At 41.8% G+C, this 72,089-nt stretch overlaps 1 long non-coding RNA gene across 1 annotated transcript; it reads left to right on the plus strand.

The window, feature by feature from the left end:
* The first annotated feature begins 473 nt into the window (after nucleotides 1-473).
* On the plus strand, nucleotides 474-59,398 carry LOC122235103. Its single transcript, XR_006213228.1, has 4 exons — nucleotides 474-583; nucleotides 5,840-5,901; nucleotides 55,792-55,977; nucleotides 57,325-59,398. It is a non-coding gene; the product is annotated as an uncharacterized LOC122235103 (long non-coding RNA).
* The last annotated feature ends 12,691 nt before the right edge of the window (nucleotides 59,399-72,089 follow it).

Here is a 72,089-nt window from a genome sequence, read left to right on the forward strand (position 1 = left end):
CAGAATCACAAAGATGGAAAGTGTAATGGTGGTGGCCAGAGGCTGAGGGGAGGGTAGAAATGGACAGTTGTCATTTAATGGGTACAGAGTTTCGGTTTTATAAGGTGAAAAGAGTCCTGGAAATGGATGGTGATGATGGTAGCACATTATGAGTATATTTAAAACCACTTAATGGTACACTTAAAATGGTTAAAATGGCAAGTTTTTATGTGTATTTTACAATTACAAAAAAATTGGAAGAAAAAAAAGACACAAAGGCCCAGAGTAGTCAAGTAACTTGGCCCAGAGTCACACAGCTGGCTACCCCGGGGCTAGGCTTTTGGTTGCCCCCGGATCTATGCACCAGCGTTCCCGCCCTCGCCCGCCCTGTCCTCCCGCCCACGTCCGCCACGTCCTCCCGCGCACGCCCGCCCGCCAGGACCTCCCACCCACACCCACCACGTCCTCCCGCCCACGTCCGCCACGTCGTCCCGCCCTCGCCCACCACGACCTCCCGCGCACGCCTGCCGCAACCTCCTGCAAGTTACGGACGCCAATGAGCTGTGTGTTGGTTAAGCAGCCACGGAGGGTGCATGTGTTTAAGGTATTTGTCCTTTCAACCAAATTTCTTTTTTCCTTCCCTATAACCGTGTATTTGTCATATCCAGAGCCTGCTCCAGCCTCAGAAGCTTTCTATCACTAACAAGTTCAGAATTTTAAAAGGCATATATAAAACCAGAGTGCTCATAGCCCAACTTGCTTATAAAAGGACAAACCTGTGTAAAAGAGTAACATAAGTGGCCAAAGCCTGGGTTGATCTGAGCTATTTGGAAAGTGCTAAGGATAATTTTTTAAAAGGAGGTAGGGAGAGATTTTGAAAGTCACCTATAGGACAAGAAAGCAAAACAAAAGATTGGTGTCCCCTATTTGAAAAAAACAATAAACAGTTCAATCTTATTATGTTTTATTATTTGTTATTTCCATGCTGCAGATCTTCTGTGATTTCTCTTTGCTCCTTACTATGGCTTGTTAAGTCAAGTTCTGGCCCCTCTGTGTTCCATCTCCCACTCTTCTCTGTGCTCCAGCCATTCTGGCCTGTTTTTATTGAATACTGACTAGCGTCTTTCCCATCACATCCTGCCCCCCATCCACCATCTCCCTAGTTAACTCATCCATATCCTTTCATTCTCAGTCAGAACATTGCTTTTGTAGGAAGACCCTCCTCGAGGCCCATACTAGCTTACCACCCCCAGAGTACCATCCTTCTCCTCTTGTAACTCTTAGTTCCTGTACAACACCTGTCTTTCCTGCCAGATTATTAACTCTAAGACTGTTTTTGGCTTGTGGGCTCTCAGATACCCAACACCCAACACGGTAAGTACTTAGTAAACATTTGTTGGGTGAATGAATTCTTGAATGAATAGTTGATAGAGCAAAGGAAACAATACATACATGACAAAGGAATATAGGAAGGGAGAGATGTGATTAGTCAGGAAAGACTTAAATGAAGTGAGAGATCATCCAGCTGGTTCTAGAAGGAGATGAATATGAATTAGCAAAGAGGAGGCAGGAAGTCCATGGGGAGCAGTGGGAGAAGCAAGGAAGTCTGAGGCAGAGTCCAGTCCTCATGGACTCTGCCTTGACCATGAATGAGTTATTTTGATTTCCTTTATGTGTTCCCCATCAACAGTATGAGTAAAGTATGATGTAACAGTATGATACAACGCAGAAAAAGGCAGAACATGCATTTCGTAGAAGAGAATTGGAATCCAAGATAGTACCTGTGTTAAAAATGTCAGCTCCAGGTAAATATTACATAAACATAGTGCTGAATTTTAGAGCTGTTGTTGGTTAAACCCTGAGACACAAGAAAGTGTCATTAGAACAGAGGAGGAAGGAGGTAGATTTTGAAAACTACAGATCAACAAGCTTGATATTAATTCACAGTAAAATTCTAGAACCAGTTACAAAAAGTGGTCTGTGACCATCCTTACAGAAGAAAGCATTAATCACTGAGCATTAGCAGAGGTTCACTAAGAACAAACCATGCAAAGCTAATGTGTCCTTTTTTCACAGGATTACCAGACTGGGAGATCAAATCTCAAATCTCAGAGTACAAATCCCATCTAAGCTAAAAAATAATTTTAAAATATTAAAAAAAAACCCCATCTCAACTTTGAGAAATCCAGTATGCTATTATACCTCCTCCTAGAGAGTCACAGTGCATATAGCACATTAAAGGTTCTGAGAAGTCCAGCATCAAAGAAACCTGTTTAATATTATTCAGCTGAGCAAATGTTCCACAGAACACCCTTGGAGAAAGGATGGATTGGGAAAATTTCAGCGAGGAGTTTTTCAGTCTTTTATTGTATAAACTGTGAAGGAAATGAAAAAATATGGGCTTAAAATAGCCCATTGGAATCACAACTGGTTAGACAACTGTACTAAAAACATTGATTAGTCATTAGTAGCCACTCTGTGGGAGGTCTTTAATAGTATGTCTTGAGGCTTTGCCCTTGGTCCTGGCATGTTCAGCATTCTTACAGTGACTTGTCTCACAACATTGAAAACCAAACCTAATTTTAAAATTTTCAGGTGTCCTAAAGTGTGAGAAGCTAATATGCTATATAACACATTGAAATACTGTCTCAAACCAAGAGAGGAATCCAACAGAGTTCCATTAAAAATTTGTTCGAATCAATAGTGAAAGTAAAGGATAGATTACCTCTGACTTTGAACTAGCTCATATGAAAAAGACATGGGGTTGTAGCTGTATCAGGCCAATGTGTGATAGGGCTACCATGCTTCTGACATCAGTGAAGCCATCCTGGCAGGTAAAATGGCTTGCAAGGCAAGCACGGGAGGCAAGATGGTCTGGCCACTCTAGGAATGGTATTCCAGTCTTATGTTGCATTTTGAGAGTGACATTGACAAATTGGAACATGTCTAAAGAATGGCCACCATCAGGAAAGTTCTGGAGAACATGTGCTGTAAGGAGGAAAGTGAAGAAACCAGGGACATTTAGGTGGTCTGTAGAAGAGAGATTAAGGAACATGTTGATAATTGACTTTGGGGGGCAGTGTAGTCGAGTAGAAATGAAGGGAGTTTGTGCTCCAATCTCTGCTCTAGTACTTCTAGGCTGTGTGTTCTTGGACAGGTTTCTTAACATCTCTTATCTTCTAAGCCCTTAGATAAGAAGTCATCATCCCTATTTAGTGGGGTTATTGCGATGTCCTGAAGCAGAATAGGTGGTCAAAATGAGCTTCTCTTTCCTTTGTCCATACAAAGGGCAGTCATAGCAATCAGAAAGGTGATTCATTTGATGTAGATCCAGGGGGGAAACTGGGACCAGTAGGAGAATTCCTCTAAGGGAGGTACATTTGGCTGATGAAAAATAGGAACTTTGTAGTAACTAAAACCTGGAAAACAAAGGAACTGACTTAGTTGCCTTTAAGTTGACAGTGGAACTTCCGCAGATTGTTAGAAGAGATCCCTGCTTTAGTAAGAGGTGCGATTAGATGACTCCCAGATCTCTTCCAATTCTGAGATTCCATGATTCATAGATAAAGCTAGACTGTATCGTTCTCTTCCATATGTGGTCAACTCATATATATTCAACCTCCACATTCATATATATTGAAGAGATACTTAGGCATACTTCAAATTGTTCTTGGGCCATTTCCTATGTAAATGGGGGCTTTCTCTCCTATTTCGGCACTCCATTACAGCCTAGTTCAGGGATTTGTTCTCAATGGGCACTTAATAAATGTTCATGTGTTCAAATCTTGACTCTACATCTTGGCCATGTGACCTTTGGCAAATTGCTCTCTGGGCTTCCATTTCCCCATCTGTAAGATAGAGATAGCAATAACAGCTTTATGAGATAAAATGAATAGAATATTTTAAGTCCTTAGAAAAATAGTAAGTTTACAATCAATGTTAGATATTATTATCTTTGTAGTTGTTGTCAGTGAACTTAAATCTGTTTACTACTTATGTATAAGTTTTCTGACTGCACAGTAAGAGTCTTAGGGATGAATTGGTTCTTCCTGTACCATCTCCCCAGTACCTAATATTTTGTCCTAAAGAGTGTTCTCGGTTATCATGCCCCAAAGCCTACTTAAGTCTATTACCCTGGTTCCCATAGCATTAACAATGGGGACAAAGACGTATCAACTGGAAAAAAAGCAAAAGTGGAAACACTGAAGTGGGGACAATTTAGCCTTGGCCAGAAAATCGATGACAAGGCCAGAGCTGGTCTGAAACATCGTCTTGGGGGAACGCCCGGCATGCAGTCAGTCCATGCTGGAGACTAAGCTAGCCTTAGCTGTGGCCCTGCCTTTTGTTGTTGTCCTCTGCAGAAGGGGGATTGTTTGTGGGCATGTGCTGGGGGGGCCTGTGAGCATCTGCTGACAGAGTCTGTACCTTGGTTAGTGCCTAGTCCAGCGTGGGCCATGGCCTAGACCTAGAGATATTTGACCAGGAAGGGAGACAGGGAGGAAGGAGGAAGGAAGGGAAGGAGAATGAAGGAGAGATCCTTTTTAAAAAAGGATTGCAATTAAAAAAACATATAAAATTTACCATCCTGACCATTTTTAAATGTATAATTTTGTAATGTTAAGTATATTCACATTGCTGTGCAACAGGTCTCTAAAACTTTTTCATCTTGTAAAACTAAAACGTTCATTAAACAATTCTCCATTTACCCCTCCCTCCACCTCCTGGCAACCACCACTCTACTTTCTGTTTCTGTTAATTTAACTACTTTAGATACCTTGTGTAAATGGACCTATTATTTGTCTTTTTGTGACTGGCTTGTTTCAATTAGCATAATGTCCTCAAAGTTCATCCATGGAAGTCCATGTGACAGGACTTCCTTCCTTTTTAAGGGTGAATAATACTCCATTGAAGATATAGAGATAGATAGATGATAGATAGATAGATAGACAGATCACATTTCATCTATCCATTCACCCATTGATCACTTGGGTGGCTTCCACCTCTTGGCTATTGTGAATAATGCCATGAGCATAGCTGTGCAAATACAGAAGTGCTTTTGGGGGGGGGCACATAGGTGGCTCAGTCGGTTAAGCATCCGACTTAGGTTCAGGTCATGATCTTGTAGCTCCTGAGTTTGAGCCCTGCATTGGGCTCTGTGCTGACAGCTCAGAGCCTGGAGCCTTCTTCCAATTCTGTATCTCCCTCTCTCTGCCCCTCCCCTGCTTGCTTTTTGTGTGTGTGTGTCTCTCTCCCGAAAATAAACAAACATTAAAAAAAATATACATTAAAAAAAGAAATGCTTTTTAAAAAATGTTTATTTATTTTTGAGAGAGAGAGAGAGCACAAGTGAGGAGGGGCAGAGAGAGAGCTGGACAGAGGATCTGAAGTGGGCTCTGCACTGAAAGCAGCAGCAAACCCGATGCAGGGCTTGAACTCACAAACTGTGAGATCACGACCTGAGCTAAAGTCAGATGCCCAACCGACTGAGCCCTCCAGGTGTCCCTAGAAATGCTTTTAAAGATACAGAGAAGTTAAGATTTTGGAAAAGTGGGAGGGGAGATTTAGGGAAACAAATTTGTAGAGACAAAGAAAAAACTCAGAAAAGCAATCCATGCCCAAAATGGCAATTTTGAAAGAATACCAGTGAACAGTTGGCCAAAAAAAGTCATTAGTCATGGATTATTGAGTTGTAAGGAACAGAACCCGCTCATACTAGCTCAAGAGAAGTGCTTATCAGAACACAGGGGTGTCTCACGGCACCCAGAGTGGGGCGAGGGAAGGACTGGATCCAGAAACTTGAGTTTAAAACCAAGTTCCTCTCTTCATCTTATAGAACCTACATTTGTTCTTTCAATTGCAGACATTGCTGTTCTAGGCTTTGAGGATGCAACTGTAAATAAAACCGACTTTACCCTGGGGAAGGTGAGTAATAAGCAACTAAATAAACAAGAAATTCCAAATTCTGTAAATTGAACGAAGAGAAAAGCTGTGAGAAAGAATATCAGGGAGGTGAAGGTGGCAGAGGGACCTAGCGGATCATTGATTGCTGCTCTGAGGAGATACACTGAGGCTTCAAGCGCAAGGATGAGGAGGTGAAAGCCATATGCCAGGCAGAGGAGATGTTACATTAAGGAAGTGAGAGAAAGCCATGAGCCTGGAGCAAGGTGGGCGAGGCATGGTATAGCAGATGGAAAGGAAAGGAGTGTAATGGCAGACACCAGATCATTCAGAGCCTTGTTGACTATGGAATGAATTTCTTTTCTAGTGCAATGGAAATCCATTGACAAGTTATAACCTGAGGAGTAACAATATCTGATTTCTGTCTCTAGAAGATCCTTTTGGAAGTCAGGTGGAGAGTGGATTGAGAAGGGGAAAGGGCGAGAGAGGGAGCAGGAGTGGGAATGTCATAGACAGTGGCTTAGGCCTCCACCAGGGAGGTGGAGAGAAGGGGGAATAGTCAGAACATACTTGGGGGTACCTCAGTGTTCCTAGCAGCTTTATTCATGATAGGCAAAAAGTGAAAACCGCACATGCTTATCAACAGATGAGTGGATAAACAAATTGTGGTATATCCATACAGTAGAATAGTATTCACCCATAAAAAGGAATGAAGGACTGATACATGGTCCATTGTGGATAAGCCTTTAAAAATTGTGCTAATCGAAACAAGCCAGTCAGTCAAGCCTCATATTTTTTTTTTTTAATCTCATTCTTCTGGAAGTCCAGAAGAGAGAAATCGTAAGAGACAGAAGGTAGATTAGTGGTTGCCTAGGACAAAGGGGTGGGACTGGTGGGAGGGAAGATGACAGCTAAAGGGTAGGGGGATTTATTTTTGAGGTGATGAAAATCAAAATTGGCTGGGATGATGGTTGCCCATACTGGTGAATATACTGAAACCATTGGATGGTATACTTCAAATGGGTGAATTGTATGGTATGTGAATTATTTCTCAGTAACACTGTTGAAAAAAAGAGAGACCACACCTGGAGCAGGACTGACAGGACAAGCTGTTGGTTTGGAGGAGGAGTGTGTACCTGTCGTCTCTTCCCTCTCTGTGCTTCCGTTTCATTCCCCTTCTGCTCTGTGGCTGGGCTTTCTCTGTGCACAGGAGAAAAGAGGCTGTCCTAGGATCTACTCTACACTGCATCCAGCCCCCGTGCTCCTGCTCGTACGATAGAAATCTCTGTAGCGGTACCTGGGTGGCTCAGTCTGTTAAGCATCTGACTCTTGATTTCAGCTCAGATCACGATCTCACTGTTCATGAGTTCAAGCCCCACATTGGGCTCTGCGCTGACAGCACAGAGCCTGCTGAGGATTCTCTCTCCCTCTTTTTCTCAACCCCCTCCCCACTTACAATCTCACATGTGCTTTCTCTCTCTCAAAATAAATAAATAAACTTAAAAAAAAAAAAAGAGAAGAAAAGAAAAGAAATCTCTGTAGACCAGTTTCAAGCCCCCTGGATGGAGACATGTTTGCCTAACCAGGCCGCCCCTTAGTAGGTCTGTGTGGGATGAGCAGTCCCCATCCTCAGAAGTAATAGCAGTCTATTTTCAGAGTTTTCTAACAGAACCAACATATAATGAGCACCTTTCATGTGCCACATACAGTGTCAACTGCTCTCACATCCCTAATCCCGTATAATCCTTTATCGACACTGTATGAAAGCATGTGCTGACTCAAAGAAACTGTCTCAGTTGGGTTCAACTTGTGGTGTATGCATAATGTCACGTCAAGGCCACAACTGGTAAACTCTTCTACCCCAGGGTAGGAGGAGGCCTCCTTGAAATGGGATTACCAGCCACAGAGTGTGCTTTCCAGAGAATAGTGTTTTCAGTTCACCAAAACACAGGGCTCAGCGTTCCTTCTGGTTAGTCGCATTGGCCAACAGAGAGATGTTTCTAAAAAATGCTTTAAAACCAGTCTGATGGGGAGAGAAATCTGTTACAAAAACTATTTGGATCTTGAACATTAGCAATCTGTAAATTCTCTGTTTAAAAATCCTCCCTGGCCTTCCTGATCTGACATTGCTCTTTGGAAAGAATGATGGCAAATGCCCGAGGCTGAAGGTGCAGAGCGAGCCACGAGGAAAATCCATATTCTTTAACTTAATCAGTGTTTGTGGAGTAGGCAGAACCCAAATCCAAACCATATTTTCCAAAAAGATTTTCCCTGTTAATTCTTAAATCCATGTGTATTATATGAGAAATCTAATCCATATGTTTCTTACTCATTTACACTTAACTCATCAAAGCACTTCCTCTGAAGAGCTATTTGATGTCCAAGGAGACTTTAGAGACTTTTTTTTTTCTTTTTAACAAGCCTTTGTTCTTGGAAATAAAGAAGCTGCTGAAATTGTTATATGGAAAGAGTAAATGAACTTGAACCCCAGAAAGGTTAAACTTTGTTTCAAGGAGGTTCTATATTCAGAAGAAACCACTTTAGGAATGAGCTCTTTTCCTTTTAAATTCTTTTTAGGATGGGCCTCCAGATGGGTGCTTGGATTTTCATGCCAAAACAATTTGCTCTTCAGCTGTTGTTGGTAGGCACCATTAGATAGATAAAGTCCATCTCATTAAGGCAATCCTAGGTGGTCTTCAACTTTTTAGTTAGAAGAAACCACACCTAATTTTGATCTCTATCTGATAATTTGTGGCAAAATCTGCCCAATGCAAGATGCATCCTTCGAGATTCCCAAGATGTGTGTTAGAAAGAACAAAGCTCTGGGATAAAAGAGGCGCCATGAAACCATAGGGCAGGACCACCTCCCTTCCCCTTCGATCGGGATCATGCCCAAGCCATCTCAGAGAGTATGAACTCATAACCTCTCTCTTCTCCCACTCTGACATTTTTTCTTACTTTGCTAACACTTATCTTTATGCTTCATTCATGTCAAATTTTATTGTGCATCTCTTAGCATAGCTGTCCTGGGGCTGTGAGGGGAGGAAAGAAGTAGAAGGCACTATCCCTACCCCTGAGAGGCTCATCATTTCACTAGGACACAAAGTAATCCAAGTGAGTTTATCAGGCGTGTGCTTGGTGGATATTCCAGGACTTCCAAGAAGGGAAGGACGGTCAAGGACAGACAGAGCATAAAAAGCTTCCCAGGGCACATGGACCCTGGGGTCTGGGAATAACAGCCTGAGTATTGATCTGACTGTATCCAGATGAAGATGAAAGCACCCTGGGCTGGCATCATTTGGACACTCCTTCAAATTGATGTGCTAAAAATATTTGCTTGATATTTGCCAGAAGAGAAACTGAGGACTGAATGTGTAAGGCACGCAGGACTGAAGGTGGCAGGACTCACGGTCTCTATCACCTCTACAATTCCACTCTACCCAAACCCGTCCACCCTACCCAGCAAACCCAAGCCAGGAAGTCAGCAACTGGCCTATTCGGTGACCATCAGTTGTGACTTTTCATGCCCGTAAGGAATCTTAGAGCCCATTGAAAGTGCTCTCCCTTTGTTCTAGTAAATACAGATTTCTTCACCTTGTACCATTTCTAATGATGCTTTAGCACCCTTATGGTCTAAACCCTTATGGACTATTCTTGGACAACTGCCTACTTGGGATGATGTGAAAAATGGGCAAATATTTGGCTCAGTGCATAGAGACAAGGAATAAAAATGAATAAGAGAAAATAAGGTCTAAGGAACCAGCATTGTTTATTTTCTCCTATGTTCCAGCCTAGTGCTTGATGTCATACAAGCATGTTATTGTTCGTTCTCTATAACAGCACTACAAGGCAGGCGTTGTGATCCCATTTGACAGATGAAGAAGGAGACACGTAGAGGCTAACACACTTGCCCATGGGCAGCTAATAAGTGAAGGTTGGATACAAACCCAGTGTAGGGTTAGGATAGATTCGCCACAGGGGAGAGGGGCGGTTGGGTGAAGATCAAAGTTAGGAAGCGCAATGAGGAGCCATTGAGAAACCCAGGGATAAAAGGAAGTAGCAGTGAGCTAGAAACAGGGCATATTAGTGAATGCCACATTTGAGGGTCGGGAGTGGGTTTGGAGGGAGAGGAAAAGAAGTTTCTGGTCATGAGAAAACATTGGTAACATTGGTGACTGAGAAAACATTGGAACCTGGGTGTCAAGGGAGGGCATGGGTTTGAAGAGAAAGATGCTGAATCTGTTGTATTTGAGGTTCTGGAAGAACTTCAGTGTAGGTTTCTGGTCTGTGCTGGAGAGCGGTCAGTGCTGGACCAGAGGACACTAATGGGACACCAGACAAGGAAACAGAGCAGCTCACTGAACACTGAACCTTTGGGACCACCATACTGTGATTCTCATGATACAGTATCTCTGCTTCTCAGAGGAGACTCTGCTGCCTCTGGTGTGGAACCCTGGGAAATGGAGGGCTTGCTTTTGGTTGTCCCAGTGATTGGATGCCCTTGGTCTTCAACAGACCTACAGGGTATACAGGGATACAAGATGTCCCATGATGCACGGGACAGCTCTGCCCAACGCAGAATCACTCTGGGATCCTCTTGATTTCTAAATATCCCATTGGACATTCACTTAGGTGAAAGCTCTATTTATAAGTCTCTGGGCCTAAAATCGAAATTTCCATATATACATATATATCTTGCTCCACTTAAATTTATACTCTGTTTTGTAAGGATGCAATCATAAAAATAAAAAATTGTACTTCGATTTGTTGGAATTTGACTGAGCTGTTACATTTCAGAAAATCATGTCTCTGATGGCAATGTCATTCCTAGAATTTGAATTATTACTCTTCATAAATAGCTCTCCCACTAATGATGATTCTGCGTATGTGCGCAACTGTGATTATTTTGTCTTCAAGTACTCATGCCTAACCATCAGCTGAAATACATTTTCTCCTATGGATTCCTTTTCTTTCATTTATCCTTCATATTATAGTTAGGCCATTATATCGATTTTTTTAATTATGCATGTAGGTGAATTATATGTAACTTTCATTTCAGGAGAGTGAAGGAGGTGTTACAAGTTGATTGTTATAAGGGAGGGTTGAGACTAATGGAGTTGAGAACCACTGATTCTAGACTAGCACCATCCTATAGAAATATAATGCAAGCTACAAATAAAACTTCCAGGCTTCTAATAGCCACCTTAGAAAAATTAAAAGGATAGAGTATTATCATGCAGTCTTAAAAAGGAAAAGAATCCTGTCACATGCTTCAGCATGGATGAACCTTGAGGACATTATGCTAAGTAAAATAAGCCAGACACAAAAAGACTAATACTGCATGATTCCAATTATATGAAATAGCTAAAGTAGTCAAATTCTTAAAAACAGAAAATAGAATGGTCATTGCCCAGCATTTGGGGGGAGGAGGAGAACGGGAGTTGTTATTTAATGGGTCCAAAGTTGCAGATTTGTAAGATGGAAAGTTCTTGAGATCTGTATCACACAAATTGAATATACTTAACAGTACTGAACCATACACTTAAACATGGTTAAAGTGAGAAATTTGTGTTATGTGTTTTTTAGAAATTTAAAAAAAAAAAAAGGGACAGGTGAAATGAGTTTTAATACTACATATTTATTTAACCTAACATATCTAAAATGCTATCACTGCAACATATAATCAACGTAACAACTATCAATGAGATATTGTATATTCTTTTTCTTGCACAAAGTCCTTGAAATCTATGTATTTAATACCTATAGCACCTATTAACCCAGACTGGACACATTTCTAGTTCTCCATAGCCACATGTGCTTGGTGGTTACTGTACTGGACAGCCAAGTTCTAGATAATAGAATAATAATAATGGAATACTGGTTGAGCTGACTTTAAGTGCCTATCGCTACTGTGAATCCTTCACATAGAATGACTCATTTAATCCTCCTAATGGCCCAGTGAGATTGGCACAACTATTGTCCCTGTTACACAGGAGACAACTGAAGCTCAGAAAGCTTGAGTAGCTTGCCTGAGGTCACACACCAGTGGGTCTCCAAGTGGAAAGCTGAACCCGGGTGTTCTGGCTCCAGAGCCCTGCCTTAACCACTGTGCTATGGGTGCCTTTGTAGGATTTTTCCCAAGGATTCCTTTTCTGGCCCACTGGGAGTCTGCACAGCCCTGGCGGGTCTTAGGGCAGCAGAGACATGAGTGAGCCATCAGGGAGCCAGTTAGGCTTGTCTTTCCCTGCTGTTCCTGAGGAGCCTGGCAGAGGCACTGGCCAGCCCTTCTGAGAAGCAGAAAGAAAACCCCTGCTCGATTCACAACCCCCTGCAATGTCCTCTGTTCTCTGTATTTCCATTCAAAGAGGTAGTGGGTCTGGGCAAATCAAGATGAAACACAGACAGGACAGAAAGACTGTCTCAATTCATGCATCTAACAAGGACTTGCTACTAGGACCTTGCTCGTTAGTCATCTGCATTCCAATAACATTCTCCTGAGTTCTCCTTAATAAAGACAGATTTCTTCATTTCCTGGGACTCCCGTCAGGATTATGCCGACAACTTCCCCATTAATTATTAAATTATGTACCATCAAAAAATGATTGCATTTGCTTCCTATCTAAACACCACCCCTCACTGATGAAAAATCTCATTTAAACTAATATGCTTTTAACTTGCTTCATTTCAATACCTCCGTGGAGGCTACTAACGAGCTGACTCCTTGCCCAGCTGGTCCCTCAGCCCTTCCTTGGAACAGTCCAAGCCCAATCTTGCTGGGCAGGAAAGGGGAGGACTCACCATTTGAATCAGAGTCTTGGCTAGAGGCTTCCTGAGGAGTGTGTATACTTAAACACACGACTTTGAGTCTGAGCTCCCCACAAAAGTGAGACCCCACTTGCTGCTTTCAGAACCATGAAAACTGCTTAAGAGTGTGGACACAGGAGTAAAACATCCTCCCAGTTTTACCTGGGCAGCTTCATGAGTCAGGTAATTATACCCAGATTCCCTTTACAGGGGCTTCTTAATTATTATTTAATAGAGAGATGATTCCAGGTTGTGACCCACAAGGCTGGCAGCATTATAACCTTAGAGCTGGAGAAGCACCTTCTCCCAGATGCTGTCCTCCTCCAGCAGGGAGACAAAGTGCTTTGAAAGGACCCCTCATCATTGCTTTTGGAGAATATCATTTGCCAAGCAACTCATCTTCCTGGCACGGTCTTCTCTGGGGTGTCAGATGGGTCACTTCACTGGAGTGCTGTGAATCAGGTCATTCTGTTCCTCTGATTAACCCTGATCTCATTCTGTTGGCAGCAGGCAGTGTGGCCTGAGGCCCTGCTGCCTTCCAAAGGCTGTCTACTTATGCCAGGGGTACTGGGAACAGGAAGAGCTGACTGAGCTCACACCATGGGCCAGGCTTGGTTCTAAGTACTCTTGAAGCCTGTCTCCTTAAATTTTCACATCGGTATTATTTAACTTCCCTCCCTGTTTTACAGATGTGGAAACTGAGGCTCACTGTGTTATGCCCATTGCCCAAGGCTACATAGCTAATGTAATCGGGAGAGCCAGGATTTGAACCTACATCTCTCTGGCTCCAAAGCCCAAGGGCTTAACTCCTGTGTCATGTTGCTAGGGGTTAGCTGGCTAGAGAGGGAATTATCTGGGCCATGTTCTCATGGCCAGAACTTGGCTAGATTGGAGCACCTGCATGGTTCAGTCAGTTAAGCATCCAGCTTCAGCTCAGGTCATGATCTCATGGTTCATGAATTCGAGCTCCACTTTGGGCTCTCTGCCTTCAGCACAGAGCCCACTTCAGATCTTCTATCTCCCTCTCTCTCTGCCCTTCCCCCGCTTGTGTGCACACACACACTCTCAAAAATAAATAAGCATTAAAAAAAAAAAACTTGGCTAGATTACCAAAGGACAGCCATTTTTGTCCATATGGATGGTGCATCATGCTCTTGGCCTCTGATCAGGGACATATACAGTAATCATATTTTCCCTTCTCTATCCCAGCCATATTCATTAGACCAGGGATGGGCTCATTATTCCAGCCAGGCCAATAGGAGGTCTTCCCAAGGAATTTTAACTGGAATTGAAAAAAAAAAGGAGGCTGTCCTACTCCAGTGGTGCAACTAAGTAGATAAGAGCTCCAAGTGACCATGGGTCATGGTCCAGACTTGTGGAGAAGGGCAAAAAGATAGTTTTTGACTATACACAGAAAAAGAGAAAAAATCCCAAATGGCATTTGAGCCCTTGATTCGAATTTCTGGGGCACAACCCTTGTATTTCCTATAATTCAGCAATGTAAGCAAATAAATTTCCCCTTTTCACCCAATATAGTCCTACTTAAGTTCCTGTCACTTGTGACAAAACCACGCTAATACACCATGCACTGGAATTTGGTCTAGTAAGGTCAATGCGGAGCCTCTAAAGGGCTTTAATGTGCACTGGAGAGAGGCAGGAGTGGAGAGGGGGATACTATGAGCAGGAAAACCAGCAAGGAGCCTCTTGCTGTGTGGGCTGCATCAGTGGTCCCACAGAGAGATGATGAGGGCTGGAACCAAGGCAGTTGGGGATGGAGTCAAGTTGGGAGAAGTTTTCTGATTTGGTGATTGATTAAAATTCGGGAGATGATATTGGAGGTGCCCAGGATGATTCTTAAGTAGATGGTGATGCCATTAGCTGAACAGAAAACACAAGGAGGCAGAACAGACTCAGGGGAAGTGAGTGGAGAAGCAATAGGTAAGAAGCTTGGCCATGGGTGGCTGACTGGTGTTTAGCTGTGTGTGGCTCCTTTAAGCGGACACGATATGTTTTGGCACTACGACAAAGGTGTGTTCTGGCAGTCACCTGCTGGCCACAGCCTCGGTCCTGAGTCATTCACCCTAACCTGTGCCTCACACTTCTTTCCATCCTGCTTTCAGCTCTCCCAGTCGCCAAATGGCCTTCTTATTTTGTCCTTGCATCACCCTGCAGATTTGTCAGAACTGGTATTGTCTTCCTGGCAGAACTTAGGCTCCTTTCCATGGAATTCTGTCCTTCCTGCTGCTCAGCTGAATTGAGCCACCTTGGATAACTCCCACCCTGGAGTGGTGTGGATAGATGGCTAGCACTGTTAAAAACAAACAAAGGAATCATGCTGTGGAAATCTGACTCCAGCCAATTTGGCTGCTTATAATTATAAGCGTCCTTTGTGCTGGGTATCTGTAGCCTACCATAGTTAAAAGATGATGAGAACTGTAGACCTCCTCTACTATGACTGCTCGACCAGGGGGTGTGGGTAGGTTGCAATGAAATCAAGACCCAGACCAAATTCTGGTATACATACAAACGTTTGTTAATAAGCAGGCATTATAATAATGCCAACCTTTTTTTCTGAGTTTGATGAAATCTCTGCTCTCTGACATACACTTTGCATGATGAGACAATATTCTAGTGGAATAATTCTAGTCAAAATCAGGCAGTAGCCTCATCTGTTAGGTGTAGCGCACAGATAAGGTGGAGTCTGGGGCCTGGCAGGACATTATGATGTAGCTGGAAGCTGTTGAGCTGGAAAAACTCTTGCACTCTACTCAGGTAGGCATGGAGGACATGTATTGTATTGTTGGCTATCCCTATATCTTTTGCACTGTTTATTTTACCAATGAAAAATAATTTCTAAACCCATTTCACAATGAGCAGACCCTCTAGTGCTGATGGAAGATAAAGATTGCTGAAGCTCTACCCAGCAATAAACCCATGCATATACACTCAGCTAATATTTGACAAGAAGGCCTAGAAGACTCAACGGGGAAAGGATAGTCTCTTCAATAAATGGTTTTGGGAAAACTGGATAACTATATGCAGAAGAATAAAATTGGACCCCCTATCATATACCACTCACAAAAATGGACTCAGAATGGATTAAAGACTTAAATGTAAGACCCAAAATTGCAAAACTACCAGAGGAAAACATAGGGGAAAGCTCCTTGACATTGGTCTTGGAAAAGATTTTTTTTTTTTTTTGGATATGACACCAAAAGGACAAGCAACAAAAACAAACATAAACATGTGAGACTATATCAAACTAGAAAACTTTTGGGGGTGCCTGAGTGGCTTGGTTGCTTAGGTGTCCGACCCTTGATTTCGGCTCAGGTCATGATCTCATGGTTCATGAGTTCAGGTCCTATGTCAGGCTCGGCACTGACAGTGTGGAGCCTGCTTGGGATTCTGTCTCTCTCTCACCCTCTCTCTCTCTCAAAATAAATAAATAAACTAAAAAAAAATAGAAAGCTTTTGCGCAGCAAAAGAAACAGTCAGCAAAATAGAAAGGCAACCTACCAAGTGGGAGAAAATATTTGCAAAGCATCTATCTGATAAGGTGTTAGTATCCAAATATATAAGGAACTCATACGATTCAGTTGCAAGAAAATCCAAACAATTTAATTAAAAATGGCCAAAGGACTAAAATAAGCATTTTGCCAAAGAAGACACACAAATGGCCAACAGACACACAAAAAGATGCTCAACGTCACTAATCATGAGAGAAACGCTAATCAAATCACACTGAGATACCACCTCACACCTGTTAGAATGGCTTTTATCAAAAACACAAAAGGTAACAAGGGTTGGTGAAGAAGTAGAAGAAATGAAATCCATATATGCTCTTGGTGGGAATGCAAATTTGTACAGCCACTATGGAAAACAGTATAGAGTTTCCTCAAAAATATAAAAATAGAATTATGATATGATCCAGCAATCTCCCTTCTGGGTACATATCTGAAGGAAATGAAATCACTATCTGGAAGAGATATTTGTATACCCATGTTCACTGCAGCATTATTCACAGTAGTCAAGACGTGGAAATAACCTAAGTTGAATAGATAAAGAAAATTAATATTTATGAATAGACAAAGAAAATGTGGCATACATGTACAATGGAATATTGTTCAGCCATAAAAAAGAAGGCAATCCTGCCTTTGCAACAAATGGATAGACCATGAAGGCATTATACTAAGTAAAATAAGTCATTCATAGAATGCATAGCAATAGAGTAGAATTGTGGTTGCCAGAGGCTGTGGGGTGGGGAAATGGAAGACGTTGGTCAAAGGGTACAAACTCCCAGCTATAAGATGAATAAATTCCGGGGATCTAATTTACAGCATGGTGACTATAGTTAACAATACTGTATTACATACTTGAAAGTTCTTGATAGAGTAGATTTTAAATTTTAACATCACAAAAAGTAGTAATTATGTGAGGGATGAGGTGTTAGCTAACTTTATTGTGGTAATCATTTTGCAATATATGTGTCTATCAAATCATCATATTGTACATCTTAAACTTACATATAAGTCAGTAATATCTCAATAAAGCTGGGGGTGGAGGGAAAATTGCTGAAGCTCTTATAGAAGCTACCCTGGAATGTAGATTTCTACTTAGAATCTATCAAAGCTTACAAAACATTCTGGAATGTGTATTGCTGATTAGGGTACTTCAGACATAACAAAATGCTCCTAGGATGTAGGTTAAAACTAACACATACATCTGTCAGTCTAAGCTTAAGTATTTAAAAATAAATTACATGTAAAATGCATATATACATATATATGTGTGCATATGTATATATATAAAATTCATAGCATGTACTTGCCTCAGGACCTTTGCATAAGCTGTTTCCTGCATGCATTGTCTTCATCTCTTTCTCACCCATCTGCCTGAGTAGCTCCTGTGCAATCTTCAGGATTTGGAATAGCTGTCACTTCCTTCAGGAAGCCTTCCCTGATCCGCCACCATCCTCACCAAGGCTGAGTTGAGTGACTATCCCATGTCTTATTTATTTTTGTAGCGTCTTGTGCTAACTTGTCGTCATTGAAAGAAAGTCAATTGGTCTGTCCCCTCCACTTGACTATAATTCCTAGTCTCTTTCTCTGTAGTATCAGCAGAATACCTGGCCATTAGTAGATGCTCAGTTTGTTTATAGCATTGAGTTTAACTCAAAGGAGAGGCCAATTTTGCTTTCCTTCCTCCCTGCTTTCCATCCATGTATTGGAAAAGGAATCATCGATGATTATTTGCTGACCAATGGTAGATAACCAGTAAGAAAAGGCTGAAGGGGACACTGCCCTAGATAGCTCATAAGTCTGGGGATAATTTGGAAGCAACCAAACACAGAAACATTTTTAATTTGTTTTCACTTTAAATGCTCCAAGTGTTCAGTGATTTGCTCTCAGGGTGAGCTCTGGAGCTGGAGTAGTGATGAGTATCTTCTGTGTTGGCTGTTCATTGATATTTATCCTGAGGAGAAGAAAGCCACCAGAGGCCTTATTCATTCAGTGCTTCCCTTTGGGTTGTGCAATTCCTCATGGAGTCAAGGTCAGTGAGGGGCTGTCAGCCAGCCAGACAGCACATCAGGGGGCTGCTGACCTCATTTTTGTCCACCACAGTCCAAATATACAGACTTGGACTTGACATTTGCCAAAGTACAGCTAAACTAATGGCGGTCAAATGATGCTCCACATATTCAACCCCACATCAAAGTGGCTAAATAGGGTTTTAATGTTAGAAAATAGACTCAGCAGAAATATCGACACATGGGTCATTTATTTGGAGGTACTCTTCCTTTTGCAGCTCTGAATCTGTAATTTTATTTCATTTTTTTAAGTTGAATTTTCTTCTAAAGATTTTATGAAAGTTTATTTTGAGAGAGAGAGAGAGAGAGAGAGAGCACGTATAGGAGGGGCAGAAAGAGAGAGGGGGGAGAGAGAATCTTAAGGAGGCTCCACACTGTCAGCACAGAGCCCAGTGTGGGGCTCGAACTCATGAACTGGGAGATCATGACCTGAGCCAAAAACCAAGAGTCGATGCTTAGCCAACTGAGCCACCCAGGTGCCCCTGAATCTATAATTTTAAATAAGACCAGGCCTATAGCTCGATGGGCATTTTGTCCCATTTGAATAAATATTGAAGAAGGAGAGAGGATGACGTGGAATTTATGCATTCAAAATATGTAAAGTTTATGCTCTCGGATTATGTGGAAAATACTGTGAGCGAATGATTGCTGTCCCCAGAGGTTCCAGGAAAGGAACGGAGGCCAAGGAGGGGCATAACACCTGTGTCTCTTCTGTACCTTTGTCCACAGCCCCAACATTCCCCCCTACCCTCAACCCCCTTGCCCTATAAAATACCACAACACCATAAAATCATGCCAGGATCAGCATTCTGGGCATGGAAAACAATGCAGGAAAATTCTACGACGCAGAGTTGAAAGCCATAGTTCTAGGAAAAAGACTGGGCAGCAGCTAAGAATCCCTGAGCCTGCCTGGACAGGTGTGTACGGCCTCCACATTGCAGGAGGCAAGGATTCTTGGAAGAGCTCTTGGATAAAGGCTCTTTCAGTGAAGGTCATTCTGTGAATGAAATCTGGTGTGTTTGTAATTCTTTGCTCTGGTGAGCAGCAAAAATGGTCAGGGATAATCTTAAAAGGCCCCAAAGCCCTCATCCAAAATTGAGAATATTTCAGATTTTAGAAAGGGAACCCAGTAGCTGATCACAGACCTGCAGTAACATTTTCCTGAGGGGCTAGTGCATATCTTGAGAAGAGAAACTCTGATTTCCCCTCCCCCACATAGGAAACCACAAACCAGCACAGAGATTCAGGCTCAAAACCCTGATGCTCTTCAGGCGAACCTGTGGCAACCTGCTCTCACCTGCAGTTTTCTTCCCAGAGATTTTAAGACTCTGTGTGTGTGTTTTCATTTCTTCTTTCTTTCTGCCTTGTGCTTAAGGCAGCGTTGGCTTCATGGCTCCTGTTGATACCCACCGTGGCGAAATAAGACAGAAACATGGTTAAGGGCTAAGACCTGTGGTCAGAAGGAACTTGGTTAACATCCTCCCTCTGGCACTCTTTAGCTGTTTGTTGGAAACTAGGAAGCTGCTTAACCTCTCTGAACCTCAGCTTATTCAGCTATAAACCCTCTTGCAGGGTTGTCATAAGAATTAAAGGAGGTTATGAAGTCACTGAAACTTACAGAATGCTTGCTCTGTACCAAGAACATGCTAAGAGTTCTACATGAAGGGTTATTCTATCAAACAGAGGAAACCAAGGCTTATTTTATGAGAAAACAGGCTCTGGAAGGCTAAGTCACTGGAGCCATGTTGCAATCAAACGGAGAAGCTGGCATTCAACACAAAACAGTCTAACCCCTGGTACTCTTACCTCCTCTGCTATGATGGCTCAGTAGATGGGTCAGCGAAATGTCTGCATGGTTTCTGAAACAGAGGGAGTTCTCAGTGTGTGTAACTATGATGTTAAAGTGATGACAATGATAAAGGAGGACCAAACTTTAAAACAGATAGAAACTGGAGGAAGATCATTGAGTGATGTGGTTGTCGGTGATATTGTGCTCCTGACTCATATTGTGCTCCTGACTTGGGACCCCAGGGAGAAGCCCCACAAGCTCTGTCAACATCCTTTTAAGCAGAGTCTCAAGAATAACTGGCTCAGAGATTTTCTAAATGTTACCAGTCCATTCTCTGCACACTCTAGCCCACTCATGCTTTAGGTCAGGTTGCTTGCAAAACAGGCTCACAGATGGAGATCCTTGTACAGAAAATTTATTGGTAATCTAGAGATTACCATCTCTGGGGAATAAAGGAAGTAGGAGTGGTGGAGGGAAGAATTGCAATGCTATGCAGTTCCAACAAAACCCTCAGTCTAGAGGTGCCTGGGTGGCTCAGTAGGTTGAGCGTCCCACTTCCGCTCAGGCCATGATCTCAGTTTGTGGGTTCAAGCCCCGCAATTCGGCTCTGTGCTGATAGCTCAGAGCCTGGAGCCTGCTTCAGATTCTGTGTCTCCCTCTGTCTCTGCCCTTCCCCCACTTGCATGCTGTCTCTCAAAAATAAATAAACATACAATAAAACAAAAACAAAACTCAGTCTATCCCATAAGGAATGCTGAGGCTGACAGACTGTGGCAGGCAGAATTCTATGATAGCCATAAGATTCCTGCCCTCTGGTATACACGCCCTGTATAATTCCTTTTACATTCAGTGCAGGCAGAACCTGTAGATATGATGGGATATCCCACCCATAGTTAGGTTACTAATAGGTTGACTTGGAGTTCATCAAAAGGGAGAGTATCTGGGTGGGCCTGACCTAATCAGATGAGCCCCTAAATGAGCTTGTGCTCTTCCAGAAAGTGAGATTCAAAGCATGAGAGGGAATATGGCAAGGACTACATGGCAGGAAGCAGCAGGAAGTCTCTAGAAAGCTGAGCATGGTCCCTGGTGGACACCCAGCCAGGAAATGGGAGCTTAGTCCTTTGGCCAAAAGGAACTGAATTCTGCCAACACCTAATTGAACTAGAAGGAAGACCCCAAGCTTCATATGAGACCACAGCTCTGGCTGGCATGTTAGTTTCAGCCTGGTCAGCCCTAAGCAGAAGATCCAGTTGTGCTGTGCCTGGACTTCTGACCTTCAGAACTGTGAGACAATAAGAGATGTAGCTTTTGCTTTATTTTTTTTTTTGATTAAACTTTTTATTTTCAGATAACTGTAGATACACATGTAATTGTAAGAAACAATACAGAGAGGCCCTGTGAACCCTTTACCGCATCTCCCTCAAAGGTAACGTCTTAACAAACTATACTACAAGATCACAACTAAGATATTAGCATTGAGATAGTCAAGATACAGAGCATTTCCATCACCACACATATCTCTTCCTTTTGTCCTTTTATAGCCACGCCCCCTTGCCTTCTGCGTCTCCCCACTGTGAATTATCAGGGAGCCCCCAGTGCAAGGGCAGCTATCTGTAGGACAGAGCTTAGTGCTTGAAGAGATACCTTCTCTTTAGCCTGTCTGCCATTCACCTAAACTCTGCTCGTGTCTCCAGATGGTTTTTCTCTCAAGCAGACTATTTCAGGACAGGCACACAGGGGCATTCAATATGTACTTGATGAATTGAACTGAACTGAACGTGATTTTGCCAGGTTATTGCTTTCTTATTATTGTTTGTGATCTAATCTTTATTTTGGGGACTATTCTTCTCCTTGATCCTACTTACCTCAATATTAAAAAATCCCTCCCTTCTCCCTGCTTTACTATGTTTGGCCTCAGATTTATGGGAAGCAGGAGCCCTGGCTGTTCAGTGGCTACCCAGGACCCCTGGACACTGAGTCTGTGCACTAGGGTGATCCTAACAAGCTCTCAGAGCATTTCTTGGTCTGGGTGGTGATAGTCTTGGGGGCAGGGACTGAGCTGTCTTTGATGAGGATGGGGGACATGACACTCCAGTCCCTGCTTGTCCAGGGACAGAGGAGTATTTGTTTAGTCAATGAGTGCTAATATTTGGTTAGATGTGAAGCCCTCAGGAAGTCATTCCAAGAACAGAGACTGATATCCCAACCTTCAAGTTCAGTCCACCACCACACACCTGAGTGCCAAAGACTGATTTCTGTACCTTCCTTCATTGCCTTCCTTTTAAATATGCTCCTGAAGCCTTCTCTCAGCCCCTTTTATGTCACTACACAGCCGAGGCATCCACTCTCGTCATCCTCTCCACCTGACTCCTCCTTCCTCCCTTCTACCAGTCCAGGTTGTTCAAACCTCTTGTATCTCCATTTATAATAGCTAATTGGGAAGTCCTTCCAATTCCAACCCGTCTGCCTTTGAGTATTATCTGCTCACCTCTTGACCATGACAGACTGGCCTGGCAGCCTCCTGCCTTACATGACAAGAGCCATGGGGATGGTGTCAGCGGTGAGAAGATTGGCTTCAGGGTGGTCCTAGGAAGTTGTAAGGATGTGCCGGATGCTTGGTTGAAAGAAGAGGCCTTCCAAGGGAATTAAAAGCAAAAATGAATTACTGGGACCTTATGAAGATTAAAAGCTTCTGCACAGCAAAGGAAACAACCAACAAAACTAAAAGGCAACCAACGGAATGGGAAAAGATATTTGCAAATGACATATCGGACAAAGGGCTGGTATCCAAAATCTATAAAGAGCTCACCAAACTCCACACCCGAAAAACAAATGACCCAGTGAAGAAATGGACAGAAAACATGAATAGACACTTCTCTAAAGAAGACATCTGGATGGCCAACAGGCACATGAAAAGATGCTCAACGGCGCTCCTTATCAGGGAAATACAAATCAAAACCACACTCAGATATCACCTCACGCCAGTCAGAGTGGCCAAAGTGAACAAAAGAGGAGACTATAGATGCTGGAGAGGATGTGGAGAAACGGGAACCCTCTTGCACTGTCGGAATGCAAACTGGTGCAGCCACTCTGGAAAACAGTGTGGAGGTTCCTCAGAAAATTAAAAATAGACCTACCCTATGACCCAGCAATAGCACTGCTAGGAATTTACCCAAGGGATACCGGAGTACTGATGCATAGGGGCACTTGTACCCCAATGTTTATAGCAGCACTCTCAACAATAGCCAAATTATGGAAAGAGCCTAAATGTCCATCAACTGATGAATGGATAAAGAAATTGTGGTTTATATACACAATGGAGTACTACATGGCAATGAGAAAGAACGAAATATGGCCCTTTGTAGCAACGTGGATGGAACTGGAGAGTGTGATGCTAAGTGAAATAAGCCATACAGAGAAAGACAGATACCATATGTTTTCACTCTTATGTGGATCCTGAGAAACAGAAACCCATGGGGGAGGGGAAGGAAAAAAAAAAAAAGAGGTTAGAGTGGGAGAGAGCCAAAGCATAAGAGACTCTTAAAAACTGAGAACAAACTGAGGGTTGATGGGGGGTGGGAGGGAGGGGAGGGTGGGTGATGGGTATTGAGGAGGGCACCTTTTGGGATGAGCACTGGGTGTTGTATGGAAACCAGTTTGACAATAAATTTCATATATTGAAAAAATAAATAAAAATAAAATAAAAATAAAAAGTATCAAAAAAAAAAAAAGAAAGAAGAGGCCTTCAGAGTAGAGGCTTCTAAGAATCACATTTGAGAAGAAATAGAATGACATAGAAATAATGGCAGATCATAGATTGCTCTTTGCCAAGGATTTTGCTCCTATGATACCCTATAAAAAGAAATAAACCTTCTACGGGTGCCTGGATGGCTCATTCAGTTAAGCATCTGACTTTAGCCCAGGTCATGATCTCATCATTCATGGGTTCGAGCCCCACGTCAGGAGACTTGGGAGTCTCTCTCTACCCCTCCCTCACTCACCCACTTGTGCTCTCTCTCAAAACAAATAAGTAAACTTAAAAAAAAAAAAAAGCCCTCCAAATTATATCAGCTCTGCACTGATAGTGGGTGGCCTGCTTAGGATTCTTTCTCTCCCCCTGTCTCTCTGCCCCTCCTGCACCTTTCTTTCTCTCTCTCTCTTTCTCTCGAAATAAATGAATAAACTTTAAAAAAATAATTAAAAAAATAAAACTCTGTTAAGATCATACCCATTCCTTCCTCCAAGGTTGGCAGTGGATGGAAATCCTCTACATGGATAAGGTGCCTGGGTCTCATGGCCCCAACTCCCAGGGAGTAGCTGCCTCTTTGAACATCCTCCTCAAGCCCTGTCCATAAATTTCTGTGTCCAGTCCATCCACTGAGATCATGTTGGGGAAGAGACACTCCTTAACTAGAGCACTTAGACTCCAGGCATCCCAGGCTCCTCTGCTGTGTGCTCCCATAGCATCAGCATTTCTTCATTCAAATGGCATAAGTGGCCATTTGAACAGATATAAGCGTAAGTGGTTGTTATAGGTCTGCCTTCCTGGGGTCTATCTGAGTCCTTCATCCCCATGTTATAGATCATAGCTCAATGACTGCCACAAGATAGATGTTCAGTATGTTTTTTGGATGAATGAATTTTGCTAAGTCTCAGGGAGAGCAATAGAGAGAACAGATTCAGAAAGCTAGTTGTAGCTAGGGAATGGGGCTTACAAAGTCTAGCTTACTCATTTCGAGCTTGCCTTCCTCTCTAGGGCCTCCCTACTTAGCTCCTAGCATACCTCCACGTCTTTTCCTTCCCACCTGGCATACTGCAACAAAGCTAGACTTTTCAAGACAGACCTATGGGCAAGAGAGGGACAGGAGATCCATCCCATGGTGGTATCAATCCATTCTCTAAGTTTCTAGAGTCTCACATGAAGGGGTAATCTTTCCTGGTTAATAGATTCTGGGACTATCCTCCTCTCTAGGGATGTACACTGACTCTAGGCCAGAAGGGAAAATGGAGAATTACTAAGAAAAAATAGGTAATCAATTAACAGTGACTGCCATGGGGGCGGTGAGGAGGAAGAAAAGCATTTCTGAAGAGTATTCGCCTATGGCCTCAGCAGGGTAACCTATCTTTGTATAACAAAACAGTCTAAGATCTACATCTAGGGGGATTTATTTCATATGTGCCATTTAAGGATTTAAGGTTTCCCTCAGTAGTCTTCACTCCTACTCCTCCACTACAGAGACTTGAGGAGTGGGAAATTTTAATAATTTGTAATAATTTCTGATGTGATTTCTTTTCTTCTGACATATAACAGAAGTTGAAGGAAGCAATGGCAACAGGATGGTATTTCTTTCTTTTTTTTCTTTCAAGTTTTTATTTAAACTCAAGTTAGTTAACACATCGTATGGTGTTGGTTTCAGGAGTAGAATTTAGTGATTTATGACTTACTTATAATACCCAGTGCTCAACACAACAAGTGCCCTCCTTAATACCCATCACCCATTTAGCTCATCCCCCCCGCCACCGACCTCCCCTCTAGCACCCTCAATTTCTTAAACTCAACTTAGTCTTTTTTTTTTTTTTTTTTTTTTAGAATTTTATTGTGAGCCTGTGACGGGATGCTGTGCTGTTTGTCAAGCATCATTTGCTTGCAAGTGCTGGCAATGGTGATAGATAAGCCTGGGACAGTCCAGATTGTTCCTTCCCACCTTTTGTCCCACCTGGGTCTGAAACATGCCCCAAAGGGAATTTGGCTCAGCAGGCACACCAGGACTCTCTATATTGGAGCTCTTTGATGGGAATCCAAGAAGGCTCTTCAGAGTATCCATGAGGGCAGTGGGTGATGTAGCTGGGGAAGAGCCTGAGTGGATTTAGGTTGATTCTGGGTTTGAACCAACATGGGGAGGGGTGCCTGGGTGGCTCAGTTATTTAAACGTCTGATTTCAGCTCAGGTCATGATCTTGTGGTTCCTGAGTTGGAGCCCCGATGGGGCTCTGTGCTGACAGTGTGGACCCTGCTTGGGATTCATTCTCTCTCTCTCTCTCTCTCTCTCTCTCTCTCTCTCTCTCTCTCTCAAAAATAAATAAACATTTGAACCAACCAACATGGGGATGTTTAGCATAAGAGGGAAAGGATAATCTGATCCACTTTGCCTCACCAGTGCCTGAGAGGGGGCTGCAGACCTGGAGAAAGAAGAACAAAATGTCTGGAAAGCTAAAACAAAAGTTGGGGAAAAGCAGTTTAGAGGGAGGGGAAGGAGTCATTGCCAGAGTGACATTGGAGGGGCACAGAGACTGAGTACTCCCAGCGAAGTAGAATATTGTCCTTGAATGCTCAAACCCCTCTGTGAATTTCTAGTCTTTTCCATAACTCAGAGACCAAACATGTTCATGTGACATTTCTAAAACTGCGATTTGTTTCAAAATTGTTAGAAACAAGAATAGCTAGAGATGGGTTCTGACTTTTCAACCTGGAAAGGAAGGGTTTCCTCTTCCTTACTTGTGACCAGTAAATTGAAACAAAGCAAGCATGAATGTATTACCTCACTCAGAATGTCTCAGCTCATCTTCCTATGCTTTCGGCTGCTTCTCAGACTTAGGAGCATTTAATCTTTCACTTTCTCAAGGGGCAGCACATCTTACTTGAAGGTAAAGAACACCATCCTGGTTGATGGGCAAAGATTGAATTATCTAGGATGTGTTTGTTTTCCTACCATTTAAAAAAATTGTTTCACTAGAAGACAGAAAAATGGAAACCTCCATGGATGATTTCAGAAATGCCTTGATAATGACTTGGGAAGAGGAAAACCCATTTTGCATCCTCAGTCATCCCACTGGTGTCTGAGACAGAAGAATATCATTTTTCACTTTCTCCCTTGATCTTCTCATTCAATAAATCGTGATGACAATAGCAGCACATAATACTCACAGTGACCATGTAATTTAGTACCCAAACTGGGGCTCTTTTGAGCGCGAAAGGGAATGCTCATAATCATCACTCCTGGACAGCAGGCTGACACATACAGTCACTCTAATATCAATGGAAATAGGATTGATTCTCTAGTCAGGCCCATATTTCAATCCTAGTTCCTCACATACTTACTCGCCACATGAATGCAGACATGCTATTTCACCTCCAAAGCCTCACTTTGCTCATTTTATATTAATACTAGTCTTGCAAGATTGTTATAAGGATTAAATGAAATAGCATATGTGAAATCACCTAGCATAGCAGAAGGGTGGCATTCCTCATATATCCACATTCTTTGCTTTACAGCAATATGCCAGGGTTAGTGAATCAGTTCATTTATTCATGCACCCATGAGTGAATTGGCTAAGGATTATTTAAAAATTTTTTTTTAATGTTTATTTATTTTTGAGAGAGAAAGAGAGACCGAGCACAAGCAGGGGACGGGCAGAGAGAGAGGGAGACACAGAATCTGAAGCAGGTTCCAGGCTCTGAGCTGTCAGCACGAAGCCCAATGTGAGGCTCAAACTCACAACTGTGAGATCATGACCTGAACCAAAGTTGGAGGCTTAACCAACTGAGCCACCCAGGCACCCCTGGATAAGCATTAATGAGTGGAAGAGGTCCTCAGTGGAAGTCATACTTCTCCACAGAGGATGTTTTAGAAATTTGTGAAGGTGTACTTGGTTGTCATAATGATTTGGGGGGTGTTGCTGGCACTTAGTAGGATGGTGTCAGGGATGTTAAACATCTTGCTGCGTACAGAAGAGCTCTCCACCACAAAGGACGCTCCCTCATCTTTCATGGCCTCCTAGTGTCCCACTGGACATTCATGTAGGTTAAAAAAAAATAACTCTTCATAATGATCTGAGCCTAGAGACTATTTTTATTTTGCACGTAAATGGAAAGCATTTTTTTTGCAGAATTCTAATATGCATTGGATTTTCCAGGAATGTGTCAGATGTGTAAATTAAGGGAAATTTGTACTTTGTTCTGAATTTCTCACAATTTCAGGACCTCTCATTCCTAGTAACAATACCACTGTTGGATAGTAATCCAAATGGGAAGGATATGTTAGTCACTACCGCAATGCACCTGTCTTAAACTGTATTTCAGGCCTTCCCATTCACATGATTCTCCATGCAGAAATTCACATCTTACTCTCATGTCTGCTAGCATGGCCATGCCTAAATATTTACATCATGAAAATCATATTATTTTCTTAACAATTATTTTTTCTTTTATTTCTCTTGAATAGCAGAGTGTTGTGGTTGTGGCAGAAACTTCTAGATGCTAACCAAAAGCTAGATTCTCCTCCCTTTTCTGGGCCCCCAACTAGACTCGATTTCCCAGCCACCCTTGTACTTAGTGTGGTCATGTGCTGAGTTCTAGCCAATGGCATCTGAGAAAAATGGGGCATGCTACTTCTGGGCTTGACCCATGAAAATCTCCTACGTGCAACCCTCCCCACAGATTGCTTATCTGCCAGTCCAATGATAAGAGCTAGAAATAGTTTCTATTGTGTTTAAGCCTTTAAATATAGGGCCCATTTATTTTAGCAATCAGTGTACCATGGCTAATACAATATAGCCTTTTTTTCCCTAATGTTTCTATATGAATTCCATTTTAAGATAGTGAAGAGGACACTTAAAATATTAGCTATAAAAGAGGGCTTTGGTCTGATAGGGCGGAGAGCTACTGGACTAGACAGTGCAAGCTTTTGTAAGAACTATAAAGAAGAATAGCACGTGGTTAGTACTTTATCAAGTTTATAAAAGAGTGTGCACAAGTACGCCAACACACAAATGTATGAGTTAATAATTAATTTGAGGCAGTGTATAACAAGAAACAATTGAGTTGTGTAGATTCGGTGGCCTTCAAACTTTTCTCCATTAGTTAAGAACTTTTTTGAGCAAGCACACCCAATATATGTATGTTTCATAGAATTTAAGACACTATCAATTATATATGACATCCTTATCTTACATCGCATGAAGAAAGAAAAGTTTTGCTGCCAACCATATTGGGACATAAGGCTTTCTTTACGCATCAATTGTAAAATGGATTTCAATATGAGAGACATTAAAATGTGAAGCAGTGTGTGTCTTAAAATTGATGAGAATTGGTCATGTACTTCTAAATGAATATATTAGGTCTATTTAAGAACACACATGATGGGAGTTTTAAAAGGTTGAAATTTTATAAGCAGAACCTCTACTGCTTTCTTGTTGCACCCCAAAGGATTACCATAGACCCCTACTTTGGAGACCTCTAGTATAGACATAGGTCCTCTGTGGACTCAGAAGAGCAAGGGTTGCTATTAGCTGTCCCTGCATGGCTCTGGGTAAGTGGAACAGCATTCTATGTGAAAGGTATTTCCAGAGTACAGAAAAAGGAATGTCTGAATGGTGTTGGAGGGCAGTGAATAAAGCAAGGGGCTATCAGGGACTTTGATTCTGAGCCTTGGTGTTAGGGCCAATGTAGGGTAGCCAGGAGAGGTATCTAATCATTAGGGAAAAGATAACATGAACAGAGGCCATGCAGTAGAGCTACAGGGTAAACAAACGCTAGCTGGGCTCTGAATTTAACGTCAGCCTGGAGGAAGAACAACACGAGATCTTGGTAGGTGCCGCTTAAGGCTGATCTTATAAGCCAGATATAGTGCGGTTTGAAGAGAATGGGTTAGGAGATCCTGGCTCAAAACATCTCCCCTACTGACTGTCACAGTGCCTGAAATTTCTCCTTTGAAAATTAATCCCTGTCAGCTAAGGGACCAAAGACCCCAATTAAAATGCAATTACTCCTAACAGAAGTACGGTCTTTGTTTTTTGTGAATTAATACTTCAAAGGGGACAGACTGCTAAAGGAAAACACAATAGAAATATAGTGGGAAAGCTGGAGGTAAGAAAAAGTAGGAACCCCAAGAGGAGAAAAGATCCTACTAACAGGAGATGTAGAAGAGCATAGTATCTACTGAAGAGACTTTTTTTTAATGTTTATTTATTTTGAGTTAGAGAAAGAGAGAACAAGCAGGGGAGGGGCAGAGAGAGAGGGGGGGACAGAGGATCTGAAGCGGGCTTTGCACTGACAGCAGTGAACCTGATGTAGGGCTCGAACTCACGAACCGTGAGATCATGACTTGAGTTGAAGTCAGACGCTCAACCGACTGAGCCACCCAGGTGCCCCTGAAGTGACTTTTATGTTCATAATCTGCATATACAGTCTTGGATTCTTCACTGAATTCCATATATATATATTTATGTATTATATAATATATAATTATATATATATTAATCACCTTGTGAGAAAACATACATATATATATTATATAATGCGATTTATATAGAACACACACATTGTATAGTGTACATATGTATTTCTGAGCATATATGATATAATACATATATTTCTGAGTTTTCTTACAATTTTTCTCTTGTGAGAAAACACACCCTATATATGATATATATTTAATTAGATGTATATAATATTATGTATATTGTATTATATATAGTATAATATATATTATGTATATATGTATAGTATGCATAGTTAGGTGTAATTATTATGTATAATTAGTTTATTAAGAGTAATATAATTATATGTATCATATAAATGTGTGTGTTTCCTCACAAGGTGAGAAAAACTGTAAAATTGCAAAAGAAAAATTGTAAGAAAACTCAGAAATAACCATTTTTAGCATTTTATAAATCAAAAGCAAGAGATAAAATCATAAGAGAAAATATCATAAGGGAATAGACTATTTTAAAATTCTGTACAAAAAAAAAAGCACCACCAGAATTAAGATTAAAAGGCAAACTGCAGGAATCATTTGCAGCAAATACAACAAAGAACTGCTCTCTTTGCTGTATAAAGAACTCAAGCAACCCAATGAGAAAAATGCAAAGAACCCTGACCGTAAACAGGCAAGATATGTACAGACAGGTCCCAAAGGGAATCTATTACTAGTCAACGATTATGCAGTCCACGAGGAAGGGAACACGTCTGTGTGTTCATCATCTTAGCTCTTTTGCCTGGGCCAATGCCTCTTACCTGTTAAATAAATATTTGTTGAATAATTGATTAAGTGAATTAATACAAGAAAAAAAATCAACCAAATTAAATATTTTTGCCCATCACTGTAGCAAATATATTTTTTAAGGGGTAATATCCAATGAGTATTGTAAATACATGTAGTGAAAAGGACTTTCTCTTGTGAATTGATAGTCATGTTAACTGATGTGACTCTACAGAGAAGCAGTTTGTCAATAATATTAACCTTGATGTGACAGAATTTCAGTGCTCACCTCCTCCCATTGTGTGGGAAAATGATACCTCCTCACCGGACTGCATCCCCCTTGGAGTCAGATAGGGCCGTGCAATTAGTTCTGGACAGTGGGTAATGGGCAGGGGTGGTGTGTGTGGCTTCTGGACTGATTCATTTGAGAAGCTTCCTCTGAAGATATAAATTAGAGAGGAGGCCTCAGCTGAGATGGTGAAGCCAGAGACTGAGTAGCCTGGACTGCTAAGTCCCTGTGGAGAAGACAGCAACTTGAGAGATACTTTTATACTAAGAAATAGATTCTTATTTTGTTAGGTCATTGAGATGTTAGAGCTGCTTGTTACCACAGCACGCCTAGGCTCTTCTGATTAATATGCTTATGTCATTCTTTTAATGAATATCTACTGAGCTAAGCACCTACTATAAAACAGACCCAGGCATTCCATTTATGTGGAAGAAAAGAATCCTAAATATGGAAAAAGATATTTATACATGAAGATGCTCATTTAAGATTATTTTAAACCCAGTATTCCCATAATAGAATTGTTAGTTGCTGAAGAAAAACATATCACATGCACTTAGTAGATATTTATAAAGAGATGTAATAACATGGGAAAATATTTGTGACTGTCATCCTCATAAGCTTTCTATACATATAAAAAAATTGAAAGAAAAACAACCAAAAATGTTAAAGACTCATTCTGCTGGGTAACAAAAATGTAATTTTTCCTCCTTATTTTTTCTACAGTTTGAAGTTTTCTAAATATTTAAAAATAAATTGGCACCAATTCTCATAATAAATAACAGCGTTTCTCTCCCAATTACTCAGTTTTTAGATTTGTAACAAATAGATCATTTTATTATCTCATCGGTAAGATTTTTTTCTTAATCTGGGAGCAGATTTCCTAAGTTAAAATCCAGATGGTGGATGATCTTTGTACTTCTGCTACTTTTTTTTTGTTTGCATACATGCAGAAAATGCAAATTGTAAAGAAAAAAAAATTCTACCCATTCATCTCTTTTAGAGGCATTGCAGAATGCTTACTGATGTTTTAAAATAGAGAGAATCTGACCTTGAGCAAGACCCTCCTCCTCTCTGGAACCCATTGTCCTTGTCTGAACAATGTGGGGGCTGAGTCTGATGACCTCTAAGACCACTGCCAGCTTCTGCAGTTTGTGACTCTATGTTCAAGTGGAATAAGTTGATAATCTCATATGTCAGAGATGTCATTCAGCCAGGTTTTGGAAAACACTCATCTCATTAGTCTTTGTAAACAGATATCTATGGAACCTACTTATGTTTGTACTCCAGAAAGATAATCACTTACGAATTTATCTTCATGGCAGTCTTCACAAAGATAAGATTGTGACCAGGCTAAGCTTCCAAAAGTGTGTACAAGAAGATACAGTTTTACACCATTTTTGGTAGCATCAAATAAAAATCATCCTGACAAATTGAGGTACCAGAGTTCCAGAAACTGCAAGGTTTCACTTGAAAATATACCATATGAATCCTGAAAGTCACAGTCCTCAGTGGACACAGTTTCAGAAAATTTGAGAAAAATATACTGGGTTAGGGAGCAGAAGAGAAAAACTAATTAAATGCAAACAGCATCATTTTTCATCCAACCTGGGTCATTTTTATCCAAGGATTCTGGAATACCAGTTTGTTCCTTAATTAGCTGTGCCTCTCTGGCACAGAGAGCTTCTGCATGTAGAAAATGAGGGACCTTAATCAGATGACATCTAAGGTCCCTTGCAGCTTTAATAATAGGACAATTGAGCTGGCATTTATCTTTTGCTATCATATGATGTCCTTCATCACTGATTAAAAAGAAAAAAGAAACAGGTTCTATGTTTGATATTGTCTAATAAGCAGAACTGATGTCTTCTAGCTAACAGTTCTTTACTCTTCTCTAGCTGTATTGTTCAGGGCTCTGGTTGCCAATGACAAAAGCTGAACATGGTTTAGGTTAACTTGAAAGGAGGTGCCTTGGCTCATGTAAGCAAATCGCTGAAACGGCAGGGGTCAGGTGGCCAAAGGACAATGGATTCGGAGACTCTTCATGCTCTTTGGTGTCTGGGGCTCAGACTAGTTCCACTGTGCAGTGAGGACACGGCTATAGGCAGCTCTGGGCTCACATTCCTACAGCTTAGGACCAAAGAAGAAAATTAACTCTCTTTCTCAAGTTTGAAAATTCACATGTAAAGACACTGATTGCCAAGCTGGGGTTACCTGCCCCAGTATCTGAGCCAATCACTATGCTCAGTGGCAAGAGAGATGATGATTTGCCAGCCTGGTTACTTGTCCAATCTTTTTTGTCAGGAAGATTTGAGTCTATTATTAGAAGGAGTTGAAGGGAATGTTGCTGAGCAGAGAAACAGAATAGTTGCTGTATTAACCTAGTGTTGCTGTGTAGCAAATTATCACAAACTAAGTGGCTTAAAACAGCACCCAGCTATTCATAGAACTGTGGGTCAGAAGGCTGTCCATGACATGCATCCATGGTCTTGCACAGGTGTCAGCAAGGTTTTGTTCTCCTTGGAAGTTCAAGGTCATCTTCCAAAGTCATGTGGCTGTGGCAGTATTTAGTTTCATGCGGTTGTAGGACTGAGGTTCCAAGTTCCTTGACGGCTGCTCTTGGCTCCTAAAGGCCACTCGCATTCCTTGCCTCATGGCCCCTCCATCTTCAAAGCTGGACAGTGTTGAATCTAGCTTGCTTTTTGCATGTTTTTCACCAGGAAGGGTCCTATCCCTTTTAAGGGCTCACCTGATTAGATCAGCCCTCTGGCCCCAAGATAATCTCCCTATCTTAAAATCAGTTGATTTGTTAGGTTAATTACATCTACAAAATGTCTCTTTAGGACTACCTAGCTTAGTGTTTGATTGAATAACTGGGAGAAGTATAATGGGGAAGGGGGGTGTTCGACAATTGGGGGGCCATCTTAGAATTCTGCCCACCACAGCTGCTATAGGAGCTTAGGAAGTTTAAATCAGTCTTGAGTAAACATATATCAAAAGGCCAATCATCTCTAGACTAAGTTTACTTAAATCTTGAGCAACTAACTCATTTATTAGACTGCTTGCTTGACTCAGTGCAATCAAAATCAAAATAATTTGATTGAATAGATTTTTTTTTATTAATCTCACTGTCTTAATTTTAGGAAGATAGATAGAAACTAAAAACAGTTTCCTTAGTTAAAAGCATGTTCTAAGCATTTTTGGCTTGCTCCTCCTTGGGATCACAAACTGTTTGATCCTATAACCTCAATCTGGTCCTCCTGTTATATACCCTCATGGAACTCTATTCTTTTCACTCATGACCTTTACAAACTCCTAATATACTGATGACACAGAATCTGTGTCTCCTGTTACATGCAGTATCCCCACTATTAGCATAGGGCCTGGCACATACAATAGGTATTTATAGAATGAAAGAGGACAGGTGCCATAACATGCCTTAGGTATTTGCATACTTTATGCTTAGGGCAGTGCCAGCACATGGTAGGTACTCAATCAAGGTGAAAGGTAGGGATGGGGCACCTGGATGGCTCAGTTGGTTAAGCATCTGACTTTGGCTCAGGTCATGATCTCATGGCTCATTGAGTTAGGGCCCAGCATCAGCCCTGTGCTAATAGCTTGGAGCCTGGAGCTTGCTTCAGATTCTGTGTCTCCCTCTCTCTCTCTGCCCATACTCCCCTCGAATTCTCTCTCTCTCTCTCTCTTTCTCTCTCTCTCTCATTCTCTCAAAAATAAACATTAAAAAAATTTTTTTAAGGTGAAAGGGAAGGAAAGAGGGGAAAAGAGAGGGAGGACACAGTAGGAAGCCTTTAAAAGAAAACAGCTAACTTGTGTCATTCTGATTGATCAAACTATATCACCAACTTCTTAGCATTTTACTTCCCCCCCAAAAAGAATTGTGTAAGGTGATTTAATTATTTTTGAAACTCTCCAATCTTATGGGGTTTAATGGGAAAGGATCCCACACCAAAGGTTGGCACTGGGTGTACCAGAGGGTGTTTATCTGGCTGGGCTCCAGACTAAAGGGCCGGCTGCTGGGACTGTTCTCTCAGTCTGTTTTATCCTGAGCGCAGTCACTTGCCAGCTTCAGGACTCTACACAGAGGAAGTATGCCTGGAGTCAGTTACTCCCATTGCAAAGCAAAACACTCATCCCTAGGCCAACAGCAGACAGACCGGAAGGCACCCTGGGCTTGAAGAACATGGCACTGATTATATAAAAGATTTCCTCTCATGCCTGGGAGATCAGTCTCACTTGTGTGTTAACTACTCCCACCAGCCCCGGGGATCTGGCTTTGAAGAGGGTCTCAAGATTTCAGACATCTAAGAAAAAAAAAATACTTTGTGGGCCCAAAATATGAGTAAAAATGTACAAGCAGACCATCTTCGCTGAAGGGAATTTGGGAAATACCTTCCAGGGCCAAGTGTCTGTATTTAAGCCACCCAGTCTGTGGTATTTTGTTACACAGCCGAGCTAAGGTACTTACTTACGTTACGGCAATTATTATGTGTTATTATTTATTTGAAACATTTTTTTAAAATTTTTATTTATTTCTGAGAGAGAGACACACACAGAGTGCAAGCAGGGGAGGGACACAGAGAGGGAGACACAGAATCTGAAGCAGGCTCCAGGCTCTGAGCTGTCAGCACAGGAGCCCGATGTCGGGCTCAATCTCATGAGCTGCAAGACCATGGCCTGAGACAAAGTCCGACGTTTAACCGACTGAGCCACCCAGGTGCCCCTGTTATTATGTATTATTAATTATTTGTATTATGACAGATTCTCTCACTTTCCAGGATCTTGTCTTATTTCCCTTTGCCCCCTATGGTGCCTGCCCACAAGTATCTGACTACATAAAATCTTATTAAATGTTAATTCGTAATTTCTGTTTCTAAGGAGTTTGTACTCGAATAATGGGGGCCAATGAGAGTTTTTGAATCAGAAATGGTGTTAGCTGTGTATTCTCAAGCAAATGACTTGCCCTTTGGAACCTCAGGTAAGAGGAATTAGTTGCACAAGGACAAAAAGGTGTGAAAACTCTCTGAGCCAACAGCATAATTCATGGCATAAATGTATGACAGCCAGAGGGGTTCACACTTGCCCCCTGCCCCTGCCACACACTCCCTGCAAGGTGAGAGCATCTGCTGAAAGTCCAGTCTGTGAAGTGCTTCTCTGTGTTCTGTTTATTGAAGCTGGACTAACCTGGCGACTGAGTCATTCTTTCTGACCCTGTGCTGCTGCTGTCTGGGCAGAGAAAGGGCCCACATGTGGAGGGGCTTTGAAATCCTTTATTGTGGGAAAAATCTATCGTGGCGTGCAGCTTTGCTTCTAGGCACTGTGTGGGCATGCCTTTTTAAATAGTTAAAATTCACTTGGCTATCCCACAACTACCGAAGGGGATGAAACCTTGAGTTTACGTTTGTCATATATGTTCTAGCAGCTATAAGGGCTACACACACACATGCACGCACACACACACGCACACACACCTGTCCCTGCTGTTGCCATTCTATCCTTAGCATTGTTTCACTTATAAAGACCACAACACAGTGAACCCTTCCTACAAAAATGTCCTAGCCGGGGAGTTAGCTATGTGATAAGGATTTCCATATATGGGAGTGTGACTAAGAGCTGAGAGAAAATGTGGCAGAGGCTGTTGGCTACAAATCTTGGATAATTCCCTGAGAAGGGGGAGGGGGGGGCGAAAAGAAGGATAACAAAACCTGTGGCGCACAGGAAATGCCTGGCTAACATAATGGCTGAGCACATCTGTGTGGGAAAGCTCACGGTCTCGTGGGCCCCGTCTCCTGGCGGAGACAGGTCTCAAAAGTGTCCGCTCCCACTTTCCCCTTTCAGACACCTAAGAGCTTCTTCGGGGACTTTTGAGAAAGACCTGGGCACTTCAGGCCAGGACATTTGGAACAGCTTTCCTCACAGGCTTAGCTCTGTGTCCCCTGCAAACTGCTAAATCCTTCAACCTCTAAATTTTGTTTTGAAGTCATAAATTTCTCTCCAGGCTTCCTGGTTTTCAGAAACCAGCACCGCATGTTTCATTTGTGAACAACTGGAAGAAAGCAACTTTACTGCCAAATGAAAAAAAATGTTTTTAATGTTTATTAGCTTTTAAGTTTACATAAAGATATGCCCTGTCTGCCAGGCGGAGGGAAGTCCACTAGAATTATAGTAGCTTAATCTGCAGAGTTGTACTGGTTGGCTAGTCTAAAAATACCTCCACAGGCCAACACAGTGGGCTGAATTCAAATATAAATGAGAAGAGACGAGTGTACTGTCTCTCACTTAGCTTCTGCAATTCAGCTGCACGAGCACATTTAGGGGGTTCCCTACCTGCAAGTCTGACCGAATCTCCATCCTGCTGTCTCCAGCCCACACCTAGGCAGGGCGGTGGTGGTGGGTTCAGATGGACCCAGATTACAGCACTAGCTCGGCCCCTTACCTAGGCCTGTGTCTGGGGACAAGTCACTTCACTTCACTGAGACTCACGGTTCTCACCTGAAAAGTAAGGAAAATAGGAAATCTCTCCCAAGAGATGGATCAGGATTAAATGAGATGACAGATGTGAAGCATTTATCACAGTGCTGCTCCCTCTTAAGCTGCCACTGAATAAAAGCCTGTTGTTCTTAGGGTCGTCTGTCTGTGCCCAGGCACCACTTTGGAAGACAAATTGATTAGTGGGCTCCACTCAACTTTGGGTATTTCTGATATAAACGAAATCTGCATAGTCTCAACATTGAAGATGTTAAAGCCAAAATGAGTTTCTTCTGAATGAGAACATGATCTGAGGAACTTTGAAACCATTCACAGGGTTTCAGTAATTGACTACGTATATTTTTAATGTGTCCATCGATATCCTCGTATCACTCAGGTTGAGTGGCAGGATGTCCCCCTCCCCACCCCACGTGGTAGGTATGCGGCTGGGAGCCGCTCCTGGCCCAGGGAGAGTTGCTATCAGTCTTCTTCATGCCTGCGTTCTCCTTCCTGTTCATGGCAATTCACATTTCTTCCCTCCTGAGTTCTCTACAGCCCTACCTTTTCACATTCCCTCTCTCTTTGTACTAGAGACATTAAATGTCCAGACTAATGTTGCTACTGCTGCGTTTCTTCCTTATAGCGACTGCTTGGGTCCAAATCCTGTTACTGAAGTCTCTTAGCCTCTCTGCCTCCCTTTCCCCATCTGTAAAATGGCTTGGAGTGAGAAAGTACCTGCTTCCTGACAGTGTTAGGAAGGGAAATCCGCTTGTGCCATGTTCTGGGGCCATGCGGCACAGAAGAAAGAGCAAGACCTGGACCTGGAAGAGCCTGGCTTCAAATCTTGACTCAGCCACCTTCTAACCACCTTAGCATGTGGGCAGGACACAGTTACTTTACGCCTCTGGGCCCAGTTTCTCATTTGCAGCACAGAGTGGTGGGCTGTCACTTATCCCTGAGTCGTTTCCCATTTTTCTTTACCAATGAAACCCTGATTTTGTTTGGAGCTGAAATGTGCCCCGATAAGATTTTTCATCTTCTCGCTCTCCCATTTGATAAGCTCTGGCCCATGAGCCGTAAATAGAGATCACCGAGTATAGCCGGTAGGAAGGTTGTTTCTTAAAAGGGCCTGGGCCGGCATGAACTTCTCCCTTTGACTCTTCTCCTCTTCCCTCTACGATGTGGACATGATGCCCAAAAGGGACAGCAAGCCATCCTGGGTTCATGAGGTGACACGTGAGGTGACACATGAGGCTGCCCACCCCAGACCTGAAAAATAAGCCACAAGGCAACAAGGTCCCTATCTTTTCAGGTTTTCTTGATCAGTTTGTCTGTTATTGGTAGCCAAACTCCAAACAAATGCTTAAATGATACTTGCTTCCTAGGTCCCCTGTGAGAGTAAAAAGAGGTGAGGTTTGTGAAACATTTAGCACAACAACCAGCACTGAGCTGACTTCCCCTCCATGTGTATTCCATTCCTCCCTTTCTGTCTTCCCATTATGAATTCTCCCTGCTACCAGTAAAGGTCAAGGGTGGTGGGGCCATCTCATTTTGCTTTTAACGTGCCCTTATGTGTGGATTGCCCAACCAAAAGTGACCTCACAGTCAGATGTGACTTCCCAAAGCAAATATGTTTCTCCTCTGCCTCCGAACAGAGTCTCAGGAGAAAGGGAGCTAAGAGCCAGGCACTCGCTGTACCAGTACAAGGCATTTCAAGCTTTATGACAAATTCCAAGCCCCACACTTTAGGACTGACATTCCTAACTAGCGAAGGGTCTGAAAACCATTGTCCTATTGGCTACCTTTGGATGTTTAGTTTAGAAAAGCAGAAGTTTAAGGGGAACATGGAAGCTTTCTTTAAATATCACTTGCGCCCCTGGGGAGCCTTGGCTGACTTAGCCGTGTGGACATGGAAACAGCAGCTTCTAAAAACCTTTCCAGTTCTAGTTGAGATGCATTGTAGGTCCTGGGCTTTGAAAGGATGACCATGATATATTCTCAGTAAATAGTTAATTGATTAATTAATTTAAAATTTTTTTAAATGTTTATTAATTTTGAGAGAGAGAGAGAGAGAGAGGGCAAGGGAGGGGCAGCGAGAGAGGGAGACACAGAACTGGAAGCAGGCTCCAGACTCCGCACTGTCAGCACAGAGTCTGACACGGGGCTCGAACTCAGGAACTGTGAGATCGTGACCTGAGCCGAAGTTGAAGGCTTAATTGACTGAGTCCCCCAGGCACCCCTAATTAATTTAAAACTTACGTATTTACCCCTTATACTTTGTGAGAAAAATGCAGCCTGAGTCCACAATATCCAACTTATCAGTGATAACATGCCATTGTAGGAAATGGGGTTCCCTGGCTTTGGGGTCATCTGAAATCCAGCTTCACCTTTCTCTCCCTGTTGAATCCCTTTCTGGGAATATCCAAGGAAGACACCTTGAAGGGCTGAGGCCCACAACCTGCCCCAGCCCATTTTCAAAGGCAGTGGCTATGGAACTGGAATTGCTAAGGCCAGAAGGACTGGTTTAAGCAAAAATTATTTTTCTGGGCATCTTGTTTTATTGCAGCCAAATTAGCATCACACATGTCTGGCATCTCTTCCAAGAAGTCTATTCAGTTGGCCAGAAGCATCTGAAATGCAGCCTGAGCTCTCAGAAACGCTATGTTGACTGTACTTGAAGTTATTAAATCTTGAATGCATGGAAAAGAAAATGTCATAATGCTACCAGTGGAAAAGGGAAAGCACACACAAAATCTACTAATGTGAAGACAGCATGTTGGGAAATGAAGCAAAAGGGAATTTTTCATTACTTGGATCTGGGTTTTATGTTATAGAAAAGTATCTGGCTACTACAGTTGGTTTTATGTATACCTCATCTATAACTACCTAAGCACTCCACTGGGCTAAAATTTAATCAAATATCTTGGTTTCTAGTTAGTAGATTTGTGGCAAGCATCAGTGATAAAATAAAAAATAAAACCCACCTGAAGTACTCCCACCTTGGGCGTAATAAATGTTCTCTTCTCAAATTCAGGTTGAAGAAGGAATTCTCTGATGGAGACAAGTGGAAATGGATTCTCTCACTTTTTATTTTTCGACTTACTTAGACAACATGTTCATTTTATCAAAGACTCTTGGCATTAAGTTTGAAGTTGCAAAGTATATCATTTTTTTGATATTGGAAAACAGCATCACACCTTTTTTTTTTAATGTTTACTTATTTTGAGAGGAGGAGGAAGGGCAGAGAGAGAGGGAGAGAGAGAATCCCAAGTAGGCTCTGCATTGTCAGGGTGGAGCCCGATGTGGGGCTCAAATCCGTGAACTGTGAGATCATGACCTGAGCCAAAGTCGGATGCTCAGCTCACTGAGCCACCCAGGCGTCCCAAACAGCATCACAACTTTTTTATTAACTTTTCCCCATGATCCATAAAAGTCAGCAGAAAATGTTCCCATCATCCTTCCTTCCTACACCCTGCCCCAAATTTACCTTTTTATTCAAACATGTCAAATTTCAAGTAAAGTCTTCTTTCTCAAATTACAAGAAAGTTTTAAAAATGAAGTTAAGCCATATGACTTTGGCAGTGAGGGAAAGGTCTACTTTTATACTTTCATTATGACTTCTTTGGGTCATCCAAAAAGCTCTGTATTTTTATTTATTTTTATTTTTTGAAAGTTTATTTTGAAAGAGAGAGAGAGGAGAGCAGGAGGGGCAGAGAGAGCAAGAGGGAGGGAGAGAGAGAGAGAGAGAGAGAGAATCCCAAACAGGCTCCATATTGCAAGCACAGAGCCTGATGTGGGGCTCAAACTCACCAACCGCAAAATCATGACCTTAGCCGAAACCGAGAGTCAGATCCTTAACTGACTGAGCTACTCAGGTGCCCCAAGCCCTGTATTTTCATACATTTTTTTTCCTTTCTTTAAGTCCTGTAAGAGTAGGTAGCATGTATTCTTTTAGGAAGGCAGGAAGAGGTCATGTTAAAATGAATCGGTTCCTCAAATGCACATCTGGATCCCTCCACCAGCCCAGCAGAGTGTAGCCGGGACTTTTGCACACTGCAGGGAAGGACCGGGGAATTGAGATTGAGGATGAACCAGGTCTACTGTATTTAGAGCTTTTCAGACAACACCTGAAATCTTGTGTTTGGTTCTGTGGGCCACATTTTAACCCAGCTACTGTTAATCCAGAGAACCTCCAAAGAGACTGAATACCAGCCAAGGTGTGCTTAAAAGAGCTGCTGGTGTTCAGCATGAAGAGAGGTCCCTGTGGGGGCTGGGCAGCTGCCCCCGATGCTTGAAGCTCTCTCAGAGGCAAGATGGACAACATGATGAGGTTTAGTGTCCAACAGCTGAGATCAGAGTGGAAGGGAGATACAGGAAAGCCAATACCAGATCAACATGAAGAAACATTCTGACATGGAGAATTGCCCCAAATGAGTGGATCGCTTCATGACAAGGTAATCCTAGTGATCGCTGGTGTCTGTAAATCTCTTTAAAGTTTGCAGCACACTTTGATAGGTATCATCTCACTTGAGAGGTATTATTCTGGTTTTACTGAAGAGAAAACAGAGATTCTGAGAAATCCAATGACTTTCCCAAAGTCATGTATGTAATCATCCCAGAGTCTTAGAGGAAATGAAGGATGTCTTCCAAACAGAGCAGGTGAGCAGAAGATTTGAGATGGAAGGCAGACGTGCCAGCCTGCTGGTCCAGGGCTCACAGCTCACATCCCACTTCCTTTCAGCCTGTTCCTCTTATTAGAAGCTTTCATATTCTGTCTGGGGGGCTCACTGGGTCACCTTTCACTCCTCTTCTCCCAACCTCACACATAGCACTATGACATGGTAGTTGAGATTTATACCAGCCAGCTTGGAATTCCAGTGAGTTTCTTTTCTTTTTATTTCCTTTTTTTTTTTTAAAAAGGTTTATTTTTTGAGAAAGAGAGAGAGACAGAGAGAGACAGAGCATGAGCATGAGCAGGGGAAGGGCAGAGAGAGAGGGAGACACAGAATCCAAAGCAGGCTCCAGGCTCTGAGCTGTCAGCACAGAGCCTGATGCGGGGCTTGACCTCACGAACTGTGGGATCATCACATGAGCTGAAGTAGGATGCTCAACCGACTGAGCCACCCAGGTGCCCCACCCAATGAGTTTCTTAACCTGTCCAAGCCTCAGCTTCACCAAGGGTGACAGTAGTAGTTCTTATCTCATAGGCATGTGCATCTCAAACAGAATTAACACCACTGGGTTTCCAGCTTGATTTTACCGCCACCATCACCTAGGCCAGGCTTGTTATTACTCACTGGGAGCTGCAATAGCCTCTTAACTAGTCTTCCCAGATTCATCCATGCCCTGTCTGGTTTATTGTCCATTCTATAGATTTGTGACCTTCCCCAAATGCAGATCTGATCATGTCACTCCCTGGCTTAAAACCCTTTAGTGACTTCCATTAAAATCTTTAACAGAGCCCATAGCACCATGCACAGGCTGGGCCCTGTGCAACCCCTGTGGGGCTCTGACCACACCAGACTTTCACACACATCCAAGCTCTTTTTTCACCTCAGGGCCTAGAATGTTCTACCACCCACTCAGGAAGTCAGGTTGCCCAACCCCATCCTATAAACTGTCAGAGTCTCATTTATATCCCTTCATGGCACTGTACCATTCACAGTTATATATTTATGTGATTATTCACTACAGTCTGACTCTGTAAACTGTAAGTGTCTTGAGGGTTTTGCTCACTGCTGTTTCCCAACATCAAGCATGGGACCTGCCATTTAGTAGGTGCTCAAAGAATGTGTTGAATGAATAAATGGCTTCATAGGGGACACTTTCAGAGCAGATTTTTGTGACACATAGGGTGGAGGGAAGGACTAGATGTATTTCAAGGCCCCCTCCTTCTCTGGGATTAGATGATTCTATGCTTCTTTGCATGTGCTCTCACCCTCCTCCCCAGACATTACAGCACTTAGATGAGGCCAGAGGAGTCTTCCAATAAATCCTTCAGATATTACAAACAAATGACTCATAGAGGTAGAATATGAAACTTGAACTGAATACCATGCAAATTCTTATCTTGACGTTATCTCTACTCCCACACAGAAAGGTAGATGCTTATTAGGTGTGTGCTGATTTGGGACAGGTTAATTAATATCTTAGGGCCTATTTCTTTATTATAAAAATTATTAGAGCTAGTAAAGAATTCAGCTCGATTGCAGGATGTAAGTCCATCATGCAAAAAAATAAAACAGCATTCCTTTGAAATGTAACTTTAAAAAGATATTATTTGTGACAGCAAAGTGAAATGTAAGGTATAAGGTATCTATGAATAAACATAACAAGAGGTCTATAACATTTTTTGTGGAGAAAATGATAGAGCTTTATCCAAGAACATTAAAGAAGACCTAAATAATCAGAGAAATAGACCATATTCATGGATAAGAATACTTGATTTTCTTCAAATTAACCTATAAACTCGATAAAACTCCAATCAAATTTCTGAGAGAGCTTTTCATGGGCTTTGACAAGCTGGTTCCAGGATTGATGAAAAATCAGTAAGCTAAGAATAACCAAGACAATTCTGAAAGAGAATCAGGTGGTAGAAGTACAGAGGAAATAAGGTACTTTTAATTATCTGTAGCAAATAGGACAATGTAGTTTGGCACCAGGAGAGAAAAACAGACCAATACAAAAGAATAAAGAGCTCAGAAGTAGATCCTTGCATATACAGAAATAATATTTGGGGGGCGCCTGGGTGGCTCGGTCGGTTAAGCGTCTGACTTCGGCTCAGGTCATGATCTCACGGTCCGTGGGTTCGAGCCCCGCGTCGGGCTCTGTGCTGACAGCTCAGAGCCTGGAGCCCGTTTCAGATTCTGTGTCTCCCTCTCTCTGTGACCCTCCCCTGTTCATGCTCTGTCTCTCTCTGTCTCAAAAATAAATAAACGTTTAAAAAAAATTTTTAAAAAGAAATAATATTTGGTGGACTTAAAATTGAAGATCAGAGAGAAAAAAGATGGTCTAACCGATAAGACTATGCTGGAACAGTTGGTTATCTGTGTGGAAAAAAAACTGGAAATAGATCTCCACTTCACTCAGTTCTCTAAAATTAATTTCAGATGGATCAAGACATAAAAGTGAAGAGCAAATCCACAGAAGGAAATTTAGGAGAATATTTTTATGAAGGATTAAAAAATATATACAAAGTTCAACACATAAAAGACTGATAAATTTGAGTGCATCAAAATCTCAAGCATTATTAATGGGTACAGAGATTCAGCTGGGAAAGATTAAAAAGCTCTGGAGGCAGATGGTGGTGATGGTTGCACAACAATGTGAATGTACTTGATGCCACAGAATTGTACTCCTAAAAGTGGTAAAAATGATTATGTTCTGTGTATTTTACCATGGCTTTACAAAACTCTCAAACACTATTTAAACATTAAAAGGCAAGTTAGGAACTGGAAGGAAATATTTTCAAAAGTGTCCACGATATGTAAGGAGCTAGTACGAAAGACAAATAAGTACAAAGAGACAAATGAGGAAATTAAAGAATGGGCAAGGTCAATGAACAGGCAATTCACACAAGAGAAAACCAAATGGTCAATAAGTATGTAAAATGATGTCATGTTTACTAGTCATCAAGGAACTATGAATTCATGCTTCAATAAGATACCAGTTCACATCCACCATATCAGCAAAAAATTAAAACACCTGACAATATTGTATGTTGGCCTGAATATGAAAAATGCAACTTTCATCACTGTCAGGAGTACTCATTGGTATCAACCACTTTTGAGGTCTCTCTGGCAGTATGAAACTCAAGATGGCCAAACCCTGTAACTCAGGAATTCTATTCCTTGGTAGCCATCCCAGAGAAACTCTTGTACCTCTGCCCAGCACAAAGCAATGACTAGAAGGGCAAACAAACAAAAACATAATAACCTGAATATCCATCAACAGAAACACAAATAAATAGGCAGTATGGTTATACAATGAAATACACTATAGCAATGAAATAGATAAATTAACCAGAATTTCATATATTAGCATGATATACCTTCTTTAACTTTAATAATAAAAGCAAGTCTCAGAAGGATGTATACTACATAATCCTATTTAAATGTTTTTATGCAAATGAGAGTGCAAAATTTGTTATATAGGGATTCTTAAAGGTGTAACAAAAATATAAAGACATTGACAGGAATAGTAAACACCAAAACCAATTCAGTAGAAGGAAGTGAGTATAATCTGAGTATGGTACACAGGGAGCTTCAGCCATTTGGGAATATCTAGTTACTTAAAAGGGAAAGTTGGTAAGCTGCTATGCATCATAACAACCTATCTTCTTGCATATCTGAACTATTTCATAATTTTTAAAATGTAATATATTTTGAATGGTTGATCCGGCTTAAAATAACAAGAACAGCCACACAGAATTTTATGTGGCTTCTAGGCCTGTTCCCTGCTTGTGTTAAATTGGGTTTCCTCTCCCCTTGCTGGGCTTAGAGGTGTCAGGTGAATTCTGAGACTCTTTGCTGTGCCTCCAGGTCCCCTATCTCCCTGGACATACTCTCAGTGGACCCTAATGAGTACTCAGTCCAAAAAGTTTGAAAGAGGATGTTTTGCTTTTAGCCCTGGGCTCCAGGAACAGGAAACTATACACTCTTGCAGGGAGCTGGCAAGAGAAGGGGTTGAAAAGAGAAGACGGGGCAAATAGATCTGCACTTGGCTCAAAGGTGGGCATTTGTTGTGGATTAACCTTCACTATTCTGGCCAGAAGGAACACAGGGCTTTAGGTCTTCACATCAGGTATGCAAATAAAAGCAATTTATCTGCTGCACCCCTGAAGGCCCACAGGCAAAAGCTGCATGGCCTTCTGTTTCCCCTCTGCACCACAGTACCCACCTGTCTTTCAGCAGCTGCCAAGGGGGAAATGTCATCATAAATCAGCAGGGCATTTTATTTGTCTCTTGATGATAAGCTGTATAATAAGATGTCAACACAAGGTCTGCTTCTGAAATCTCCCGTTCCATTGGCCCTATGCTCCTTCTAAGGAAGAGCGTAGAGATCACAGACACCAGACAAAAACAACCTGGGCCCATGATGCTGGTAGGGCAAGTATGGAGCCTCCAAACTAGCCCCAGAGAGTGCTCCTAGCAGGGAATTTCTTGAGCTTCTGTCAGCTTGAACCCCAGACCAAGCCAACATCGCTTATACATAAATCTCACACACTGCTCTCTGGTTTCCTCACCATCCTGACTTTAATACCTGGAGCAGATCAGATCTACTTCATTTTGGCAAAACACTTTATAATTAAGCAAGCCCAAGGTTTGGAAAAGACGCTCTTAGCTTGGCTGGTTTATCTTTCGGTGCTAAGACTGCAGGAGCCCTCTGTCAGGGGTGGGCTGCCAACCCATAGTGTGGTGTGTGATACATCTCCTCGGCCTGCCTTCTGCCCTGAAGGTACTGTGACCTATAAAAAAATAGTATCTCAGTGAAAGTCACCAAAACTTTGTGTTAACATAAACTTTGTGTTAATGTGAGCTTTCTTCTCATGGTTCTGTCTCAGGGCAGCCCTAATGCAAAGGTGAGGATGTAGGAAGGAGTGTGATGGTCAAAGTGGAAGAGAAGAGGAGTGTGAATGGGTGGGGGAAGGAACGGCTGCTCTGCAGGAGGCAGAGAAGACTGTGGGACACAGGGGTCAGGCCCAGGGCTGGAAAGTCACCTGCCCCTGCCACTCGCAGAGTGAGGTGCTCCTGCGACAGGCTCATAATCTGATGCCCCAACCAACCAACCAGCACACACATGCGCACACACACATACACACATACATGTGCGCACCCACATGCACATGCTGAGCATGGGCTCTGGCACCACACTGCCTGGATTCAGATCCTGGCTACGCTGCTTACCAACTTGGCGACTTCAGTCAAGTTTTCAAGCCGTTGAGTGCCTCGGTTTCTTCCTTCTCCCCTAAGCACATTACTAGAAATCTTAGTATCTGTTTCATGCTCATTGCCAGGAGGATGAAATGAGTACTGTGAGTTAAATATTAAGTACTGGCAGAGAACTGAGTCCGACGTCAGTGTTCCGTCTATCCAACTGCGAGGTTTCCCATTCCTCATCCTTTCCCCACTTGGCCTGTCTCAACTTGGCCCCAGTAAAACTCTTGAATAGCCAGGTGCTTTTAGGCCACACTACTCACCTTTCTCCTAGGCAGAGAAAGGTTGAGGCCCAGGGAATCAACCACCCCCACCTCATCATCCCAGGTTTGGAACGGTTGCCACCTGTGTCAGAAGGAGGAGGTTCAAAAGGCCCATGACCTCAGTCATCAAGTGTTTTGGAATCTTCTCAGGATGACTGAATAGGAGTGGATTCATGGCAGCTCTTGGCCATTGCTAGGTAACCTGTTCCCTCTTGTTCCACGAACCCTGCATTTGGGGGAGGCTGGTTAGAGTCTGTCCTATACTCCCTTACAGAAACGAGGATTGTAGAGATGGCAGTGTCCCACACTCTTAATATCTCTGCCCTGCAGCTCTGATCAGGGCCCTTGGCCCATTTCCCCAGAAATACTGTTAATGTTTGTTAAGCGATTAATATGTACTAAACAGTAAACATCTGTATTATCTCTAATCCTACCAACAATCCCATGACAGGGGTGCTAACTAATACGAGTGAGGTTAAAATATGACTTAGGGAATTTAAGTGACATAGCAAGGTCTTATCTCCCCTCATAAGCTTCACATGTAGCATGAAACTGGCTTTAATCTGTTGTCCCTTATTTGTTCTGCTGGCCTCTCAGGCAGGGGTAAGAGAAGGATGAGGGGAAATGTGGCTCTTTTCCTTTTTTCCTATTTGTCTTGGCTTCCTGAAAACCCATAAAATGCTTACCCAGGGCTGAGTATATAGCAAGCTGTTAATGAATGTGAGCTATTATTATTATTACACAATATTTATTGAATGCACTGTATCAGGCCCTGGGAGTGGGCCAAGAACGTAGGACTCAATCCTGTCCTCCAAGCACTGTGAAGACGCTCACGCCAGAGTAAATTGCAAATGCATCCAATAACTGCTAAACCAGAACAGCGGAAGGTCATTCGAGCTGAGGTCATTCGGGACGTTTCCTGGAGGCGGAGGAAGGCTGGGGAAGATTTCAGGGAGAATGGAGATTGTCTACAAACATCATGGAAGGAAAGCAGGCATTTGCCATCAGGGCCTCCATTCTCAGCAAGACGAGGGGCAGAGTGGGGATGGCCTCCCAGGACAGGACACCCCGTGGTGATCAGAGATGTCCCCACATGCCCAAGACTGGCCTATTGCTGTGCCAGGGAGCAGGGCTTTGCCGTCACTGTGCCCAGTTTACAAATGTCATATTTATTGGCTGCATTTCATCATGCAGATGCACCATAGTTTATTTAACCGTTCACTTTTATTAGGCTTTTAGGTTGTTCCTCAATTTTCCACTATTATAAATAATGCAGCAAGGCAGAGTGGTAATAGATGTGGACTTGACTGTCAAGGAGGCCTTTCTGGGCCACTTACTAGCAGTGTAACCGCAGGCAAGTGACTTAGTCTTTCTAGGCCTCAGCTCCATTATCTATAAAATTAGAATGATAAAGCAAGCTATCTCATTGAGTTGTTACAAGAGTCCAGGGAAACCACATTTAAGTTAAAAAATATTATCTATATACATATGACTGCTTATTATGTGCTTATTAGACGTCAGGCTCTGTCCTAAGTGCATTGTATTTTAACACATATGAGCCTCACGACTGCCTTATTAAGAAGAGTCTGTTACTAATATCCTCGTGTTCAATGTGAGTGAGAATTGCAGGAACTTCTCAGAGGTCACTAGCCAGAATGAGGCTGGTATTGAATGTAGGTAATGGGTCCCAGAACCCACATTCTTCACCACCCCTCTGCTCTCCTGCTCAGTGAGTGCTAGTTGTTGCTTCGTTATTACTATCTTGCTACTGTTGGTGTTGTGACAGGGTCTTTTGGAGGCTAAGGGAGGCTCTAAGTCACTTTCTGTCTTTCAAGCTTCTGGTGGAAATGAGGAAATGCCAAAACAGGGTTTTTAAAAACATAGCGTATTTTAAATGTTTATATTTAACAAATTTACACTAGTATTTAGTTTAAAATACAAAAATGCAAACGCTCTCAGGAACAATAGACGTAAGAGATAAGCCACTGGCCGAGTTTTCCCTGTGAAGCTTACGCCTCCCCAACACCCACACCAGGATCTTACCCAGAGAAGTGGCTTTGGAGTCTGGGGCTGGAATGAGAGGGAGTTGGGGCGGGGAAAGAGCATGAAAGCGGCTGGTGGGGTCTTGGCATGAAAAGCAAATGCTGAACATTCACTGTGTAAATATCAACATTTTAAGATCCTGGAAATACTGCCATCCATCTATCTTTCTTTTCTTTCTTTCTTTCTTTCTTTCTTTCTTTCTTTTCTTTCTTTCTTTCTTTCTTTCTTTCTTTCTTTCTTTCCCCTTCCTTCCTTCCTTCCTTCCTTCCTTCCTTCCTTCCTTCCTTCCTTCCTATTTATTTTGAGAAAGAGAGAGAGTACACGTGACACATGCATGAGCAGGGGAGGGGCAGGGAGAGAGGACAGAGAGAATCCCAAGCAGGTTCCATGCTCAGCACAGGGCCCAACACGGGATTCTATCTCATGAACCATGAGATCATGACCTGAGCAGAAATCAAGAGTCAGATGCTTAACCAACTGAGCCACCCAGGCACCCCCATCCATTTCTTTATAAATGTACAGTTTTGTAGCTTGCTGTTATTTTAGATTCCAAGTAGAACTTTAAATTTTTGAACATGTGCCATCCTATTTGAACTTGGATATGCATGCTAAAATCACTACCACCTTTCCCCTCCCTCTTTCCAAATAAAAATATAGAATACAATTCAGCAAGTATTTATTAGACAAACCCTATGTGTAAAGTGCTGTGCTTGAGGAAAGACATCAAAAACAGCCATTTGCTGAGCACATCATACATACTCTGCACCAGCATAAGCTTGGTGCTTCCCACACATTATGATTATTTAAACCTTATAACCACCCCGTGAGATCAGTGTATTCTTATCATCACCATTATACTGATGAGAAAATTGAGGCTCAAAGTGCAGGTCTATCAGATTCTAGGTCTGTTGGTCTACTGTTTAGACACTGCTCCTGTTGAAAGGCCCAAGTTGAAGTGATAGGTCAGACTGTCCCTTTATCTTTAAGTTTTGTCATCTGTCAAACATGAAAACCGGACAAGATTATTTCTAAGGTCCCTTTAAGATTCTAATTTGCTCTCCTTCAGAAGGGTAGACATTTCATATAAACTGGAACTTTGTCTTTCAGATTGTGTTTTCCAATGGACTCCTACTTTTCTGCTTTTTTTTTTTTGAAGCTTATAACCCATATAGAGAAAAATGTATACATCTTGATGAATGAACAGAATGAACACCCACGTGTAACCAGCACCCAGAACAGATTACAGGCTTCTATTTTAGTTTCAGGGATAAAGTGCCACTAACTAATTTCATTTAACTAATATTCATTGAATATCTACACCATGCCAAAATATGATGTAGTGTCAAGAGAATGAGAAGGCACGCCACATATTGGGAGGAAATACCTGCAAAAGGCGTATCTGATAAAGGATCTGTACTCAGAATATATGAAGAACTCTTAAAAGCCAACAAGAAGGGGCACCTGCGTGGCTCAGTTGGCTAAGCATCTGACTCTTGATTTTGGCTCAGGTCATGATCTCGTGGTTCATGAGATCAGGCCCCACGCTGGACTCTGCGCTGAGCTTCGAACCTACTTGGGATCCTCTCTCTCCTTCTCTCTGTCCCTCCCCTGCTTGCACTCTCTCAAAATAAATAAATAAACATTAAAAAAATTTTTAAGTGAACAATAAGAAAACAAACAACCCTAGTTAAAAATATGTCAAAGACCTTAACAGACATCTTACCAGAGAATATATACAGATTGCAAATGGGCACATGAAAAGATACTCTGCATCATATGTCATCAGGGAAATGCAAATTAAAACAGTGAGATACCATGACAAACCTGTTAGGATAGCCAAAATCCAGAACACTGACACCACCAAAGGCTGGTGAGGATGTGGAGTGACAGAATTCTCATTCATTGCTGGTAGGAATACAAAATCCTACAGTCACCATGAAAGCTAGTGTGGCTGTTTCTTACAAAACTAAGCATACCCTTACCATATAACCCAGCAATCATGTTCCTTAGTATTCACCCAAAGGAGTTGAAAACTTTATGCCAACACCAAAACCTGCACTGCGGTTTGTGGCAGCAATTTATTCCTAATTGTCCAAACTTGGACGCACCAAGATGTCCTTCAGTAGGTAAGTGGATAAGTACACTGCCACATCCAGACAAAGGAACATTAATCAGCACTAAAAATAAATAAGCTTTAAATCCATGAACAGACCTTGAGGAACCTTAAATGTGTATCACTACGAAAGAAGCCAATCTGAAAAGGCTATGTGTGGTATGATTCCAACTATATGACATTCTGTAGAAGGCAAAACTAGAGATAATAAAAGATCAGTGGTTGTCAGGGGTTAGGGGTAAGTTGGGGATGAATAGGGGGAACACAGAGGTTCTTTAAGGCAGTGAAACGATACTATAATGATGGGTCACATCATTATACATTTGTCAGAACCCTTAGAATATACATCACCAAAAGCAAACCTGAATATAAACCAAGGGCTTTGGGTGATTGTGATGTGTTGATGGGTCTTAACAAATGTACCACTCTGGTGGGGGATGTTGAAAATGAGGGAGGATTGGGGGCAGAGTGTATGTGAAATTCTATACTTTTGGCTCAGTTTTGCTATGAACCTTAAACTGTGTTCAAAAATAGTTTATTTTTTAAAATGATGCAGAGTGAAAACTGACATTAGGAAACCCTAGTTCTAGGCTTGCCACTTTTAGACCTGGGACAAATTTCTCAATCCTTTCTGGAAAATGCAAAAATAAGTCTTTATAAGATCACATGTACCTTTTAGCTCTAGATCCTGTCTAGGTCCTTATATATAAGGATCTAGGTCCTTATATTAAGGACCTTAGATCATTCCACAAAGCATTTTGCCCTTGCCTAACTGAATCCTCTTTATGTTTAATTTTCTCCTGTGACTCGATATATCAAGGACAATTCATGAGATTATATATGTCTAAAGTCTTTCCACAACTGTTAATAGTACAAAAGAGTGCAGACTACAAACAAAATTGTGAAGAAAGCAAACACGGCTTTATTCCCCTTTTTCTTTCTCTTCCCTTAACACCACTTCTGTCTCCAGGGATCCTAGCACCTCTGGATTCTTCCTCTGCCTTCATAAAGACCTGCTGTCAGGAAGGAGCTCCGTCATTCTCTATCACATACTTGCTTCACCCAGTTGGGGAGGATTCAATATGGCTCCTCTAGATGTGCTCCAAGGTGCTTGAACCAGCTCTGTAATGGTACTAGAGATGCAGACGTCTGTTCCCATGCCCCACTCCCTAACCAGACTCAAGCTCCTTAACAAAGAGAACCACATCTTCCTCTGAGCACAGGCTCAGTTTACAATTTTGAAGAAAGTCACTTCACGTTGACGTGTCCATTGCTGGTAAAGCCTGCTTTGTTAGCTTACTGTGAAGTACATGTGATCCTTATTATTTACGGATTCTGTGTTTTCAAATTTTCCTACACACTGACATGTATTTGTAACCTCACCAGCACTTTTGCGTTCATTCACGGATATGTGCAGAGGCGACCTAAAGGTTGAGTCACTGAAACACATCTTCTCAGCTGGGGCCAAGTGCGCCAATCGTGTCTATTTGTTTTCATTATGTTTCAGCTTATTTCAGTAGTGGAAACAAGTATCTGTTTTGTGCGTGTGGTTCTTTTAGTGGCATTTTTTTTTTTTTTGCATTTTTGCGCCCTTTTTGGTGATTTTGCTGTTTAAAAGGATTCAAGTACAGCACAGAAGGGCTGTCTAGTGCTCATCAGCACAAGAAGGCTGTGATATGTGTGATGGAGAAAATATGTGTGTTAGATAAGCTTCATTCAGGCATGAGCTCAGGTGCTGTTGGTGAAGTTCACTGTTAACAAATCAACAACATATACTCAGTGAGGTGGCCTTAAACAGAACACATATAAAATAAGGTTATGTACTGATCAGTTGATAAAAATGTGACCAGAGGCTTGCAGGAACCTAACTGGACATTTCCCCTAGGAGTCAGGGTTCAGTATTTTCTAATTCAGTATTCTGATTTTAAAGAACAAAATACTATCAATAAGGAAAATCAACTGCATGTGCATTTTTACAAGGAGAAAAGGCCTGAATCTCTTATAGGAATCCAATGACCATCACAAAAAAGTGGGTTTATTTGGTGGACAAAGAAGGTAGAGAGAGTGGCCAGTCCCAGGGACCCTGAATTCATGTTCCTCCCCTGAGTGCACACAGTTTAAAACATTCTGCTCACTTGTCCCTGAAACCTTTTCCAGAAAAATTAGAAGAGCAACCAGGTGTCTTACTACTTTCCAGGATATGATTTTACTGTGAAAAACCTAAACTTCATGTTAAAGTAAAAACCAATTGTTTTCAACACTTAACTCTATTAGAACAGTAATAAGTAATTGGCTTTTTAAACAACTTATTATGAGGAAGACAAAGTAACTCTTACTTAACCCTCAGATGTGCAATACTCTAAATTCAGATTCTTTATTAAAGACCAAAATACCAATTAAGTATTAAAATATGAATTGTACTGAAGCACCAAAGAACTCATCAGATGATTAATATTGAGCAAAACAACTCTTTACTGTTCAATAAATTTAAAGAAAAAGGCATCAAAATTTGCTACTTGTAACTTGAATCTTAGGTTCATTAATTTTGCATGCTTTTTTCCTCAAAATGACATAAAAGATGAGGGCAGTAACCTTAAAAACAAACAGAAAAAATAAAAATTATAAACAGCTGTTGCAATAATTCAACCAAATAGTTAAGATAAGTGGCATATTAGTTTCCATGGCCACTATAACAAATTACCACAACTTGGTGACTTAACACAATAGAAACAAATTCTCTCAAAGTTCTGGAGACCAGAAGTCCAAAATCAGGGGCGCTTGGGTGGCTCAGGGAATTAAAGCATCTGACTCTTGGTTTCAGCTCAGTTCGTGATTTCACAGTTCATGGGATTGAGATCTAAGTGGGGCTTTGCAGCTTCGTGCTAACAGCACGGAGTCTGCTTGGGATTCTCTCTCCCTCTCTCCCTGCCCCTCCCCTGCTCACACACACTCTCTCTCAAAATAAATAAATAAACTTCAAAAACAAAAACAAAATCAGTCTCACTTGGCTGAAATCAAGGTGTCATCAGGGCCATGCTCTCTCCAAAGGTTCCAAAAGAGAAACTATTCTGTATCTCTTCCAACGTCTGGTGGCTTATGGCAGTCCTTGGCTTGTCACCTCATCACTCTGGGGTCTCATTGGTTTCTCCTCCATGTGTGCCAAATCTCCTTCCTCCTTTTATCAGGATACACGTGACTGCATTTATGGTCTGCGTGGATAATCCAGGATGATCTCCCTATCTCAACTTCCTTAACTGAATGACATCTTCAGAGTCCTTTTTTGCCATTTAAGGTGACCTTCACAAGTCCCAAAGATTAGGACATGGATATCTTTGGTGGGATGTATTAGTCAGCCTACCTAAACTTAATATTAACTGTGTCTATGCACGAGTGACCTAACATAATGAAAAACTTAAGGGAAGTGCCTCTAAGAACAGCTGCTTTTGACCTGAGCCCCCCATACTTCACGGTCAGTTAATGATTCTTTTATAGGAATGATGACGATGAGAGGGGGAACATTACTAAGCATATGTCATGTACCTTTTCCTGTTCTAAGTTCCCATACATTGCCTCACAGAATCCTCAAAACTACTGTAGGAGGTAGAGTCATCATATTTCCTTATTCTACAGATGCGGAGGTGGAGGGCACTAAATCCATGTGAAGAGAGAGAGCCAGGATTCAGAACTAAGGGTGTCCATCCCCTGACCCTGCCTCTTTCACTGGGAGTATACCCTGGCTCCCTGGAAAAGAGTGTCTCACAGGCAGAAACAAGTGCCATCGCTGCAGCCGTATAAAGAAGCCTCTCCTACAAACTGGTATGTGAAGTCCAGCTTCATGAGTTCCATATTACCATAAAATAAGATACTGCAGTAAGAAAATAAAAATCTCCTTTTAAGTTGCTCATGATGGGGTCTCCTGGGTGGCTCAGTCGGTTGAGCATACGACTTCGGCTCAGGTCATGATCTCGCGGTTTGTGGGTTCCAGCCCTGCGTCAGGCTCTGTGCTGACAGCTCAGAGCCTGGAGCCTGCTTTGGATTCTGTGTCTCCCTCTCTCTCTGCCCTTCCCCCGCTCGCATTCTGTCTCTCCCTCTCTCTGTCTCTCAATAATAAATAAATGTTAAAAAAAAATTTAAGTTGCTCATGATGGCATAGCTGTTCAGGAGATCATTTCAAGTTGACATGAACATTCAGGCAAATCTCACCTTTCTGAAGGTGAATGAAGTCCATCTAACATACCAACTCCCTTCAATTTGGGATCCTAGGAATTTCTGTGAATAGCTATTGATGGCCATTGGCGCTGAGCCCGTGGGGATTACTGATGTTCACAGAATAGCGGGTTGCAGAAGCTGCAGATTCTTTTATATTTTGTTTTAACAGTGTAGGGGCAGGAGGGACTCAGTAAATGCCTGTAATCAAGATGCCCAGTGATATAAGCCAGACTTACTGCTCAAATGGAGTAAATGGCCTATAAAATGATTTTTCTTCTGAGCCAAATGTTGCACTCACTATCCTGGGACAAACTGCCTCCAAACCTGGGCTCACACTGCTCTTCTCATCTCGATTCCTACCTCCCTCTAGCCCTCCATCATCACATATTGAGTACCTAAGGTATGCAGTACATTGGGCTTGGTGCTGCCCATACCAAGGCAATAGGGTAGGATTTCTCCCAATGGTGGACCCTGGAGTTAAGTAACAGAAAAAGAACAGTAGCCAGTTTATCCCAACCCTCTTACATTGGTGAGAGTTAGTCATTGATTTATTCATTCATTCAACAAATATTTATTGGGCATCTCTGCATTCCATGCCCTTAAGGAAGTAAAAAATAAAAAATAAAAAATAAAATAAAAAGATAAAAAAGGCATCTAACCCAGACTGAGAGAGAGGGTAGTGAATGCTTCGAGGAGGAATTATAGACTTTGCGTCATCTGAAAGGTGAGGAGGAATTATCTAGACCCAGTTAGAGGAGGGTTTCCAGGCAGTAGAGTAGTTGGGTAAGGCTGGGTCTGGGGGAGCCAGGGAAGGAGTGGTGAAAGATAAGGGTGGGGAGTTAGGGGCAGAACTGGGAGGGGCTCGAAGGCCATGTAGAGAATTCCAGACTTTATCCCAAGGAGGAATGTCTTACGAATTGAATATTATGATCTGCGTATGTCCCATTCTTTCAGCTACCACGTGGTCCAAGATTGCTGCCAGAACTCATCTATCATGCCCACATTACAGGTAGCAAAACAGCAGAATGGAGAAAAGAAGGTTGAAGGCTGAGTCAGAAAAATCCTTACATCTTCCATACAACATTGTTGTTTATATCTCATTGGCCAAAGCACATGGCTACACTTATTGACAAGGAAGAGAGGGAAATATATATTCTAGCTGAGTACCTTGCTACCCTTATCCAAATATCTGGAATGGATATTTGGCAAATGATCAGATGTCTCTGTCACAGCCATCAATCAAATGAGACAAGGTCAGGATATCCTAATCCTCCAGGATGGGTGTCAAGGAACACCGTGGACATTGATGTGCCACCCAGGTCCCCTTTGATGAAGGACTTGCCTCAGCTGTATGGAGTGTTATCAGCAGAGAGCCTTCATCTGTCAGCACCTCCAGAAGAGCCTCTTCACCCAACGAACCCAGACAGCCTATACTCAGTGACTGTTGATGCAGGACTATAAAGGCATGCCCATCTTGATCCAGCTGATGACAACCAACGTGGGAGTTTGGCAACTCAGGACTAGCTTCAATTTTTCCCATGGAGTTGGCCAAGGCTCTTGTTAGACCACATTGTAGCCCGGACTTTCCCTCTGCCCACTCCGGCTTTCTTCTCTTCCCTTCCACAATTGGATGTCATGGCCACTCTGTAATAAACATCCTGTATGCCAAACTCTATCTCAGAGTCTGCTTTGCAGACAACCCAGCCTGTGGCAAGGAGGGAAGATATATCTACCTGGAGCCAGGTGTCAGAAACTGTATCTACTGAGAATAGAATGGGCTGAAAAGATGGAGAAATGCCCCTGTATGCACCTTTCCTTTATTGCATCTTCTGCCTGCTTCTCATGGCTGCCAGTATGCACGTTATATAGCATCCTCTATATCCCTTCCACTGTGTTAACTATCCATTTAGGTTTGGATAACTAGATTCTCAAAGTTGCTCAAGTTTGAAGTGTTTGAATAAGAGCAAATATTGGACGAAAGCTGGGTCTTCCCAGACCCAAAGTGCAGGAGTGTCCTCATGGCAGAACTTCTGCCATGGCTAACTATGGTTAGAGCCCTTTTTTGTTTCTTTCTTGGTTCTTGGGTAGGCCCCAGATAGGTGAGATGTGACTTCAAATGCAGTAAGTTAAGGGAAGGAAAAAAAAAACAACAACAACTATGCGGTGGCATTTCTTATGCTAACTCGAGCCAATTTTCCTTGCCCTTTTTGGTACTTGTGGAATTTAGTTTAAAAGCAGCCTCTCTTCACAGCCTCCCTTCACAGAATGCCCTTCCTCTGGCATTCTATCCGCATGTTTCTGAGAGCTTGTCCACATAAAGGTTCACTCAGGATGGACAGAGATCACCTGGGCTCCTTGCTGTGTGTGAGAGGTGCTCATGACATAGGGAAGGAAATGGCCAAGAGATGCCAGAACTTCACCAGCCAGTTCTCGGGCTTTACCCCACCATGGTAATGCCTCCTAGCCAGTGTGCACGAGCGATCTGCCAACATTAGACTGCACCAAAAACTTAGTAGTTAGGAATGTTTTTGTTTTCATTTCCATGACTCGGAGTAACCATTATTCATATAGTACCTATGAATGTACCCAGTTCTGAGAAAAAAAGAGAGAGAAATTTATGGCAAGAAAAGGGAACTTTGCCATCCATTTTTAGGGGAGTTTAACTTCTAGGTTAGTAAGCTGCAGATGTTAGCGACACGAGTCTGCATGCTGTGTGATTTTTGAAGCTTCCCTATTCACAGATCTTTCTGGCTTTTCCCGTTTGTCTCTGTCAACAATTGACACTGCAGTCTTTTTTCATCTGGGGCTTAAAAAATTGAATTTGTGATAGCACCTTCAGTCACAAAAGCACTTTTCAGGGCCGGGGGTTGAGCAGTCCATACCAATTTTTTCTCAGTTTACGTTTGTGAAAAGTGCAAGGAAAAGATCATTTCCATTTGAAAAACATTAACTGAACTCACAGAAATGTGTAAATACATTTATATAAAGACTTTTACCCGGGCTCCTGGGTGGCTCAGTCAGTTAAGCGTCCGACTTCAGCTCAGGTCATGATGACATGGTTCATGGGTTTGAGCCCGCATTGGGCTCTATGCTAACAGCTGCTTCGGATTCTGTATCTCCCTGTCTCTCTGCCTCTCCCCCACTTGCGCTCTGTCTCTGTCTCTCTCAAAAATAAACATTAAAAAAAAAGACTTTTATTCATCTTTGAATCTTCCAGGGCCTGCCACCTGGAGTATGGTAGACCCTAAATGTTTGTTGAACGAATACGTGAATGAGCGAAGTGAGGAAGTGAATGGTTGTTGAGCAAATAAGTGAACATGAGCTCAAGAAGCTTCCTTGGGGAAGGATGTAAGAGGTACACAAAAGGAATAATACAGAAAAGATCAAGTGCTTTCGTGAGAAGGAACAATCACATCAAGTGAAGTCAGTGATGCCCAGTCCTGGCTGCCATGGTACAGTTCCCACAAGGGCTTGAAAGATCTCAGAGCCCAACCTGTTAAATCAGTCTTGGAGGATGGACCCAAGCGTTGGTAATTATTAAAGTTCTTCAGGAGATTCCAATTTCAGCCCTTCGAGACCCACTGGGACAGAAAGGTCAGGAAGGAATTCATAGAGGAAGTAGTTTTTGTGAATACCCTTTTAAGGATGGATTGAGTTTTGACTCGTAAAAATGAGCAGGAATTGGGGAAGATGTCCTGACTTCTCGCCCTCCCAGCCACAATTCCAGCTGGTCTATTTTACCTAACCCAGACAGATGTTAGCAACTGGTAAGGGGGCCCCTGGCAGCTAAGTGGCTTTCTCCCCTCTGGACCATATGAGATCGTGGCCACCAGTGTCTCAGGGACTCAGGTAAGCTAGCCCTCAGGGACTGTCCACCCTAGGGGAATGTCTGTATCCACTCGTGTAGCCCAACTCAAGCACTGCAACGGGAGGTTGATGCCACTCTATCCCTGAGGTTGAGAACTCACGAAAAGATGGGAAACATAAAAAGCCTCCTTCCTGTAGTGCCTTCACAGGGATCTAACAAACTACTCTTGGCTCCACTGCCAGCCCTCGGGACAGAGACCATGGGGCTTTCTAGTGCTCTTGGAAATGATACTACAGAGGGTTCTTAGCAGCTATACCTGAGCCCCAAGGAACAAAGGAAAATAATACGTCAGAGAAGGACAACAGCTAGAGAGAGAGAGATGATAAAGCAATTAGAACACAAAACATAAAGGCTCAAAAAAATTACCACCACTGGAGGAGATAGTCTATAAATAAATAAGAGAAGCTGATGAGATTTAAGAAAAGTCTTGGAGTGCCTGGGTAGCTCAGTCAGTTAAGTGTCCGACTCCTGATTTCAGCTCAGGTCATGTTCTCCTGGTGTGTGGGACTGACCCCTGAGTCCGGCTGACAGTGTGGAGCTTGTTTGGGATCCTCTCTCTCCCTCTCTCTCTGCTCCTCCCCTGTTCTCACATGCTCTCTTTCTCTCTCTCTCTCAAAATAAATAAACTTAAAAAAAAAAAGTCTTCAAAAGACAGCCTGGAATTTATTTTTTATAAAGTTTTTTTTTTTTTTTTTTAGTGTTTATTTAGTTTTGAGACAGAGAGAGACAGAGCATGAATGGGGGAGGGCCAGAGAGAGGGAGACACATAATCTGAAACAGGCTCCAGGCTCTGAGCTGTCAGCACAGAGCCCGACGCGGGGCTCAAACTCACGGACCGCGAGATTATCACCTGAGCCACAGTTGGCCGCTTAACCGACTGAGCCACCCAGGCGCCCTGGAGACAGCCTGGAATTTAAACAATATGATTTCCAAATTACAGCAATTGGATTAGGTAATATGAGTAGGATAGTCAGTGGTGAGACTCTATCGGGTTCACAGGTAAAAAGAACAAGGAAGGAGAATCAGGTTGGCACTTCACTCAGCTGAATGGGAAGCTAGGTGCATAACATTTATGGACCTTTGAGAGCAAAGGACTGCAGCCTAAAATTCTTATTTGAAGAATTAAAAAATTCAACAAAATTGATAACCCCCTCTCAAGTCTGATTAAAGAGAGAACAAAAAAGAAACAACAGAGGGAATGAAAAAGAGCCATCATCACAGATACAGAAGAGATTAAAATAATTATAATTGTTGATTATATAGCTAATTCTATGACAATAAATGTGAAGATCTAGAGGAAATTACCAAAATCAATCCAAGAAGTGAAAACATGAATGACTAATTATAGTGAGAGAGAGGAGAAAGATATTAAAGTTTTCTACCATTAAAAAGGGTATCAGGACAGATGGTTCCACAGCTCAGTTTTCTAATCTTCAAAGAACAGATAATTTCGATGTTAATTAACTTACTATAAACCATGGGGAAAAAAATGAAAGCTTCTCAATTTATTTTATGAAGCAGGCATAATTTTAATACTGAAATCTGATTAGGATAATACATAAAAGGAAACTGTAGGCCAATCTTACTTACAGCTATAGATGCCCAAATTCTAAATAAAATATTAACAAATAAAATGTAGTGACGTGGCCAAAGAATAATACACTGTAACTAAGTAGAATTTAGTCTAGAATTACAAAGCACAACATCAAGAAATCTATCAACATAAATATCTCCATCAATACATTAAAGGTGAAAAAGCTTATCATGCTATCAATAGTTCCTGAAAAGGTATTTGATAAAATTCAGCTGCCATGCCTATTTAAGCTTTATGGAAAATAAGAATAAAATGACAGTTGTTAGATATAATAAAGTTTCTATCAAAAACCAATAGCTAATATCATTCTAATTGGAAAAATACCAAAAGCATTTCAACTAAAATCAAGAACCAGACAAGAATGCTCACTATTGCCATTTTAAATATTTTCCTAGAGATTTGGAGAGTCAGACAAATATAATAAGGTAAGAAAATGAAGTGATTCGTATAAATTTTGAAAAAAGAAAGTATTGGAATATTTCTTTTTGCTCATGGTTCTCTCTTTTTTTCCAGATTTACACCTGCTATTACTATTTAACTTTGCCTTGGATATGTTTAGTAAATACAGGAAGAACATAAAGTTAAGTAATTGATATGAATATTTGACAATATTTTCTTGACATGAAAATGTCATGACATTTCATGACATGTCATGAATGACATGATTGCATTATTAGAAAGCCTAGGGCACTGTAGTTTAAAAAACAAAAAACAAAACAACAACAACAAAAAACCCTCAAATTAATGAGGAATATGGTAACACAGCAAGACCTACAACAATGCACACAAAACTTAGTCACTTCTCCATACTATGGTATGTTCATCAAAAACTAGAAATGAGAAAAAAACTCAATTAATTTTAGTGTCAAAATCTTTAAAATATTGAAGGAAGAATATAAAAGAAAGGTAGAGAAATATGTGAAAAAAAAAGAAATGTGAATAAATGTTAACACCATTTGTTCAGGAGAGTTAATATCACAAAAAATTTATTCTCCCCCAAAATATAAACATAATGCAATCTCAATCATAATCCCAGAAGGTTTTGGATTGTAAATAGATTTTATTTTGAAGTATAGTATAGATACAGAAAAGCACTCAAATCATAAATGTGCCCTTGTAACTAACATCTCCATAAAGAAATACAGTACAACCAGTACCCCAGAACTCCGTCATCATGCCTCCTTCTGGTCCATACCTCCCACTCAGGGGACCTACTGTCTTGACTCTTAATACCATTGACTTATTTTGCTTTCAGCAGTTTTGTTTCTTAATTGGATAAATGCACTTAAAATCTACATGGAGGCACAAATGTCCAGAAAAGAAGAAAAATAGGAAAAAGTGTAATGCTTTGGGAGGATTAACATTTTCAGATATCAGAACACTCCAAAAAACCATTGTCATCAAATCAAATCATTGTGTATTAGTACAGGAAGAGAAGAAGGAGAGGAACAGGATAGGGGATTGAAAAAAATCAATCCCAGGACAGGAGAGCATTTACATGACAAAGCTGATCATTTAGGTCATCAGGGAAAATGATACTAGTTCAACTTACTATTCTCCAAAAGAACAAACTGAATCCCATCTTATGCCATAGATAAAAACATTTTTAGATACATTAAGGACTTGTTACATTTATATAAAATAAGATAGTAAATAGTTTAGAAGAAAAATCTAGGTTAATACATGGATCGGAGATGGGATGGGAAACTCCGAACCTCTGAAAGAAAAGACACATTTGACTGATTTAAATTGGAAATGCTTGGCAAAATATGATAGCCAAGTGATGATAGGTTTTGGGGGTGGGGGGAGAGTTATACAGATGACAGAGAAATGACAAATAACAATAAGATAAGAAGAGCTTACTTCGCTTACATTTCTTGAAAAACTAATGGATCCAATTCACAATCCATGTCAACACATCTTAAACTACCCTTGTTCACTGTTTAACTTTGGAGAAATGAGAATGTTTAGAAAGAGAGAGACATGGTGGTTGCACAAGGCAGTGAATGTAACTAAATGCCACTGAATTGTTGCCTTTAAGTTGTCAATTTTAGCTTATGTGAATTTCACCTCAGCAAATTATTTAGAAAAAAATACCCTCTGTCTCCCAGCCTGAAACTTTTGTATCTATCTCACTCTCAACTCTACCAAAAATGTTCCTCCCTGTGCAGGCCATAAACCCCTTCTGAGGTTCCCTCTCTCTTCTTCCCATGTTTCTGGTCCTGTGTCTCTGTACCCCCTCTCCCTAATCCAGATCTCAGAATCCTGGGTCACAGTCTGGCAAACACAGAATTCTGTTAGGGAAGCTCGGGGTGAGGGGAGGGACACATTTTCCCTTAACAGGTGGTTGGGAATGGATGAGGGAAGGCTGGGATTACTCATGAGTAAATTCTGTCCCCTTCACATATGTGAGTCTAAGGTAATCTGGGGACAGGCCGCCTTCAGCAGTCTGCCTTCCCCCCACACCCTGAGCCCCTGCCCCCTTCTGTCACCACAGTTGTTCTCAGCCCTGGAAAGTCAATGCCTTGTGGCTGGGAGCCCCAGTCTAGGTTACTTTGGATGGGGGCAGTGTACCTCCAGCCCCGTCTGCCTTTGGCAGCCTCAGTCTTACAGAACAGGTGGTTTTGTTTATTTTTTTGCCATTTGATACACAAAATTGTACCCTTTACTGAAACAGCCCCAGAGCTCAAGCACAAGTACAGGCACAGTGAGATGGCATTTAATTAAGATACAGAAAATATAAGCAGTAGACATCATGAAGGAGCAGCAAATTGCCGCAAAATAAACATTCCAGCAGCCACTGCCATTTGGCTGCTCAGTGACAGAGAGGACAGGGAGACAGAAGTGTCCCTGGCTGATCTGCTCATCCTGCTCACCTACAGCAGCGTGGGAAGGCAGGAACTGGACCTGTCTGCAGGGTCTGGGGCCCCAAGGCTCCAAAATGGATAACTCCACAGCTGCCTCTCCTCCTCTACCCTTAATGGGGGTGCATTTCCCTGGGCTCTTCACATAGGTCAGCTGTGTTTTAGGGAATCACTCTACTTACAGTATTACCAATATCATAGAAAATTTTGGAAAGCCATTATGGCACAGTAAAAAGAACTTTCCACTACCTGTCCCCCCCCCCCCTTTTTTTAAAAGTCAAATTAACTTGGCTTCAAAGCCTGGCTCTGTCATCAATTGTGTTCAATGTGCACAAATCACATGAATTTTCTAGATTTCGTTTGCTCGTCTCTGGGGCCAGGTAATTGGTTAGAATAATGTAAAAGGTTTATTGGGAGTCTTAATTCACAGGGGACATAAATATGAAATGGTTGTGTTTTTCCTAAAATTTCTCCCAAACTGTACTTAGGTCAAACCCTCCATTTCTGGCTGAGGAGAAGCAACTTTTACAGATCAGCCCCATTCCCTAGTGTTTCAGTCACCTTTTTATTATTAAAGTTACTTTTAGTCATTAAGATTTTGCCTTGTTCCTTTTAAAATTTCAGTCTTCTATCTATTTCAAATAGTTTTCCTTCCCTTTTAGGATTGTCAGATAAAATATAGAATGCCCAGTAAATTACAATTTTAGACGAATAATTTTTTTGTATAAGGATATCTCATATAATTTCTTTCTTAAATCTGACAGTCCTGCACTTTCTCCCAAGCACAGAATATACTTTGGCTTTAGAAAAGTGGCTCCCAATTCAGGGAACCACTACTCATTAACAATTTCAATGCCTATAGGGTATATTGTCAGTGATACGGTAATAGCATTGTATGGTGTCAGATGGTAGCTAGACTTTTGGACAACATAGCATAACGTAGAGGAAGTTGAATGGCCACGTTGTACACCTGAAACTAATATGACATTGTGTGTCAGCTATACTCAAAATAATCTTTGTTTTGTTTGTTTGTTTGTTTGTTTTAATTATTTTAGAGAGAGAGAGACTAAGAGTGCAATGGAGGGGCAGAGAGAAGGAGAGAGAGAATCTTGAGCAGGCTTCATGCTTAGCACGGAGCCCTACAAGGGGTTTGATCCCACAACCCTGATGTCATGACCTGAGCCAAAATCAAGAGTCGGATGCTTAACTGACTGAGCCATTCAGGTGCCCCGAAAATATTTTTTTTTTTAAAGAAGGAAAATGAATGAACTTCTTTAGACATAAGACAAGTATAGGATAGTTGTTGCTATTCCCAAAGGGAGAAATTAGAAGAAAAAATGTACCAGTCCCAAGCAAGTTTTACATTGAGCAGGGGATAGGGGTGCCTGAGTGGCTCAGTCGGTTAAGCATCCGACTTCAGCTCAGGTCATGATCTCACGGCCGGTGAGTTTGAGCCCCGTGTCAGGCTCTGTAGTGACAGCTCAGAGCCTGGAGCCTGCTTCGGATTCTGTGTCTCCTTCTCTCTCTGCCCCTCCCTCACTCGCGCTCTGTCTCTTAAAAATAAATAAATATTTTTAAAAAATTTTAAATTGAGTAGGGCACATTTCATCAAAAGTCAAAGCTTAAAAAAATAAATAAATAAAACTTCAATACCTGGGTTCCACTCCAGACCAGATCAGTTACATCGGAATATCTTGGCTTATCAAGAATTTTATTTTAAATTCCCCAAGGGATTCTATTGTGCAACCAGGGTTGAAACTATTGCTAGGGTGAGGGTGGTCTGGCTTCCTCTTGTCCTGCCAACATCTTCTCCTTCCCAGCATGCATTGCTTTGGTGTTGCAGGGAGGAGAAAGGGGAGTCAGGTCTCGTCTTACCAGACTGCCTGTTGTCCGCTAGTAACTTTTTCTGTTGGTCACCCCAGCTCGTCCATTTGACACTGACAGTCCATTCGTTCCCTGTGTATGGCAGGTGTCCAATATGGATTCTCCCGTGAGGTACATTTGTTGGTTCTTTGGTGGGCCCTGTGAGGGTCTTTCTTCTGCCTGGTCCCTGGTGTGGGGATGAGATATTAGTTTGCCTTCTCCAAACCAGTCACTTGCTGTTGAGTCCCCACCCCTGACTAGACGGCCTTCCAAGGGGGAGGATACTGGCAAGATCACATAAACCACACCACCTTGTGCAGGGACCAGTTGACCAGCAGGGCTTGTCTCAGTAAGCCTGTGGGGTCTCAGCTGGCCTCCAATGCCAGAGTTCTCTGAACTTTTAGAAGTGGGATACTTAGGGGCACCTGGGTGGCTCAGTCATTTAAGCATCTGACTCTTGATCTCCACTCAGGTCATGAGATTAAGCCCTGCATTGAGCTCTGCACGGACAGCATGGAGCCTGATTGGGATTCTCTCTCTCCCTCTCTCAAAATAAATAAAGAAACTTAAAAAAAAAAAAAAGTGGGATACTTAGCACTTGATCTCCGGTGAGGGCCCTGGTTCCCAATCCCAGGATTCCCTCTGCACCCACCGCCATGTTACGGGCATCATAGCTAATGTTTGTTGAGATTTTCCATGTGCCAGGGGCTGTGCTCAGCTGTTTCAATCACGACCTCTTTTAATCCTCACAACGGGGCAAGGAGTTAGGAATCATTTCCTCACTTTCAGATAAGTAAATTTTGGCTAAGAGAGTTTAAGTAATTTGCTGAAGGTCATCCAGCTAATAAGAATCAGAGCTCAAACTTGACTCCAAAGACCTTGCTTTTGCCACTGTAATTTATAATACTTAGTCCCACCATGATATAATTTGTGTGTGAAACTTCTCTGTGTGTCTAGCACACAGCAGGCACTCAGCAGATATTAGTTCTCTTCCTAGATAACCCTCAAACTGTCACCAAGCACACTGTTATAATGTTCCATCCCTGTTACTGAGAAACAATTTAAAGCTTTTTTCATCACCCTCATGTATTAATCTGTTAATTAATTCACTCACTTAAAGCATATCATATGTGCCTGGATCTATGCTTCTACTTAGAAGATAAAAATAATTTAGCATTAGTTTTTTGTGGCTGCCACAACAAGTCAGCACAAAGTCAGTCTCTATTTTTTTTAAGTTTTTATTTAGATTCCAGTTAGTTAACGTACAGTGTTATATTAGTTTCAGGTGTAGAATTTAGTGATTCAGCCCTTCCATACAACATCTGGTACTCATCACAAGCACACTTCTTAATCCCCATCATCTATTTCACCCACCCCCCTTCCCACCTCCGCCCTGGTAACCATCAGTTTGTTCTCTATAGTTGAGTCTGTTTCTTGGCCTCTCTCTTTTTTCTTTTCCTTTTGCTCATTTGTTTTGTTTCTCAAGTTCCACATATAAGGGAGATCATATGGTATTTGTCTTTCTCTGACTGACTTATCTATGTTGGTATTATGTTCTCTAGCTCCATCCATGTTGTTGTAAATGGCAAGATTTCATTCTTTTTTTTATTGCTGAATAATATTCCATTGTATAAATATACTACTTCTTCTTTATCCATTCATCAGTCAAACTTGGTCACTTTAAACAACAAAGATTTATTCTCTCACTGTTCTGGAGGCTGGAAGTCTGAAAACAAGATGTCGGGAGGGCCGCACACCTTCTAAAGATTCTGAGGGAATATCTTTCTTTGACTCTTCACCCCATCAGTGTGAGTAATGGGGAGTTTCTGAAGGATTTGAAACAAGGAAGAGTGACATGATGAGATGTTAGAAATACCACTCTGGAGTGAGGTCGGGGAGACAGGAAGGGAAGTTAGCAGGTAGCCTGGAACTTCTAAGATTTCATAGACTACTACTGCTATTATGGCTAGTAATATAATGATAGCAATAGCATTATTTAAATTTGTCACCTTTAATATTTTTGCCAAATTAGGATTAAAGGGAAAACAAGATTATTTAAGATTTTATTTATTTTTGTTTGTTTTGTTTTGTTGTAAGATTTTGTTTTTAATGAAACACATTTTCATACCAAAAAAGTATGAAGGACAATCTCAGATTAGAGGTGAGTTCTTTGTTTGTTTGTTTATAGCTTTTTTTTATTATGGTAAAATATACATGACATAAAATTTACAATTTAACCACTTTATGTGTACAGTTTTGTGGTATTAAGTACACACACACATTGTATGACATTCACCACCATCCCTCTCCAGAACTTTTTCATCTTCCCCAGCTGAAACTCTGACCCTCTTAAAGGCTGACTCTCCCATCCCCCATTCCTCCAATTCCTGGAAGCCATCATTGCACTTTGTCTCTGTGAGTTGGACTATTCCAGGTACCTAATACAGATGGAATCGTATGATATCTGTCCCTTTCTGGCTGGCATATTTCACTTAGCATAATGTTTTCAAGGTTCACCCATGTTGTAACGTGTCTGAATTTCCTTTTTTAAGGCTGAATAATATTCCATCATATGTACATATTCCATGTTTTGTTTAGCATTCATCTGTAGATGGACAGTGAGTTTGTTTCCACCTTTTGGCTATTGTGAATAATGCTGTTATGAACATGGATGTACAAATATCTATTTGAGTCCCTGCTTTCAGTTCTTTAGGGCATCTGCTCAGCTGTAGACTGCTGGATCCTATGGGAATTCTATGTTTAATTTTCTGAAGAGCCCTCATACGTTTTCCACAGTGGCTGCACTATTTTACATTCTTTCCAGCAATGCACAAGGCTTCTAATTTCGTCACCAATTTCCATATCCAATTTCCATATCCTCACCAGCACTTACTATTTTTTATATATATATTTTAATGGTGGCCGTCTGAATGAGTGTGAAGTGGCATCTCATTGTGGTTTTGATTTGTATTTCTCTAATGATTAGTGATGCCAAACATCTTTTTATGTGTTTATTGGTCATTTGTACATCTTTGGAGAAATGCCTGTTCAAGTATTTACCCATTTTTTAATTGAGTTGTTTTGTTGTTGTTGAGCTACAGCACTTCTTTCTCCAGTTCCATGGGTTGCCTTTCATTCTGTTGTTAGTGTCCTTTGACAGCACAAAAGTTTTTCATTTTGAAGTCCGATTTTCATTTTTTTTCTTTTGTTGTCTGTGCCTTTAACATCATATCCAAAAAGCATCTTTGTCAAATCCAGTGTCGTGAAGCTTTTCCCTATGTTTTCTTCTAAGAGTTTTATAGTTTTACTTTTATATTTAGATCCTTAATCCCCTTTGAATTAATTCTGGTATATGGTGTAAGGCTAGGGTCCCACTTCATTTTTTAACATGAAGATATTCAGTTTTGAATTCTCTATTGTAAACAAAATTAGACTTATGGGGAAAATTGCTCCATTGTCTTTAACTTTATTTGTCCCTTCAGATTGGTACAAATTTCACTAGGGTCTGTGGAGTGATACTTGGAAACTCCAGTCTAGGAGAAAGACAATGATGGCCTGAACTAGACCTGAGGAGTGGGGTGGGGTGGGGTGGGGTAGGGTGGGAGAGGTGGGGCTCAATTTGAGACCTTTCTCTAATACAGAATCGATGGGATGTCATGGCTCATGGTATATGGAATGTGATGAAATTCGGGCAGATGTCTGTTTGAGTGACAGGGAAAATCATATTGCCTTTAATAGTTGAAGATAAAATAAACCTTAAAACTGGCAGCCACATTATAATCCCTCTTGAAGAGCAAAGAAATTTTGGAGAGCCTGGGTGGCTCAGTTGGTTAAGCATCTGACCCTTGATTTCAGCTCAGATCATGAACTCATGGAGATAAGCTCCATATCGGGTTTTTCACTGAGCACTGAGTGTGTGAAGCCTGCTTGGGATTATCTCTCCCTGCCCTTCTCCCCTCAAAATAAATAAATAAAGTTACAAAAAAAAAAAGAGCAAAGAAATTTCTGTTTAGGAAACATCTCTAGTCATTCATTGGGGGGTGGAAGGAATAAACCTAAGCCTTGGTCTCAAGAAGACAGGGCAAGGGAAGGGTGAACTCATTTGCAAAGGAAATGAGAATATTTTAGTTTAATAGAACAGGCGCAGAGGGAGAGGTGAGGGACCCAGGAAGAGGAGGGAGAATAAAGAAGATGCAAGGAAGTTGGGACTGGAGGAAGGTGTTGAGTATGATGGTGGAAATTGTGCCTAAGGGGGAAAGAGAGCCAGATTGGAAGGGTTGCGCAGAGACTTGGAAGAGCATGTTAATATCTCATGTTGCTTGTTGTTCCTTGTGATCTGTAGCCACCTATACTAGCCTCAATTTCCAGTAACCATCTGCACAGACTGTGCCTTGTGGTACTAGTTCTTTGGGAAGACGAGTCAAAGAAAAAGGGAATAGGTACCTTTATAGATCGAAAATAGAAGATTGGTAAGTGAGGTGCAAAAAAAAGCTCTTTTCTCCCCATTAAACAAAATGTTGCTCTTTGCAAGCCTGAACCGATCTCTGTGGCAGTCGGAATGCATAACGCTGATGAGCGTACAGTTGGTCCCTCCTCATCTCTGAAACAATCACTGAGACAGAGAGGTGAGGTTATGCTCTCATACGACACGGCCTACCCCTGAGGTTAGGAGCAGGGCCGACCCACCTACCACACCAGCTGGGGATGGTCCCTCCTTCAAGTAGGTGTACATGCCCTTGCTGTCAGCATTTCCTTCTCCTACCAACCTGCTGAATAGTTGCTGGTTTATTCCAGTTGGTTCATGGATGTGAGCCCTGACTCCTGGCTCCACCCCCACAGTCTTGGTGCTTCCTAGGACACAGCTCTCTCCTCGTGCCCATGGCACTGGGCTGTCTCCTGAATCTCCTTGTCACATGATCTGCAAGTAGAGTAGCATCTGGGAGGCAAGATCCATTATAAACATACTGTGAAAAAATCCATGCAGGTGGCTTAGCCACACTTCTTATGCAGCAAAAAATCGGTCTGGATCACTTTTTATTTTTGTTTCTTAAAAATCTCTCTCTTAACCTTATGCAAAGCCGAAGAACTCTTTAGGAGGATGACATGAGTTTTCCTTGAAGGAGCTAATGTAATGTTTCTAAAACCTATCTTGTGTTTGTTGGAATGAACCAGGAAGCTACTTGTTAGCTTGTTTTCTGCTTTTTTACATGTCTAGTTTACAGATCAAGAACTGTCTAGATCCTAGAATAGGCTCTAATCAGCTCTTTGCTTTTCCTTTATGACTAATAAACTCCTGGTGAGTGGGACAAATTCGTGAGAGCCCAGCATATGACCCCCACTCCTTACCATCTATGAAGTTTGGGAAGACCCAGCAGAAGAGAGAGGAGACAACAGCACCCCCCCCACCACCACTACTACCAAAAAAAGAGCAAGAGACCTGAATGACAGAAAAGATTAGAAGCTATTTGTCAAAATGCACAGCAAACAAAAGGAAATCATGCAGTGAGAAATGTTCCTGGGCCACCAGCTT

The sequence above is a fragment of the Panthera tigris genome, chromosome F2 (genome assembly GCF_018350195.1).
Source record: "Panthera tigris isolate Pti1 chromosome F2, P.tigris_Pti1_mat1.1, whole genome shotgun sequence".
NCBI classification, from domain to species: Eukaryota; Metazoa; Chordata; class Mammalia; order Carnivora; family Felidae; genus Panthera; species Panthera tigris.